Genomic DNA, 72,089 nt, shown 5'->3' with positions numbered 1-72,089 from the left:
AAGCTCAGCTAATGACTAAAAGTGAAAGTGTACAGGCTGAAGAGTGATTGTTCATACGTCCCAAAGTCTCTATAGGAAGCCTGCAGTTTTACTGTAAATATACAGCATTGTCATATTCTTCAGTCATCAACAGTCATCACTGTCTCAAAATACCATACAGGTAGTTGGATGAGATCTGGCCACGCCAACTTATTTTCTATGACATCCTCAAGTGGTGCACAAGTCAAAGGGTCACCTGACCATCAGTAAGTCACCAGGGATGGGAGATGAGTGATGTCATCCAGAGTGAGTAACGTGAGTAAAACAGCTCATATTACCTCCACCTTGCAGACACCCTGGACACCCACCACAATTTGAATACCGCCTCAACATCATTGTTGCACTGCACGCCACCCTATCCTACCTGGACAAGAGGAATATCTATGTGAGAATGCTGCTCATCGACTACAGCTCTGCTCTCAACACCATAGTGACCTCCAAGCTCATCACTAAGCTTATGGCCCTGGGTCAAAACTCCTCCCTGTGCAACTGGGTCCTAGACTTCCTGACGGGCCGACCCCAGGTGGTGAGGATAGGCAACAACACCTCTGCCACACTGATCCTCAACACGGGGGCCCCACAGGGGTGTGTGCTCAGCCCCCTCCTGTACTTCCTGTTCACCCATGACTGTATGGTTGGGCACGACTCCAACTAAATCGTCACGTTTGCTGACGTCACAGCAATGCCAGGCCTGATTACCAACAAAGACGAGACAACCTACAGGGAGGAGGTTGGAGCCCTGGCAGAGTGGTGCCAGGAAAATAACCTTTCCCTCAATGTAAAAAAAAAACTAAGGAGCTGTTCATGGAATACTGGAGACAGAATAGGATTGTTTTCAAATGGTCAAAAAGAAACAAAAATAGCTTCTTAGCAAAGGGCAATTTCTCAAGCAAGACTTTTGCTAGGACTGTCTGGGAGTGGTCTGAGTGAGGAGGGGAAACTGATAATTAGCTGTTATTGGCAGAGATATTTGGAACCCTCTTTCTTATTGGTCTATTAACTAATTTATGTCACCATTAAAGGACAAAACTCCCTCCCACCAAAACAGGCTGAAATTATAACACAGTCTTTCCAAACAGCTCTTACACTAAAATAGCATTGTCATACTTTATTTTTTTTACAATTTCACAGTGTTTTACAATTTCACAGTGGAAATATATACAAAACACTGGAAATCTCATGTTTGACTGCACTGGGCCTTTAAAGCATTTCCATCGTTGGATATGTGGATATGCCATAACTATAAAGGCTTTTCAATATAATCATCATTCTGGTAAAATCCTCAATGTTTTGGATGAGCTTATGAGTTTAGCTCTGCATTTTCTGAAATGTTCAGCAACAATACACAGAACATAATATCATAGGACAGCAGACAATAACACCATGCCGTATACAGCACAAAGGGTCTGTACGTTTGTGACTAGGAGGTGTTATGGTGACAATGACCAGAGGACATTAATAAACCCTTTGATCCAGATGCAAGTTGAAGCTGAATATGTAACTACTGGTCCTAGCTGTCTGTCGTTGTCTGTCTGTTGTTGTTCGTATTGGTCTGTCTGTCTGTTTGATCTTCTGCCTGCCTGCCTGCCTGCCTGTCTTCCTGCGTGTAATCCCTCTGGAGACACGGCTGCATGCGTCATACCACAGACCAGTCCATTATCCCAGAGCAGAGAAAGAGAAAGATTAACAGATAGAGAAGGGCTTGACAGAGAGAGAATCAAACAGACAGAGAGAAAGAGAGACAGAGAGAGTGTGTGTGAGAGAGAGAGAGAGAGAGAGAGAGAGAGAGAGAGAGAGAGAGAGAGAGAGAGAGAGAGACAGACAGACAGACAGACAGACAGACAGACAGACAGACAGACAGACAGACAGACAGACAGACAGACAGACAGACAGACAGACAGACAGACAGACAGACAGACAGACAGACAGACAGACAGACAGACAGAAAGAAAGAAAGAAAGAGAAAGATTAACAGATAGAGAAGGGCTTGACAGAGACAGAATCAGACAGACAGAGAGAGACAGAGAGAGAGAGACAGACAGAGAGAAAGAGAGAGAAAGAGAGAGAAAGAGAGAGAGAGTGAGAGAGAGAGGGAGAGGGAGAGAGAGAGAGAGAGAGAGAGAGAGAGAGAGAGAGAGAGAGAAACAGAAACAGAAACAGAAGGGCTTGACAGAGACAGAATCAGACAGACAGAGAGAGACAGAGAGAGAGAGACAGACAGAGAGAAAGAGAGAGAAAGAGAGAGAGAGTGAGAGAGAGAGGGAGAGAGAGAGAGAGAGAGAGAGAGAGAGAGAGAGAGAGAGAGAGAGAGAGAGAGAGTGAGAGAGAGAGAGAGAGAGAGAAACAGAAACAGAAACAGAAGGGCTTGACAGAGACAGAATCAGACAGACAGAGAGAGACAGAGAGAGAGAGAGAGAGAGAGAGAGAGAGAGAGACAGACAGACAGACAGACAGACAGACAGACAGACAGACAGACAGACATACAGACAGAAAGACAGACAGACAGACAGAGAGAGAGAGAGAGAGAGAGAGAGAGAGAGAGAGAGAGAGAGAGAGAGAGAGAGAGAGAGAGAGAGAGAGAGAGATTAACAGATAGAGAAGGGCTTGACAGAGGCAGAATCAGACAGAGAGAAAGAGCATACAAAAAACTATACATACCTTGGCCTAAACATCAGCGCCACAGGTAACTTCCACAAAGCTGTGAACGATCTGAGAGACAAGGCAAGAAGGGCATTCTATAACATCAAAAGGAACATAAATTTCAACATACCAATTAGGATCTGGCTAAAAAATACTTGAATCAGTCATAGAGCCCATTGCCCTTTTTGGTTGGAGGTATGGGGTCCGCTCACCAACCAAGATTTCACAAAATGGGACAAATACCAAATTGAGACTCTGCACGCAGAATTCTGCTAAAATATCCTCCGTGTACAGCGTAGAACACCAAATAATGCATGCAGAGCAGAATTAGGCCGATACCCACTACTTATCAAAATCCAGAAAAGAGCTGTTAAATTCTACAACCACCTAAAAGGACCGATTCCCAAACCTTCCATAACAAAGCCATCACCTACAGAGAGATGAACCTGGAGAAGAGTCCCCTAAGCAAGCTGGTCCTGGGGCTCTGTTCACAAACACAAACACACCCCACAGAGCCCCAGGACAGCAACACAATTAGACCCAAGCAAATCAGGAGTTAACAAAAACATAATTACTTGACACATTGGAAAGAATTAACAAGAAAACAGAGCAAACTAGAATGCTATTTGGCCCTAAACAGAGAGTACACAGTGGCAGAACACCTGACCACTGTGACTGAGCCAAACGTAAGAAAAGCTTTGACAATGTACAGACTCAATGAGCATAGCCTTGCTATTGAGAAAGGCCGCCGTAGGCAGACATGGCTCTCAAGAAAGACAGGCTATATGCACACTGCCACAAAATGAGGTGGAAACTGAGCTCCACTTCCTAACCTCCTGCCCAATGTATGACCATATTAGAGACACATATTTCCCTCAGATTACACAGATCCACAAAGAATTTGAAAACAAATCCAATTTTGAAAAACTCCCATATCTACTGGGTGAAATTCAACAGTGTGCCATCACAGCAGCAAGATTTGTGACCTGTTGCCACGAGAAAAGGGCAACCAGTGAAGAACACACACCATTGTAAATACAACCCATATCTATGCTTATTTATTTTATATTGTGTCCTTTACCATTTGTACATTGTTAAAACACTGTATATATATACAGTGCCTTGCGAAAGTATTCGGCCCCCTTGAACTTTGCGACCTTTTGCCACATTTCAGGCTTCAAACATTAAGATATAAAACTGTATTTTTTTGTGAAGAATCAACAACAAGTGGGACACAATCATGAAGTGGAACGACATTTATTGGATATTTCAAACTTTTTTAACAAATCAAAAACTGAAAAATTGGGCGTGCAGAATTATTCAGCCCCCTTAAGTTAATACTTTGTAGCGCCACCTTTTGCAGGGAGTACAGGAGGGGACTAAGCACGCACCCCCGAGGGGCCCCGTGTTGAGGATCAGCAGGGCCAATATGATGTTGCCTACCCTTACCACCCGGGGCAGTCCATCAAGAAGTCCAGGATCCAATTGCAGAGGGAGGTGTTTAGTCCCTGGGTTCTGAGTTTAGTGATGAGCTTTGAGGGCAGTATGGTGTTGAACACTGAGCTGTAGTCAATGAACAACATTCTCACATAGGTGTTCCTTTTGTCCAGGTAGGAGAGGGCAGTATGTTCAATAGAGATTCAATAGAGATTGTGTCATCTGTGGATCTGTTGGGGCGGTATGCGAAATGGAGTGGATCCAGGGTCCCTGGGCTGATGATGTTGATGTGAGCCATTACCATCTTTTCAAAGGATATCATGTCTACAGATGTGAGTGCTACGGGGCGATAGTCATTTAGACGGTTATCTTGGCATTCTTGCGCACATGAACAATTGTGGTTTGCTTGAAACTTATAGGTATTACAGACAGAGTCAGTAGAGAGAGAAAGAGAGGAAGGTCGAGGGGTAGAGAGAGAGAGATCAGGAAGCCCCGGTGCATACAGTTGTCAGATCTTAATTTCACCCGTTTTGTCACGGGAGTAAAATAATCCTGCAGCAAGAGGATTTTAATATCTACATAAATATTTAGAATCGCCGCCAGGGGGCAGCTGGAAGTACCTTACCTACATGGTCCACTGGGCGCCATTCCAAGTAGCAGATGTAGGCTACGTGCAGGCTACCATTAAAAGTAGCAGATGTAGGCTACGTGCAGGCTACCATTCCAAGTAGAAGATGTAGGCTATGTGCAGGCTACCATTCCAAGTAGCAGATGTAGGCTACGTGCAGGCTACCATTCCAAGTAGAAGATGTAGGCTACATGCAGGCTACCATTCCAAGTAGAAGATGTAGGCTACGTGCAGGCTACCATTCCAAGTAGAAGATGTAGGCTACGTGCAGGCTACCATTCCAAGTAGAAGATGTAGGCTACGTGCAGGCTACCATTCCAAGTAGAAGATGTAGGCTAGGTGCAGGCTACCATTCCAAGTAGAAGATGTAGGCTACGTGCAGGCTACCATTCCAAGTAGCAGATGTAGGCTACGTGCAGGCTACCATTCCAAGTAGAAGATGTAGGCTACGTGCAGGCTACCATTCCAAGTAGCAGATGTAGGCTACGTGCAGGCTACCATTCCAAGTAGCAGATGTAGGCTACGTGCAGGCTACCATTCCAAGTAGCAGATGTAGGCTACGTGCAGGCTACAGCGCGTCCCGTGTGAATTCTTATGTGGATTAAAAATGTACATATTTGTAGGGGGTAGATGTATTTTTAGTTGGGGGAAATCCGTTTTTTGGGGGAGATCAATTGTTTTATTATATGTCCAAGGCAAGCAATAGGCAGAAATAATTATTGGTGGCCTGAGTGCCTGTGTGGTCCAGCATGACCTTGGCACATACAGTAGTATATGCCAGAGTTGACATGGGTTTGAATCCAGTCTACTCCCATTTGACTCTTCCCTGTCTTTCTAAGACTGTTCTATCTTTTTAAGAAAAGCTCAATAATTACAAAAGGAGTGCGACTGCCCTTTTAGACATTTAAAAGATAATAAATCATTGGACAAATATCAATGAGAATGTGAGTGAGCGTCCAACATAAAACACGATTATAAATCATACAAGGTAGGCTAAATTGATTCATCAAAAATGCAAAGCCCTATCAAACAACAATAGATGCTATGCTAACTGATTCCAACATCGAAAGAGAAAACAAAGGCATAGAAATTAAACTCTATATATATTGAGATTCAGGTCAAAGATTTTGAAGTAGAATTAAAAACTTCAGAGGACTTTTCAAGCTTCGAATACATCGCAAGCTTCCACCATTGGATTGTTGAATTAATATTGAGACAGCCGACAGTCTACATTAGGCTTGGTAAATTATCACAAATAAATCACATTTAGTCTGTTCAAAAAGGATTCAATTGTTATGATGATAAGACTGAAAGACTTTGTTGCAAGCAGGATTAAGGTAAAACCAACATCCTCTTGTAGGGAGCGGTAACGAGGTGACCGTAATGGTTGCCAGCAGGATTAAAGGTAAAACCAACATCCTCTTGTAGGGAGTGGTAACGAGGTGACCGTAATGGTTGCAATTGAGATCAGGGTGAATTTAGAGTGGATTGATGGTTTAGCAAGACATCAACTGGCGATAATCTAGTGCCAATTGATAATCTAGTGCCAATTGATAATCTAGTGACAATTGATAATCTAGTGCCAATTGATAATCTAGTGCCAATTGATAATCTAGTGCCATCGAGGCCCCTTGTTATTTGATTATATTCCAATATTCCCAACAATAACAAAAAATGTGTAAATAAATACATTCTGTAGGCTACCCGGTATCCATTGTCACTTAATAAAAGGTGTAACCGATAATAGCCTGCTGTCTATGATTCCCTGGCTGATTTTATCAAGGCGAGACCCAAATGCATACACAGGAGGCAGATGGTTGGAGTGTTACAATGTTTATTAATCCAAAGGGGTAGGCAAGAGAATGGTCGTGGACAGGCAAAAAGGTCAAAACTAGATCAGAGTCCAGGAGGTACAGAGTGGCAAACAGGCTCGTGGTCAAGGCAGGCAGAATGGTCAGGCAGGTGGGTACAAAGCCCAGAAATAGGCAAGGGTCAAAATAGGCCAATGTATGCAATTACTTTTGATAGGCTACAGTATGCTATCGTTTAGGTGCCTACTGTCTGCATTCTGGATACACTTGTACAGTATGTTGTAGCGGAGAGACCAATATCTATCTTGTGGTTTCAAGCGATTTAAAATGCTGGCATGGATGCATTTCAGATACATTTTTGTACATTTGAATGTTGCAGTAATAGGACCTGTAAACCTACAGTAACAGTAAGACATTTATTATGTCTGGTGCTTTTAGCATTTGAGCGAGAGAGAGGGGGAGGTTGATGAATAAATGAATAAATGGGGAAAGCGGGAAGGAGGAGAGCGAGATGGTAGAAAGATAAAATAATTTGGCTCTCATCTGATGTTCTTCGACAATGAAAGAGGAGCAATCTCTACTATTTATATCCTCTCTCTCTTTCTGCATTCACTCTCTCAGTCTGTCTCTGCACCTCATCACCTTTGACCTTTGGCAAGTTAACCTGATGTACAGTACACGTGTCCTTTTGGCTCTATCACACACTGCTAAATAGGCTCTCACACACAATCTCTCCTTAAGACTCCACTTCGTCTATTGCTGCATCTCTCAGATGAGCAGGTTCACTCCTTCCCCTCCTCCTGCCTCCTTTGTCCCATTTCCTCCCTCCCTTCCCTCATCTGCCTTCATTGTTTCAGCGCTCCCTTCATCTGCCCTTCCTCTCACTCTCATTGCTTCTCTCTCACCCCCTACATCCCTTTCTCCATATGCTTCCCTCCCTTCCTCTTTCCCCCTTGCCTTCTTGCTGTTCTCAAGACATGCTGTCTTTTCCACTCAGACTGGCAACAGGTGGAAGAAAGAGAAAACAGAATGTGTGTGGGCGCACGTGTGTGTTGTGCAGTTGAAAAATTGTAGAGAAGAAGTCTGCAGAACAAGAGAACAGCTCAGCAGGGTTGATGAGGTCTAAGCTGGGTGAGGGAGTGAATAGAGAGGAGAGAACGATGAAGAGTGTGTTGGCTGTGTTCCAGCCATGTGAGCTCTGACACCTCCAGTGGAAGGAGGAGGTCTCTGTCAGTGCCACGCCCAGAGAGGACAGGGGGAGCGGGGATCAAATGGCCGATGGTTGGTACTGAAAAGAGGAGAAAGTCCCTGCGATTACTTGTTGCATATGTTGGTCTATCAGCATAAACATCATGTGGAAGGAAGAGGGAAAGTGCTGGTCGCTAAGGGTGGCCTCCTGGTCTCAGATGGGGGATACAGGAAGTTGGCAGAGAAAAGGGTAACTTTAGTCACATCACCTCTGACATGAGGTACTGAAAGCTTGCACACACACACACACACACACACACACACACACACACACACACACACACACACACACACACACACACACACACACACACACACACACACACACACACACACACACACACACACACAGAGACGAGCTAAATGCCTTCTATGCTTGCTTCGAGGCATGCAATAATGTAAGTAAGACCTTTCAACAGGTTAACATTCACAAGGCCGCAGGGCCAGATGGATTACCAGGAAGCATACTCAGTGCATGCGCTGACCAGCTGGCAAGTGTCTTCACTGACATTTTCAACCTCTCTCTGAACCAGTCTGTAATACCTACATGTTTCAAGCCGACCACCATAATCCCTGTGCCCAAGAATGCCAAGGTAACCTGTCTAAATGACTATCGCCCCGTAGCACTCACATCTGTAGCCATGAAATGCTTTGAAAGGCTGGTCATGGTTCAGATCAACACCATCATCCCAGACACCCTGGACCACTCCAATTCTCATACCACCCCAAAACATTGCACTTCACACTGCCCTATCCCACCTGGACAAGAGGAACACCTATGTGAGAATGCTGTTCATTGACTAAAGCTCAGCGTTCAACACCATAGTGCCCTCCAAGCTCATAACTAAGCTAAGGACCCTGGGATTGAACAGCTGGACTTCGTGACGGGCTGCCCCCAGTGGTGAGGGTAGGCAACAACACCACGCTGACCCTCAACATGGGGGCCCCTCAGGTGTGTGTGCTTAGTCCCCCCACTGTACTCCCTGTTCACCCACAACTGCGTGGCTGCGTATAAAACCAACACCATCAGTAAGCTTTCTGACGACACGATGATGGTAGGCCTGATCACCAACGATGATGAGGCAGCCTATAGGGAGGAGGTCATAGGCCTGGCAGTGTGGTGACGGGACATCAACCTCTCCATCAATGTGAAGACAAAGGAGCTGATCGTGGACTACAGGAAATGGAGGGCCGAGCATGCCTTCATTCAAATCGATGGGGCTGTTGTGGAAAGGGTTGAAAGCTTCAAGTTCCTCGGTGTCCACATCACTAAGGATCTATCATGGTCCACACACACCAACACAGTCTCCTCAGGAGGCTGAAAAGATTTGACATGGGCCATCAGCTCCTCAAATTGTTTTACAGTAGCACCATTGAGAGCATCTTGACTGGTTGCATCACCAACTGGTATGGCAACTGCTTGGCATCTCACCACAAGGCACTACAGAGGGTAGTGAGTACGGCCCAGCACATCACTGGGGCCGAGCTCCCTTCCATCCAGGACCTCTATACCAGGAGGCCCTAACACTTGTCAAAGACTCCAACCACCCAAGTAATAGACTGTTCTCTCTGCTACCATCTGGCAAGCGATACGATGCACCAAGTCTGGAATTAACAGGACCCTGAAAAGCTTATTTTCAATATTTAGCTACTATTTGCATTGACCCCCCTTTGCACAAACCTTTTTTGACTCATCACATACGCTGCTGCTACTCTTTCTTATCTATCTTGTTGTCTAGTCACTTTATTCCTAGTTATATGTTCATATCTACCTCAATAACCTCGTACCTCTGCATATCGACTCAGTACTGGTACCCTGTGTAGCCAAGTTATCATTACTCATTGTTTATTTACTATTACTTTTATTATTACATGTTATTACTTTTCTATTATTTCTCTATGTTCTGTCTCTGCATTGTTGGGAAGGGCCCGTAAGTAAGCATTTCACTGTTAGTCTACGCCTGTATGTGACAAATACATTTAGATTTAGACAGACACAAACACTCACACACAAACAACACATCATCACATCACTACACAGCACGTGGCAGAGTCAGACAAGAACACACTGGTGCACAGCACACTAAAACACACAGAGGAAGTCAGATCGGGACAGTGAAGAAATAGATTGTTTGGGGTGGTAAACAGACACACACGTGCATGAAAGTATTTAATATAGAATGAATGTACATACATGGTAAGCAGTGGCGTAGCACCCCCCCCAAAAACCACACCATAGACCTATTTTTAAAAAAATGACAGGAATTTAGCTTCAGAACTGCAAAATTTTCTCTCAGCCTCATGGCAAAATGTGTAAAATTTGCCCCACCTATCTGGATTACTGACCCCTGCCTGCCCTGACCGCCTGCCTGCCTGCTGTCCTGTACCTTTGCTCCACCTATCTGGATTACTGACACCTGCCTGCCCTGACCCTGAGCCTGCCTGCCGTCCTGTTCCTTGGCCCCACCTATCTGGATTACTGACCTCTGACTGCCCTGACCCTGAGCCTGCCTGCCGTCCTGTTCCTTGGCCCCACCTATCTGGATTACTGACCTCTGACTGCCCTGACCCTGAGCCTGCCTGCCATCCTGTTCCTTGGCCCCACCTATCTGGATTACTGACCTCTGACTGCCCTGACCCTGAGCCTGCCTGCTGTCCTGTTCCTTGGCCCCACCTATCTGGATTACTGACCTCTGACTGCCCTGACCCTGAGCCTGCCTGCCATCCTGTTCCTTGGCCCCACCTATCTGGATTACTGACCTCTGACTGCCCTGGACCTGAGCCTGCCTGCCCCTGTTCGATTAATAAACTGTTGTTACTTCAACGTTGTCTGCATCTGGTCTTACCTGAAACGTGATAAATTCAGTGATTAACCTAAGATTATCTACACCACATACCCTCGCCTCCCTCCCCACCTATGCCGTCACCCCTCCCCTCTCAGCCCCTTCCTAATTTTCCCTTCCTATCCTCATATCCTTCTTCTCTACCTCACTCCTCTCTTCTCCTCTCACCCCCCCTCTCCTGTCCTATCCTCTCCTCTCTTCCAGGTTGTAAATGTAAGACACTTAGCACAAGAAAACAAAAATCCACAAGGGTCTGAAGAACCCAGAGAACCAGGAACCTAGCACGAACCAGAGGAGCCTGCCAGGAGCCACCTGCCATATAGCGTCCATCCATCTACAAAGGGCAGTGCTATCTGAGGCCTAACAAACGTACCAATAACATCATGGTATTGTTCAGTATTGAACAATGTTTTTTTGAAGGCGTAGGACAGACCCATTGCTCACATATTTTTGTCTATTGAATAGGACAGAGGTAGAGAGGAAAGGTAGAGGGGAGAGTTGCTGAAATAGCAAATCAAATGTTATTTGTCACATGTGCCGAATACAACAGAACTTACAGTGAAATGCTTACTTACAAGACCTAAACCAACAATGCTGTTTTATGAAGAAAAAAAAGTGTTCAAGTATTTACTAAAATACACTTAAATAAATTAAAATAGAAAAATAACTAATAAAGAGCAACAATAAAATAACAGAAGCGAGGCTATATACAGGGGGTACCTGTACAGAGTCAATGTGCGGGGGCACGGGTTAGTCAAGGTAATTGAGGTAATACGTGCATGTAGAGGTATGTAGAGGTAAAGTGCCTATGCTTGGATAATAAACAGAGAGTAGCAGCAGCGTAAAAGAGGGGGTGGGGGAAAGGGGCAATGGAAATAGTCTGGGTAGCCATTTGATTAGCTGTTCAGGAGTCGTATGGCTTGGGGGTAGAAGCTGTTAAGAAGCCTTTTGGACCTAGACTTGGTGCTCCGGTACCGGTTGCCGTACGGTAGCAGAGAGAACAGTCTATGAACAGTGTGGCTGGAGTCTTTGGCCGTTTTTTTCGGCCTTCCTCTGACACCGCCTGGTATAGAGGTCCTGGATGGCAGGAAGCTTGGCCCCAGTGATGTACTGGGCCTTAAGCATTACCCTCTGTAGTGCCTTGCGGTCGGAGGCCGAGCAATTGCCATACCAAGCAGTGATGCAACCAGTCAGGATGGTCCTGATGGTGCAGCTGTAGAACTTTTGATGATGTGGACACCAAGGAACTTGAAGCTCTCAACCTGCTCCACTGCAGCCCCGTCGATGAGAATGGGGGCATGCTCGGTTTTCCTTTTTCTATAGTCCACAATCATCTCCTTTGTCTTGATCACGTAGAGGGAGAGGTTGTTGTCCTGGCACTACACTGCCAGGTCTCTGACCTCCTTCCTATAGGCTGTCTCATCATTGTCGGTGATCAGGCCTACCACTGTTGTGTCATCAGCAAACTTAATGATGGTGTTGGAGTCGTGCCTGGCCATGCAGTCATGAGTGAACAGGGTGTACAAGAGGGGACTGAGAGCGCACCGCTGAGGGGCCCCGTGTTGAGGATCAGCGTGGAAGATGTATTGTTACCTCCCCTTACCACCTGGGGGCGGCCCATCAGGAAGTCCAGGATCCAGTTGCAGAGGGAGGTGTTTAGTCCCAGGGTCCTTAGCTTAGTGATGAGCTTTGAGGGCATTATGGTGTTGAATGCTGAGCTGTAGTCAATGAGTAGCATTCTCACATAGGTGTTCCTTTTGTCCAGGTGTGAAAGGGCAGTGTGTAACCCCACAAACTATGACTACAATGTCACTGCTCCACAGGGCACATTAACCAACAGATTTAAAAAAAAACTCAGCCTGTCTGTCAGGTACAGAAAAGCCCTTTGTTGCCGAATACATGTATAGTCCACCAGAGAGCTACTTTAGCCTGATATCAGCTTCTCCTACAATGTGATTCAATCTCATCATTATTTATGTGGGATATTGGTACCTGCACCCTCTCTAGCTACTGTATCTGATCAGTATATTTCTGTGAAATATACGCTCTCTCTTCTAGCTACTCTAAAATCAGTGTCTGGTGTAAGGTGATGTTTCACCGATATAGGTAGAGGTAAAATTGCCCTCCTCTAGGAAATATGAAGATATAATATCCTGAACACCGCTGGTTATTGAGGAGATTTCAATCATTCTGATAAGCTCCATTTGACTATTTATACAGTATCACATCGTCAGTGAGCTCATATCCAGCAGGCTTTCTCTTTGTCACTCCTTCTCTCACAGAGTCAGCGTCTCTTTCCCCCTTTTCTTCACTCAGGCTCTTCACCTTCTGGTTTGTTTCCTTCTTTCTTCATCTCTTTTTAGGCATCCCATTTTTCTCTTGCTAGCTGCCTGCTAACTAAGCTTCTCTATCCCTTTAGCACATGAATCAGCTAGACTGTGTGTGTGTTTAACTATACTGTAAGAATAGTAAACAAACATTTGACCTACTGCGGGCAGTTTGACCACACAAGGTCAGATGCTATTTGTAGGGGGTTTATGGTTAAGGTTAGAATTATTGTTAGGGCTAGAATTAGGGTAGGAGCTAGGGTTAGTTTTAGGGGTCGGGTTAGGAACTAGGGTTAGTTTTAGGGGTAGGGTTAGGAACTAGGGTTAGTTTTAGGGGTAGGGTTATGAGCTAGGGTCAGTTTTAAGGTAAGGGTTAGGAGCTAGGTTTAGGGTTAGGGTTATGGTTAGGTTTTCAGGTTAAAGTTAAGGTTAGGGTTAGGGTTAGCGTCAGCGTTAGGTTTAGGGCTAGGGGTTAGGGAAAATAGGATTTTGAATAAGACTGAATTGTGTGTCACTACAAGGTTAGTTGTACAAGACTGTGTGTGTGTGTGTGTGTGTGTGTGTGTGTGTGTGTGTGTGTGTGTGTGTGTGTGTGTGTGTGTGTGTGTGTGTGTGTGTGTGTGTGTGTGTGTGTGTGTGTGTGTGTTTGTGTTTGTGTGTGTGTGTGTGTTTGTGTGCTGACTGGAAAGGAGCCTAACACATTTAACTAATTTCACTGGTGTTATTGGGCGTTGTCTATCTTTACCAGAACATTCAGTCATTAGGACACAGCTATAACATGTCTAGCAGTAAACACCACACACTCCCACACAGTGTGTGTACCCTTGAGCAGTGCAGGGTCGAGCTCAATACAGCTACACACACAAACACACACACACTCACCTACACTAAAACCACTGAGGCCTTATTAATGTAGGTTGGCAGACCCACAACACTTGGTGCCAATCCACATCCCCCATCCCACAGTCCTGTGCCAGAGTCTGGTAGGACACATCAAATTAAACTCTACGGTACCAGACAACGACTTTATGTGCAGATGTGTTCTCCAAACACCCACCAGCAAACATTTTCATAGACGGCAACAGAAGCTGCAGTATAGAGCTATATTTTCCACCCTGTTCAGTGTCTCGGTCCAGTGCACATCAGTTCATGCCTGCCTATGAATGCAGCAGCAGTGTAGGCCTATGTATGGTTTTGTGAGACAGGGGGAAGCGAGAGAAGGGGGTGAGGAAGGGAAGAAAGGGAGTGTTAGTGTAACGACCCTCGTCCTCCTCTTCTGAGGAGGAGAAGCGAGAAGGATCGGAGGACCAAAACGCAGCGTGGTAAGTGTCCATAATGTTTATTTTAAAACATAAACTGAACACTACGAAATATAAAACAAGAAACGTGAAATGAACGAAACAGTCCCGTGTGGCGACAAACACTCACACGGAAGACAAACACCCACAACCCAAAACTGAAACCCAGGCTACCTAAGTATGATTCTCAATCAGGGACAACAATTGACAGCTGCCTCTGATTGAGAACCATACTAGGCTGAACTCAAAAACCAACATAGAAAAACAAACATAGACTGCCCACCCAACTCACGCCCTGACCATTCTAAAACAAAGATAAAATAACAGAACTATGGTCAGAACGTGACAGTTAGCCCGTTAGCTGGTTAGTGCTGTCAGAGGGGATGTGACCACACAAACAAAGCGATTGTGTTGCATTTACGTCAGACAGCAGCTGTGGTTTACTCCTCCCCTCTCTCCCTGAAGCACAGTGAGAGGCAGCCAGACATCAAGGCTGGGAAAAATATACACTCTAGGGAGCGTTGTGTGTTTGAAGTTGTATTAGTCCGACGCACATGATACAGATGGTTACATTGTTTTATGAAATGATTACTTGCAGGTTCCTTCTCGACAATGCAACAACCAGAAGAAATAATAAAAGATAAGAATAAAAACAGAACGTAAATGACTCAGTAGAATAGAATAAACATTTTAGCATAATTATAATACAGGAAAACACAATTTATACTACAATATTTACACATGTATCAGGAAATGGGGGATTGGGGGGCAAGTGTTTAAATTGTGCAGTATTAGCAATAGTAAACAAGTGTCCGGTAGCAGCAGTTCTGATTTGTGTGTAGCATGAATGTATGTGTGTGTGTGTGTGTGTGTGTGTGTGTGTGTGTGTGTGTGTGTGTGTGTGTGTGTGTGTGTGTGTGTGTGTGTGTGTGTGTGTGTGTGTGTGTGTGTGTGTGTGAGAGAGAGACAAAGAGAGAGAGATACAGAGAGACAGAGAGACAGAGAGAGAGAGCTATAGAGATAGAGAGCTATAGAGAGAGAGAGAGATAGAGAGAGAGACAGAGAGAGAAATAGATAGATAGAGCAAGAGAGACAGAGAGAGAGAGAGCTATATAGATAGAGAGCTATAGAGAGAGAGACAGAGAGCTAGAGCAAGAGAGACAGAGAGAGAGACAGAGAGAGATAGAGAGAGAGAGAGATAGAGCAAGAGACAGAGAGAGCTATATAGATAGAGAGCTATAGAGAGAGAGACAGAGAGCTAGAGCAAGAGAGACAGAGAGACAGAGAGAGATAGAGAGAGAGAGACAGAGAGCTAGAGCAAGAGAGACAGAGAGACAGAGAGAGATAGAGAGAGAGAGCTATTTAGATAGAGAGCTATAGAGAGAGAGACAGAGAGCTAGAGCAAGAGAGACAGAGAGACAGAGAGAGATAGAGACATTGCCCTTTATGGTTGTGAGGTCTGGGGTCCGCTCACCAACCAAGACTTCACAAAATGGGACAAACACCAAATTGAGACTCTGCAAAAATTCTGCAAAAATATCCTCCGTGTACAACGTAGAACACCAAATAATGCATGCAGAGCAGAATTAGGCCGATACCCACTAATTATCAAAATCCAGAAAAGAGCTGTTAAATTCTACAACCACCTAAAAGGAAGCGATTCACAAACCTTCCATAACAAAGCCATCACCTACAGAGAGATGAACCTGGAGAAGAGTCCCCTAAGCAAGCTGGTCCTGGGGCTCTGTTCACAAACACAAACACCCACTACAGAGCCCCAGGACAGCAGCACAATTAGACCCAACCAAATCATGAGAAAACAAAAAGATAACTACTTAACACATTGGAAAGAATTAACAAAAAAACAGAGCAAACTAGAATGCTATTTGGCCCTACACAGAGAGTACACAGCGGCAGAATACCTGACCACTGTGACTGACCCAAAATTAAGGAAAGCCTTGACTATGTACAGACTCAGTGAGCATAGCCTTGCTATTGAGAAAGGCCGCCGTAGGCAGACTTGGCTCTCAAGAGAAGACAGGCTATGTGCTCACTGCCCACAAAATGAGGTGGAAACTGAGCTGCACTTCCTAACCTCCTGCCCAATGTATGACCATATTAGAGAGACATATTTCCCTCAGATTACACAGATCCACAAAGAATTCGAAAACAAATCCAATTTTGAAAAACTCCCATATCTACTGGGTGAAATTCCACAGTGTGCCATCACAGCAGCAAGATTTGTGACCTGTTGCCACGAGAAAAGGGCAACCAGTGAAGAACAAACACCATTGTAAATACAACCCATATTTATGCTTATTTATTTTATCTTGTGTCCTTTAGCCATTTGTACATTGTTAGAACACTGTATATATATATATAATATGACATTTGTAATGTCTTTACTGTTTTGAAACTTCTGTATGTGTAATGTTTACTGTTCATTTTTGTTGTTTTGCACTTTATATATTCACTTTGTATGTTGTCTACCTCACTTGCTTTGGCAATGTTAACACATGTTTCCCATGCCAATAAAGCCCTTGAATTGAATTGAATTGACAGAGAGACAGAGAGCTAGAGCAAGAGAGACAGAGAGACAGAGAGAGATAGAGCAAGAGAGACAGAGAGAGAAATAGAGAGAGACAGAGATTGAGCAAGAGAGACAGAGAGAGAGAGAGAGAGAGAGATAGCGTGTGTGCACTTGTAATAAATCAATATCTCCAACACTAAAAACGATGTGGAAAAAATGGGTGAAACAAATAATAAAGTTATTATAAATAGATTGAATCGTTTGCCAGATTGGAGGAACTTTTTATTTTAAAACCATCTTTTGAACACACATTCTTTCTTCATTTGAATTTGACAATGTTTCAGATTAGAAGCTTAATGCTTTAAACTGAAGACTAAAACTGTTTTGGGTTGGATTAAAGAAATGACACGTATATTTATTTCTTAATACAATCCGACCTCAGCCTTTAGAATCAATACAATCTAGATTCAATCTGTATGCTAATTGACAAATGGCTCTGATAACCAAGGTGCCAGCCAGCCATTCCTAGAGGGCCACCACTCTTGCTAGCTCTGTTGTTAGTAGAAGAAAAGGAGGAAGGATGAAGGGTTTGGGGATGAGATCAGAGCCCGCGTGTAGCAGTGTCCATTTGGTGACAAAAATATCATTAAGTCTTGATCAAATTATTGTCATTTGAATAATGATTTAGTCTAGTTATTGTCAAAATTACGGAAACAGTAGGTGATTTTTGTCAACTAAATGCCCTTTAATTTTAGTCACATCACATTTGTATTTCCTCATTAGTGAACATAAATCACTGACTTCCATGCTTATTTATTTAACATTTATTTAACTAGGCAAGTCAGTTAAGAACAAATTCTTATTTACATGACGGCCGACCCCGGCCAAGCCCTATCCCGGATGACGCTGGGGCAATTGTGCTCTGCCCTATGGGACTTCCATTCACGGCCGGTTGTGATTCAACCTGGAATCAAACCAGGTCTGTAGTTACGCCTCTAGCACTGAGATGCAGTTCCATAGACCGCTGCGCCCGAACGCCAATCAGGCCTTTATGGTAGAGTGGACAGACAGAAGCCACTCCTCAGTAAAAGGCACATTCATTTGAGATGCCCTATTCATTTGAGCTGGAATACACCGAAGAGGAGTTGAGACAACGAGAACAAGAATTGCGAGACCAGCAAGCAGGTCAAACTCCAACTGGTGGTGCCAATGCGGATGCTGTCCAGCCATGCTGACAGAAGAGGAGCGTCTGTGCTGCAACGAATTTGATCATGGACAGTTCTTACTGGAGATGGTCACTTCAGACCCCATGGATTGTGTGTCTGGGACACCATCAAAGTTTTGACGCACATACGGACAGAGGTGTGCTGGAGACATTCTTCAGAACCTCCAAGATCAACTGGCGACGGCAGCCTGGACCAGCTGAACCAGGAAGGCAAATAACACACGAGGTAGTAAGTTGTTTTGTTGTCGGTAGCTAGCTAGCAATACAAGCTGTCTTTTCACAAATGACAGGGTTGTTCAGTATAATTTTGTGATCGATTTCACCATAACAGGGCTTGCTAGTATGACAAGCCAAGTTGATCTAGCTAGCTTTGTTAGCTATACCCTAAATGTACTGTAGTCTAATGTTATAGATATGTAGCTAACGTTGCCAAGCTTTATTTTTGTACACCTTTTCATGATATCCAATCGGAAGTTACAGTCTTGTCCCATCGCTACAACTCCCATACGGACTCAGGAGAGGCAAAGGTTGAGAGTCATGTGTCCTTCGAAACACGACCCTGCCAAGCAGCACTGCTTCTTGACACTGCTCGCTTAACCTGGAAGCCAGCCACACCAATGTATCAGAGGAAACACTGCACAACCGAAGTAAGCTTGCAGGCGCCCGGCCCGCCATAAGGAGTCACTAGAACACGATGGGGAAAGGAAATTCCGGCCAGCCAAACCCTCCTCTAACCCGGACGACGCTGGGCCAATTGTGCGCCGCCTTATGGGTCTCCCCGTCACAGTTGGCTGTGACACAGCCTGTGATCGAACCAGGGGCTGTAGTGATGCCTCAAGCACTGCAAGTCAGTGCATTAGACAGCTGCATCACTCTAAAGGAGACTATTCCTGTGTGTTGTGGCTAGCTAGCAAATGTGTCTACACAATGATTACCAATGAAAGTATGATAACATTTTGTTTTGTCGTTCTCTTACAGACAATACTGTTTGGTGACCTACAGATTCTTTGAGTTTGTTCTATGTGGGGAGAAGCTAAGCACAGGACCTAGAATCCCCTTGCCTGAGTGTGTTGTTGGGTCCATTCAAGCTATTTTTCCCTCACACGCTGGATATAAATAAGTTGATGACTCAAGAGATGTGAAAGGTCCATAACAACAATTTGCCCTTGTATCAAAGTAACACAGAACACCTCACTGTACCCATCAAGAAAATATTTTCACATAACACATTTTTTTAATGGTTATTTATCTTTCAAGTGCAAAATTGTCATCTGTAATGGTCATTAGGATGTAAATATAACAAAATAGTACAGTAGGTGAAAAACATACAGTGGCTTGTGAAAGTATTCACCCCCTTGGCATTTTTCCTATTTTGTTGCCTTACAAACTGGAATTAAAATGGATTTTGGGGGGGTTTATATCATTCGATTTACACAACATGTCTACCACTTTGAAGATCCAAAGTATTTTTTATTGTGAAATAAACAAGAAATAAGAGAAAAAATGTGAAAACTTGAGCGTGCTTAAACCTCTTAGAGCTCCCCCCTACTTTGTGAAATTTCCACCTGAAGACATACCCAAATCTAACAGCCTGTAGCTCAGGCACAGAACCAAGGATATGAATATTCTTGGTACCATTTGAAAGAAAACACTCTGAAGTTTGTGTAAATGTGAATTGAATGTAGGAGAATATAACACAATAGATCTGGTTTAGATAAAACAATGATAAAAAACACAAGTTTTTTATTTTTATTTTTGTATCATCATCTTTAAAATGAACAAGATAAAACAAACATTCAGATAGGATGATGGGGACAACTTCAGTGAAGAATATAAGAGGGCAACAGTACTTGTGCAAAGTTTCAGAATGATAACTTCCAAAATGAGTGTGCTACATGACATTTATCATGAAGTCACCTAGGTGTCCCACACAAGTAGCCCAAATGTACCCAAGTGGCCAAATTGGTGAAGGTATACATTTTGAAACAAATAACTGTATACAAAATATCAAAATGGTATTCTAACACCCCCCCCCCCCCCCCCCCCAAAATTAACAAATATATGAAAAAATATATATATATACATTTACAAAATAACATGGGTAACTATTTACACACTTTCAATATTTGGAAACCCCTCAGTCCTCTATCAAATCAAATATATTTATATAGCCCCAGCCTAAAACCCCAAACAGCAAGCAATGCAGGTGTAGAAGCATGGTGGCTAGGAAAAACTCCCTAGAAAGGCAAAAACCTAGGAAGAAACCTAGAGAGGAACCAGGCTGTGCGCCGGGTGGAGATCACAGTGGTTGTAGAGGGTGCAACAGGACAGCACCTCAAGAGTAAAAATGAACAGTTTAGGGTTCCATAGCCGCAGGCAGACCAGTTGAAACTGGAACAGCGGCAAGGCCAGGTGGACTGGGGACAGCAAGGAGTCATCATGCCAGGTAGTCCTGACGCATGGTCCTAGGGCTCAGGTCCTCCGAGAGAGAGAAAGAGAGAATTAGAGAGAGTATACTTAAATTCACACAGGACACCGGATAAGACTCCCATTCGGAGTCAGTGTCACTGTGAAAGAAAATGTTCAGTTAGAATAGTTTCACATATGAGCCCTGTATCAACAGGTATAATAAACAGATATACAGTGCCTTGCGAAAGTATTCGGCCCCCTTGAACTTTGCGACCTACTTCCACATTTCAGGCTTCAAACATAGAGATATAAAACTGTATTTTTTTGTGATATTTCAAACTTTTTTAACAAATCAAAAACTGAAAAATCGGGCGTGCAAAATTATTCAGCCCCTTTACTTTCAGTGCAGCAAACTCTCTCTAGAAGTTCAGTGAGGATCTCTGAATGATCCAATGTTGACCTAAATGACTAATGATAATAAATACAATCCACCTGTGTGTAATCAAGTCTCCGTATAAATGCACCTGCACTGTGATAGTCTCAGAGGTCCGTTAAAAGCGCAGAGAGCATCATGAAGAACAAGGAACACACCAGGCAGGTCTGAGATACTGTTGTGAAGAAGTTTAAAGCCGGATTTGGATACAAAAAGATTTCCCAAGCTTTAAACATCCCAAGGAGCACTGTGCAAGCGATAATATTGAAATGGAAGGAGTATCAGACCACTGCAAATCTACCAAAACCTGGCCGTCCCTCTAAACTTTCAGCTCATACAAGGAGAAGACTGATCAGAGATGCAGCCAAGAGGCCCATGATCAATCAGTCGTATTTTGCACAAATCTGGCCTTTATGGAAGAGTGGCAAGAAGAAAGCCATTTCTTAAAGATATCCATAAAAAGTGTTGTTTAAAGTTTGCCACAAGCCACCTGGGAGACACACCAAACATGTGGAAGAAGATGCTCTGGTCAGATGAAACCAAAATTGAACTCTTCGGCAACAATGCAAAACGTTATGTTTGGCGTAAAAGCAAGCCAAGTCAAAGTCCAGACCTGAATCCAATCGAGAATCTGTGGAAAGAACTGAAAACTGCTGTTCACAAATGCTCTCCATCCAACCTCACAGAGCTCGAGCTGTTTTGCAAGGAGGAATGGGAAAAAAATTCGGTCTCTCGATGTGCAAAACTGATAGAGACATACCCCAAGCGACTTACAGCTGTAATCCCAGCAAAAGGTGGCGCTACAAAGTATTAACTTAAGGGGGCTGAATAATTTTGCACGCCCGATTTTTCAGTTTTTGATTTGTTAAAAGAGTTTGAAATATCCAATAAATGTCGTTACACTTCATGATTGTGTCCCACTTGTTGTTGATTTTTCACAAAAAATACAGTTTTATATCTTTATGTTTGAAGCCTGAAATGTGGCAAAAGGTCGCAAAGTTCAAGGGGGCCGAATACTTTCGCAAGGCACTGTATATAGAGAGTACAGGGAACATAAGGTTGAATACATTATTATGACCAGCTAGATCTACTGTCTCTTTTATATTATGACATTTCAGCTAAATCTACTGTCTTTATTATATTATGACAGACCAGCTAGATCTACTGTCTTTATTATATTACAACAGATCAGCTGTATCTACTGTCTCCATTTCACTTTGGCCATTGTTGTGTGGGCCTGCCCTCCCCTCAACAGCCTCAAATAGGCTATTTCATGTGGGTTGGGGTGGGGCGGCAGACACACGCATCTCACATTTCATGACATTACATGTTTAAGCTACAACAATTCTGATGAAAAGGGGGCGGATTACACCAGGAAAAGTGCCTTAACTATAATTATTTTCACTTCTGTCGGCTTCCCCACGTGGAAGTTTGGCTCAATTGGCTCAAAGGCAAGTTTTCGACAACTGACGAGTATTGCGTTTCTACAAGTAGAAATAGTAGGTTTGTCGGTACCAGGTCTGTACACAGCAGAAAGGTATTTTGTTCTAGCAAGAGAAGGAACAGCCTCCTACTGTCCTAAGTACCTATCGGCAGACATATTTCTGCGTGTTAATGCACATTTATGTCATTAAAGCAGCCCAGTGATGTGCTTGCTCTTTGTGTACTGCCCTTTGACATAGATCAACAACAACAGGAAGTGACAGAGATCATCTGATAGCGTAGCTGTATGTTTTCAAGGCGGGCGCGTCTGTGTGTGTGTACTCAATGCGTGGGGCCACTGTAGCATGTGTTTCACATATGGGGTCTCAAGACTGTTTAGTGTATTTAAAAATACTTCTATTTACTTGCCTCGTGCTAAGAGACGTTACAGTACTATGTTAATAAACACACAAACACGTCAGGAGTCAAACACACAGGCTAATGTCAGATTGTTTGGGAATGTCGTCACATTGACGTCAGGTAACACATTGAACAATATTTTACGTGACACCAAACCCTCCATCTACCCTCGTCATTGCAGAACTCTCACTCCTACATCTCACAACCCCTGTTCTCAGAATTGGTCCAAGGAGTGCGACAACTCTTCAGCTTTTATTACCAGCTCTAATAATAACAGAGTGACCTACTGTGCCCGACTGAATGGAATATCAATGTGAGAATTTGAGAAACACACACTCATGCTTGCTCTGTCACACAGGCTTGCACGCACACACACATCGGCCTTGTATCAAGCCTGGATGCCCCCTAGAAGTCTGTTCCCTATGTAGCACCAGTGAGGCTGACTGTACAGAAAGCAGTAAGCCTGGTATAAATATTTAAACACTTCACCCACTCGCTCCACTCATAGTCTCTGCTTTATGATGCCATGGGCATTTAAACACCCCCTAAGGAATTCATATCTGCACACACACACACACACACACACATGGGTGTATACACACATTCAAAAAATGCTGGGTTATTTGGCTGACTCAACTGCTGGGTTGCAGGTGTTGGGTCACTTAGTCTGGTTGTGTTATTGATGCTGGATTATTGGTGTTGGGTTATTGAGATATGACCCAGTCATTTAGCAGACAACTTACACAAGACATTAGGGTTAAGTGCATTGCTCAAGGGCACATTGACAGATTGTTCACTTAGTCAGCTCAGTGATTTGAACCAGTGACCTTTTGGTTACTGGCCAACACTCTTAACCGCTAGGCTACCTGACGTCCTGGAGGAGGAGTTTAGAAGGTGCGTGGCATTCAGCTAGTTCTTGTCTTTTTAGTCACCCATGAGTGTAAATGTAATTGCTGTTCATCTGTTGTGTTGCTTAGTTATCACATGTTAAAGTTGAACATTGACATTTTTGATGCTTTTATAGAGACTTACAGAAGAAGTATTTGACTTTCCTAAAAGCCTATGTGAAACCTGTAGTTGAGATGCATTAAGGTGCTACACCTTACACCGTTGTACAAAATATTACAGCCATGTTCACATTGGCAGTTTGACGTGACTCCTAATCCTGTTCATTTGCATATCCGATTCAAGTATGTCCCTTTTTCTGATGTCTTTACAGCCAAAAAGCACATGGAATCAAATATTTCAAACCACATTTCAAATCACCTTCATAGGTGGTTTGAAGTTGGATACAAATCTGATTCGTGGCCAAACTTCTGTCTTCTGTCTGAACGGTCAAATCTGATTTATATGAACATGTGGTAGGTAGCAAACTAGCTTGCTAATTGTTATCAAACAATTTAGTGAATGTGCTAAAATAAATGTGCATGCTTATTTGTTTGTATGATCTTTTACCAGATCTAATGTGTTTCATTTTCCTAAATTCCTTTCAAATGATACCAAGAATATATATATATATATCTTTGCTTCAGGTCCTGAGCTACAGGCAGATCTGGATTGGTGTTGGGACTGGTACTGGATCTGCAGAGGGGAGGAAGGACAACATGAGGAGCAAGCAGACACACAAGGGAGCCCTAGACCCAGAGGTCAATGGTGGCACTCCCCTGTGGTCCGCTCGCTCCGGAGGAAGGTTCGATATTTGGTCTAGAGGTCTTCACAGATCCACCTGTATCCGAATACCCGACCCAGTCAGGGACCCGAGCGGGTCCAGATCCAGAATTCTAAATAATGTCACAGGTCTGGATCGGATGTGATATGATTGTCACAGGCCTAAGGATATGTGTAATTTTAACTCACTTGTCCGGAAGAGGCTGTACAGATCCAAAAGCGACTGTGGCAGTAGTCAGAGAGAGAGACATTTTATAATTCATGCTAGTGCTCTATTTTGTCACGAGAGTGGAGCGTTGTTTGTGTAGCTTGTTGTTGGATAATCATAAGTCATCAAAGCGGCAATAGGCTACAGTCATAGAGCCGTGTGTGGCAAAAGTTAGGAGATATCTATGGGTGGATATATGGGTGGGCCTGGAAGGGCATAGAACCACCCACTGGGGAGCCAGGCCCAGCCAATCAGAATGAGTTTCTCCCCACAAAAGGGCTTTATTACAGACAGAAATACCCCTCGGCACAAGGTGCACCTGTGTAATGATCATGCTGTTTCATCATCTTCTTGATATGCCACACCTGTCAGGAGGATGGATTATCTTGGCAAAGGAGAAACACTCCCTAACAGGGATGTAAACAAATTTGCGCACAAAATTTGAGGGACATACGTTTGTGCGTGTCTGGGTGTCTGTGTGTGCGTGTCTGGGGAAAAGAAACCTGGGACAACAACTTTACATGTCGTGTTTATATTTTTCTTCAGTGTACAGTGTTGTGTTTATATTTTTCTTCAGTTCTACCACCATGAAGGTACTGGACAGCTCTGCGTCATTCCCCTTTCATCAGCGGTAGGTTAACTCAGAGAAAAGAGAAGAGGTGTGTTTGTAGATCTTTCTTTTTATCCTGAACATTTTGTGTCACACTAATAGGGAAGAAATTGACTGGTGCTAACAAAAGACCCTTGTATGCACAAACACATTTCTAAACACACACTGACACACATACAGTCACACAAGCATCCATACTACAGTGATGACACACAGCATAAACATATAGGCAGAGATGAGCAGTATTTCAATTATGTATTTTAATAACACTGGGCTGAACTACACACCAATGGATTTTGTAACAATATGCTTTCGAAAGCTATCATTTGTATTTTCAATTTCAATTTCCATTTCTTTTCACAATTTTGTGGCCCCCTTTCACCCTACATTGGTATCAAAAGTCTGATGGCACTATGGTGTGATGCTGAATGATAAAAATGTAAATGCATATGTAAAAATGAACAATTGCTAAGCTTGCTGAGTATTACTCAAATGAGCTCCGCCCCAAAACAAGGTCAATGACAATACCCAATGTACTTTGCAGTTGTCCATTTTCACATATTCATTTACATTTTGGTCATTAGCAGACCCTCTTATCCAGAGTGTCAGTGTGTTCAACTAAGGTAGATAAACAACAACACATCACAGTCATAGCAAGTAAAACGTTTCTGTTACCATTACTGAGAATTATGTTAGTGGTGAAATTGTATTTGTATTCATAAATACAAAATACATGTACTTTAATTAAATACAGTACTTTACAACAGTATCTTATATTTGATTTTCATACATTGGTCTTTAGGGAATTCTTCATTTATGCCAAATCCCTGGATATAGGCTATATCCAACAATACAGCTCAAAGCCAGGTGCTATCAATGCTCATTCAATGGTTCACCAGGTGAGTCTTTTAAAATGGGCCAGTGCTTTTCTCTGAACTGCTCAATGATCAATTGGGTACACTCCATATGAGGTTGCACTGACTGATATAAGGCTGATGAATAACCCTCCCTCTCTTTCAGCCTCTTACCTGTCTTCTCTCCTTGTATTGTTCTGTTTTTTCCTTTTTCCATTGCCTATCCCATTCTCTCATTTTTCAAATTTGATTAACTCTTGTTTTTCCTTTCAGTCTCACAACTCCTTGTTTCTTTATCTGTCTCTCTAACCCCCTTCCCCGCTCTCAGGTCCGGCTGACTGGGCAGGCCAGGCCAGTGGCAGAGGTAAACAGCCAGTATTGAGGTAAGTTGGCACATATTGACATGATGAGCTGATAATGTCCTTTGATGACCCTACGGTAGGTGGTAGTAAAAGCAGAGAGGAAGAGATGATGTGAGAGGGTTGACTCTGCACAAAATCTGTCCATGCAAAATAAGACCAGCAAGTAAGTAGTGATGGGAAATCGAGGCTTTCTGAAGGCTTCGGTGCTTTCACCAAATTGAGCCGAAAAACAGTTCATTACACAGAGCTTCGCTATCTGTTCAAAATGCACAACAATGACATCTGCTGGTCAGCAATAAATAGCAATGTGTTTGGTAGACATCTTGGTTCAGATTTTGTCCGGTCTGGACAAGCCTTGGTTTGGTCCAAACATAGACTTCTATAAACGTACTTATTTTCTACTTCCATTGAAAACCAAAAATGAGCCACACCTGTCAAGTGGATGGATTATCTTGGCAAAGAAGAAATGCTTACTAAAAGGGATGTAAACAAATGTGTGCACACAATTTGAGAGAAGTAAGCTTTTTGTGCGTATGGAACATTTATTTTATTTCAGCTCATGAAACATGGGACCAATACTTTACATGTTGCATTTCTATTTTTGTTCGCTGTAATTTGTTCCATCCTAGCCAGATTTCCTCATGTGCTTGCATGCGCCTCCCCTATCAAGGTGTTTTTCTACTTCGTAGCAACAATTTATTGAACATAGCTAGCTAACACTGTCAGCTTTCCTCAACAACTCCTGCTCTCTGACAACAGTCAGCTATTTACCAAGCAACAATAGCTACTTCATTTAAAAAATGACAGCCTATATTTAGCTGGCTTTGCTATTGAATGACTGCTAAATGAATGACTGACTTACCTTGGTGTTGGTTCTCACTTCTCAATGAATTTGAAATACCTTCACCATAGAATTCAGGCAGTTGCTGACAACACCCCTCATCGAATAGTCAACATCCCTTATCTAATATCCAAAGAAAGTATTGAAATAAGGTATCCACCATTCCAAAAAGAGGAATGGGCGGAGCTTGACAGCTTGCCGTTCCGAGTTTGTGGACAACAATACACATTTTTAAGCCGGAGACAAGACCATCTCATCATTATACAGAGCATCTCTGGTAAAGGTCAGTGACAGGAAATGACACACAGACAGTGTTAGTGATGCCATCCATTCCCAGACAATGTGACATTCCCACCAAAACTCATGGAGGGAAGATTGGAATTATGAGAAATGCTCAACTGCGTAATGCATTTTTTGTGTATAAAAATTAATCATACAGCATGAAATGTTTTATCCTGATTCGCACCAACTGAGCACAACCCTGGGAGCAGAGCAGTGGAGGCTGCTGAGGGGAGGACGGCTCATAACAATGGCTGGAATGGAGTAAATGGAATTTGCATCAAACACATGGAAAACATGTGTTTGATACCATTCCACTAACTCCACTCCAGCCATTACAACAAGCCCATCCTCCCCAATTAAGGTGCCACCAACCTTCTGTGGAGTAGACCATTAGATCTACTTTAGTTGGTCCACACTGTAGGCCAGGGGCATTCATCTCAATTCTTGGAGGGCTGTCAATTTGTGTCAAATTAAGGTGAGGGGAATTCCTAACTAATCAATTACCTTAATTGATTAATCAAGAACAAAGGAGGAGTGAAAATTTAATCAAATCAAATTGTATTGGTCACATACACATGTTTAGCAGATGTTATTGCGGGTGTAGCGAAATGCTTGCAGACAATTGAGTTTATTACAAGGTAGAATATGTTAAAGTTAGACTCAGCTAAATGATGTTGCCACGAGCAACACCGCATATATTGAGACGAGTGAGATGCAAAACTTCGCTCTCACACAGTCACCCACAGTATCTGCACCTGTGCATGGGTTTGCTTCATGCTGTAACAGCGTGGGAGCCACGGGACCAAAACAACGGAGGAGTTGAGCCTTGCACTTCAACGCTCTTAGCTGTTGCAGAAATTGACCCACTATGATCTGTACTTTCTGTGTCTATGTCATATCGCTGAGTCTACCTTTAAGCCAAGAAATGTAAATGTACAAGTGAACAGTGTGTACATATAGTTGCTACAGTATGTCCTATGCCATGAGTCGGTTCTCAACAGGTCTCAGGTATGTATGTGTGTGTGTGTGTGTGTGTGTGTGTGTGTGTGTGTGTGTGTGTGTGTGTGTGTGTGTGTGTGTGTGTGTGTGTGTGTGTGTGTGTGTGTGTGTGTGTGTGTGTGTGTGTGTGTGTGTGTGTGTGTGTGTGTGTGTGTGTGTGTGTGTGTGTGTGTGTGTGTGTGACAGACAGACAGAGGGATACCCTCTCCTCAGAAAGCTTCATTTAGATACTAAATCCTTGATGTCCAGAGTTCTATTTCAGATTTCAAGCAATTAACAGATTACAGGGTACTGTATGGGCGCACATGTGCACGTACGCACACAATAGCTGAGGTGTCTCTAAGGCTTCTTATAAGTGAGATAGTCCAATGCTCTTGACTAGAAGACTAAAGGTTACTACGAATTAGTAATCCCATCGGTTGAGAGAGAAAGGGAGCGAGGAAGAGAGTGGGCACAAGAGAGAGGGATCAAAAGAGAGGTTGGAGAGAGTGGGACAGATGGAGGGAGATATGGTCAACTTTTAGAGAATTTTGCCAATGAGCTCACTGTAACGGTGCGTTTGGACTTCTAACCCCTTTTAAACATTGTGTATTTGGGTTGTACCATTGGATTTGTCTATTTATTCTGCATCTGTAGATGCAGATCATTAGTCTGTGTGAGTTGACCTACAAGAGCAGTGTTTGTGAGACAAGGGCGGATCCCGAAGTGGGCTGGGTGTTTTTACAAAAATGAGTTTATTTTGACATTACAAAGAAAAACTTGTATAAACAATGGCAACACTGCCATGTTGCATTGAGCCTTACTTTTGGAAAACCACATCAGTGTCCGACGTTCAGCTGTAGCAGATGCACTTTCCCTGACTTAAGCCTACTCCTCAACTTTTGTCTGAAGTTGGTTGCTTCAGCCTTTTCTATGCATAGACTTCCCTGACACCTGACAGATCTTACAACGCCTGGATATGTATTTTAAGTATCAGCTATGTTATATGTTATAGTTGTCAGTTGATGACAGTCGACGACGTGAGAATGTGCTTAGCTTCCCCCAAACTGTAGACCATGCATACACACAGTTTCTAGTGGTTGAAGTATTGCATTTCAAGCAAGCAAGTAACCTAAACTGTAACAAATTGCTGTGAATGTACAGCAAAACTTTTTCTGTTACATACTGTAATTTTATATTACAGTACTGTAAAGAGCAATACATTAGTGGGGCTCAATGGCATTCCGTAGATGCTGTAATTTTACAATACTATTTTACAGTAAAGTACTGTATTGCCGGTTTCGCTGTATATTTTCAGCAGCAGACTGAAGTATGGTGCATCCGTCTTTCGGATGAGACGTTAAACGGGTGTCCTGACTCTCTGCGGTCATTAAAGATCCCATGGCACTTATCGTAAGAGTAGGGGTGTTAACGCCGGTGTCCTGGCTAAATTCCCAATCTGGCCATCAAACCATCACGGTCACCTAATAATCCCCAGTTTACAATTGGCTCATTCATCCCCCTCCTCTCCCCTGTAACTATTCCCCAGGTCGTTGCTGCAAATGAGAATGTGTTCTCAGTCAACTTACCTGGTAAAATAACGGATAAATAAATACATTATGGTGAAATGTTGTGGGCAGTGAAATAATTGCTGGCTCATGAACATATTTTGAGGCATGCCTCGTAATAGGCTATATTTGTTGCACCCATTAGTAAGAATTCTGTATCCCACAGAATATGGTACTGTATTTAAAAAACAAACATTTATCCTGTAAATCTACAGTAACCTACTGGCTACTGTGCTGCCAGTAATTTACTGTAATTCAGTACCACCTCACAGAATACAGTACCATACCGTATATTTGGAATCTAAAAACCTTTTCCTGTAAATATACAGTAATTTACTGGCTACTGTCCTGACAGCAATTTACTGCAATTCAGTACCACTGCCACAGAATACAGTACCACAATGTCATTTTGGAGTGCCAAAATTATTGTGTTGGTGCATGGTATTGTTGTGGCTCATTAATACATTTTGAGGTGTACCTTGTAAGAGGCTATACTTGTTGCACCTGGTAGTGAGAGTGCTCTACCAATTTAAGTGATATGTGGTGGTAATCAAATCCATTTTTATTGGTCACATACACATGGTTAGCAGATGTTAATGTGAGCGAAATGCTTGTGCTTCTAGTTCCAACAGTGCAGTAATATCTAACAAGTAATCTAACAATTCCCCAACAACTACCTAATACACACAACTCTAAATGGGTGAATGAGAATATGTACATATAAGTATATGGATAAGCGATGGCTGCGCAGCATAGGCAAGGTGCAGTAGATGGTATAAAATACAGTATATACATATGATGAGTAATGTAAGATATGTAAACATGATTAAAGTGGCATTATTTAAAGTGGAATTGTTTAAAGTGACTAGTGATCAATTTAAAGTGTCCAGTGATTGGATCTCAATACTGTATATACAGGTGATATAAGTCATGTAAGATATGTAACATTATTAAAGTGTCCAGTGATTGGGTCTCAGTGTAGGCAGCAGCCTCACTGAGTTAGTGATGGCTACTTAACAGTCTGATGTCATTGAGATAGAAGCTGTTTTTCAATCTCTCGGTTCCAGCTTTGATGCACCTGTACTGACCTTGCCTTCTGGATGATAGCGGGGTGAACAGGCAGTGGCTTGGGTGGTTGTTGTCCTTGATGATCTTTTTGGCCTTCCCGTGAGATTGGGTGTTGTAGGTGTCATGGAGGGCAGTTAGTTTGCCCCTGGTGACGCGTTGTGCAGACCGCACCACCCTCTGGAGAGCCTTGCGGTTGAGGGCGGTGCAGTTACAGCAGATACAGCCCGATAGGATGCTCTCAATTGTGCAACTGCAACATTTTGTCAGGGTTTTGGGTGAAGTCCACGATCGTCTCCTTTGTTTTGTTGACATTGAGTGAGAGGCCCCTTGTGGGGCCCCAGTGTTGAGGGTCAGCGAAGTAGAGATGTTGTTTCCCACCTTCACCACCTGGGGGCGGCCCGTCATAAAGTCAATGACCCAGTTACACAGGAAGGGGTTGAGATCCAGGGCCTCCAGCTTGATGATGAGCTTGGAGGGTACTATGATGTTGAATACGGAGCTATAGTCAATGAACAGCATTCTTACATAGGTATTCTGGGATAGGGAGCAATTAAATATGTCTGTAAACACACCAGCCAGCTGGTCTGCGCATGCTCTGAGGACACGGCTAGGGATGCCGTGGGCCAGCAGCCTTGTAAGTGTTAACACATTTAAATATTTTACTCATGTCAGCCACTGAGAAGGAGAGGGGGGGGTGCAGTCTTTGTTAGTGTCCCGCGACGGTGGCACTGTATTATCCTCAAAGCGGGCAAAGAAGGTGTTTAGTTTGTCTGGAAGCGTGATGTCGGTATCCGTGTCATCGGTACCTCTTTTCAAGGTTAAATGCGATGGATCGTGCTTTCAGTTTTACGCGAATGCCGCCATTCATCCACGGTTTCTGGTTAGGGTAGGTTTTAATGGTCACAGTGGGCATGACGTCTCCAATGCACTTATTTATAAACGCGCTCACCGGGTCAGTGTATACGTAGGTCAATATTGTCTTCTGAGGCGAATCGGAACATATTCCAGTCCGAATTATCAAAACAGTCTTGGAGCGTGGCTTCCGATTGGTCAGACCAGCGTTGAATGGTTCTCGTCACTGGTACATCTTGTTTGAGTTTCTGCCTCTAAGCCGGGACAAGCAAGATGGCATCATGGTCGGATTTGCTGAAGGGAGGGCTTTGTGCATCGCGGAAGTTGGAGTAGCAGTGGTCGAGAGTATTAGCTCTACCTGTCGTGCAACCAATATGCTGATCAAATTTAAGTAACATTGTTCTCAAATTTGCTTTGTTAAAATCCCCAGCTACAATAAATGCAGCCTCCAGATATATAGTTTCCAGTTTACATAGAGTCGAGTGAAGTTCATTGAGTTTCCTAACAAGGAGTAACAAGATGGCGGGTACGCCTGAATGGTTGTCACAATTGAAGATAGTGTCAAGGGACCCCATTGAGGTTGATAAGAAGGTGAGCAGGAAAAGAGGAAAAATGTGGAACATATTAAGAGTGAATATGGTGCAGTGGAGGCTTATCAGAGGAGGAAGGCGAGGACCATCCTCCTCAGTGAATTAAATAAAAATAGTGAAACATTAAAGTAACCAAATAATTGATTAAAACACACTGTTTTGCTATGAAGGTCTACAGTAGCCTCAGCAGCACTCTGTAGGGTAGCACCATGGTGTAGTCGGAGGACAGCTAGCTTCTATCATCTTCTTCAAAACCTAGGAGGCTCATGGTTCTCACCCCCTTCCATAGACTTACACGGTGATTATAACAACTTCCGGAGGATGTCCTTCAACCTATCAGACCTCTTGTGGCATAAAATGATATGTTGTCCAACAAATCAAAGGATCAGAGAATTCATCTAGTACTGAAAGCATAAGCTAATGCAGCTAGCTAGTTTAGCCTACTCAAACAGAGAGGGTTGCTATGTTAGCTAGCTGGCTACGGTTATACAACACTGGAACTCTTCCAGGTTAAGGTAACCTTTTTGTTTTATTATTTTATTGTCACCAGGACCCGCCTGTGTATCTTCTTTCTGACTGTACACTATACTGCATGATTGAAGCAGGTTTACTAACGTGCTAGTTCTAGGAGCTCTAGTTGACTATCACATGACAAAGATCTAGGCTGTGTGTAGTGGTTAGCGGTCATTATATAAAGGTTTGGCTGGTCACAGACAGCTGATGTGTTGTGCACTGAAGTCCACAAGCGAAGGGAAAAGGTGAGAGGAGGAGAGCGTGTAGATGGTTGCGAGAAGGAATTGTGTATATATATTGCGAGAAGGAATTGTGTATATATAACGTATATATAATGAGCAAAGTGATCATGCTGTTTTTATGTGGCTGCTATGAAAGTGAAATGTTTTTGCATGCGATCAGGGGTGTATTCATTCCACTGATTCTGTTGAAAAACTTTTCTTAAATGGAAGCACACGGAATGAAATGTGAATAAACATACCTGAATTGTCCAATAGAAACTCTCATTTGCAACTGTTGGACTAATGATTACCCCCTAGACAGGAAGATCAGGTATTCTCAAACTGGGGTGCAATGCCGTCGGGGGTACGCCAAATAAAAATGTGATTCATATATATATATATATATTTTTTTTAAATATATATACTTTTTTTCATCACATTTTCAAACTGTACATTTATATTTTCCAACGGGGCTATACATTTGGGTGACTTTTTTTCCTCACCTGAGTAGCCTCGTTTCACTGCCAAAAATAAAATGAAACCATCTAGTGTTCAGTGAAATAACAACACACTGTCAAATACAGGTAGCCTAGTCAAATAATTATCATCCAATCACATTAACCGTTACTCTCTCGCCTGAAACCTTCACTCTTGCGCAGACATTTAGAAACGAAACATGACCATTTGAGAAATCAGCCACAGGAGTTTTTTGAGCGAGAATAAAGACGACTTTCGAGTAGTAAGACATGTGTAAAAGCAACAGATACCATTAATAAGAAGGGGCTAGAAGCGTCTTATATGGTGAGCTACCGAGTGGCTAGGACAGGCAAGCCCCATACTATTGTGGAGGACTTCATTCTTCCTGCTGCCGCGGATATGGCTGGGACAGTGCTGGGGGGCATGGCAATGAGTATCAGAGTATCCTGCCGCGGATATGGCTGGGACAGTGCTGGGGGGCATGGCAATGAGTATCAGAGTAAGACCCTGATGCTCTTTGCAACCACGTACCTATGTGAGAGTGGATTCTCGACCCTCACTAGCATGAAAACTAAATACAGGCACAGTCTGTGTGTGGAAAATGATTTAAGACTGAGACTCTCTCCAATAACACCCACAATTGCAGAGTTATGTTCTTCCTTTCAAGCACACCCTTCTCATTAACCTGTGGTGAGTTATTCACAATTTTTGATGAACAATTTTTTTTTTAAATGTAAGATGGCTAAATAAAGAGCAACATTATTGATTATTATTATATTATTATTTGTAGCCTGGTCCTATAAGAGCTCCATAACTCCAGCCCTTAAAACTGCATTGTTGGATAAGGGCTTGTAAGTAAGCATTTCACTGCATTGTTGGATAAGGGCTTGTAAGTAAGCATTTCACTGCATTGTTGGATAAGGGCTTGTAAGTAAGCATTTCACTGCATTGTTGGATAAGGGCTTGTAAGTAAGCATTTCACTGCATTGTTGGATAAGGGCTTGTAAGTAAGCATTTCACTGCATTGTTGGATAAGGGCTTGTAAGTAAGCATTTCACTGCATTGTTGTATTCGGTGCATGTGACAAATAAAATTGGATTGAAGTGGAATTAACAAGTGACATCAATAAGGGATCATAGTTTTCACCTGGATTCACCTTGTTAGTCTATGTGATGGAAAGAGCAGGTGTTCCTAATGTTTTGTACACTCAATGTATAGTCCTGCACAAAGCTACTAGACTACTTTTGCCTTCTTGCAATGCAATACTTCAACTACTAGGAACTGTTCCTACGGTCTAGACTCTAGAGCTTGCCGGAGGATAAGCACAATCTCATGTCAAGTTCAGTTTTCATAAATGCCAACTGTTGCGTGAAAACTGGCACACGCATGTTTTGGGGCATATTTTGTGACTACGCAACGTTAATAAATGAGGCCCCTGGTGCATCTGAGCCAGACCAAAAGACTGAAAATCTACTTCTAGCTTCAGGCCATCAGTTGTAGTAAGAAACAAAGAAAGTCACTCACACAAAACACCAACGTGGTCTCAGAGCATTTAATATTATTCTGCACGTAAATCTGATACATTTGTATTGTACATATTAATCCATCATCCATTTTGTATGATCTTTTTTTAATTACAATTTGTATGATATGCTACGAATTACAATTTGTGGTGACTAACACTAACTTTAACTAGCTTTAGGGTACTAAGGTTAGATTAAAGGGTTATGGTTATGGTTAGGCGAAGGGTTAACTAAAAGGGTTAGGGGAAGGTTTAGCTAACATGCTAAGTAGTTGCATATTAAATTATACTTGTCACATGTGCCGAATACAACAGGTGTAGACCTTACAGTGAAATGCTTACTTACAAGCTCTTAACCAAGCATAGTAGCTAAAAAGTGGTAATTAGCAGCAAAGGTGCTGCTTGTCCATGATGAGATTTTAACCTTTAATTTGCTAAACACTCAAATTATACGCCTGCCCATCTATCCATCCTGATCAACCCCCCCTCCTTTTGTTTTTGCCTTAAGTAACCTTCTATCTTATGTAATTATACCAAACATAACATATTGTATCAAACTAATTTGACTGTCCTGGATATACGTTTAGTATGTTGTGTCTAGTGTATGTGACCAGTCTGCAAAACACACACACACTTTATACACAGAGACTCCTGTACTCACAAATACACTTACACACGTCCCATGTACAGTCCATTCGGAAAGTATTCAGACCCCTTTACTTTTCCACATTTTGTTACGTTACAGCCTTATTCTAAAATTGATGAAATTATTTTTTCCCCTCCTTAATCTTCACACAATACCCCATAATGCCAAAGCAAAAGCAGGTTATTTGACATTTTTGAAAGTGTATAAAAATGTGAAAAAAACGAAATGTAAAAATTATATTTGTATTCAGACCATTTACTCAGTACTTCTTTGGCAGCGATTAGAGCCTCAAGTCTTCTTCGGTATGACGCAGCTATATTTGGGGAGTTCCTCCCATTCTCTGCAGCTCCTCTCAAGCTCTGTCAGGTTGGATGGGGAGTGTCGCTGCACAGCTATTTATAGGTCTCTCCAGAGATGTTCGATCGGGTTCAAGTCCGGGTTCTGGCTGGGCCACTCAAGGACATTCAGAGACTTGTCCCGAAGCCACTCCTGAGTTGTCTTGGCTGTGTGCTTAGGGCCGTTGTCCTATTGGAAGGTGAACTTTTTCCCCAGTCCAAGGTCCTGAGCGCTCTGGAGCAGGTTTTCATCAAGGATCCCTCTGTACTTTGCTCCGTTCATCTTTGCCTCGATCCTGACTAGTCTCCCAGTCCCGTTGCGGAAAAACATCCTCCCTGCATGATGCTGCCACCACCATGCTTCACCGTAGGAATGGTGCCAGGTTTCCTCCAGACGTGACGCTTGGCATTCAGGCCAAAGAGTTCAATCTTGGTTTCATCTGACCAGAGAATCTTGTTTCTGTATATATATACTGCTGTACATAAAAATACACGAAAAATTATATATTTTTCGTGTATGTACACATGGATGATAGTGTTATTGGGTTATTCATTGGATTCGTTCTGACATTAGTAATTTGTTGTTTTTAATTTTTAATTATTATTTGTGTACTTGTTTGACATTTTTGCTGCACTGTTAGTAACACAAGCTTTAACATCTGCTAAACTGTGTACCCGACCAATATATTTTGATGTGATACAATTGTCAGATGCTGGACAATTCAACTTTAGGCACACTTTTCAAGTTAATGTGATTCCCTGAAAGTCATTTAATAATGTTTTAATGAACTAACCATAGAGCTGCACACAATGTGTATTTATGTTACAATGAGCAGTAATCTATTATTTATCGTGGTCTTGAATTGCAAACTGTTATACACTTTATTATCTAGCAAATAAAACCGATTACGTATAAGGACGCAAAACAATCCATTCAAAAGTGGGCCTAATAAATTATAAGCACATATCCGCCAACAATCGGGGTATTCGAAATATATAGAATAAAAGTTAGTGGGTCTGGTTCGCTTTGAAATACAGTAGATGCTAAATTATAAAACCATTCATCCGATGAAGAAGCAAAGCTAAAGTAACCTAAAGGTAAATGCTAACAAATCTATTTCTCAACACGAAACTCAACAGATCACAAAATCACTACTTGGACCACCAGCAACAGACTAATTACATACAAGTACTTTTAGACAGCAAGATCAGGGCAGAGCTACCAGAAATGTTGCAATCGATATTTCAACAGTGCAGGGATCATCATAGCCGGAGTGCAATGGCTGAAACGCGCCCCGCCCTCTTAATAACGGTGTCTCCATTGTCCGGTATGAATGAGTCATACACATCAGTGGGAGTGGTAGTGACTCCAGTGCCAGCATTTTCTGCTGACAGGTTAGCTAACGTTACCACTTTGGCTCCCGGTAACGCATCATATCGACTAGGATTTAATGACGCTTAGGACAAAGTGGCGAAAAAGCGATTAATTTAGTTTTACTACATTATATCACCATCCGACTGTCTACCGTGTTGCATGATAGGAATAATCTATACATTGACTTTTTAATATCAAAATGCCTGTCAAAATGTTGAATTCACGTGCAAGCACACACAGCCAAACGAATTATTCATAACTATTTCTGGTGTTCAATAGCCTTCCAGGCATTGATGCATAGTCGTTTCCTTGTGCTTGTGTACTGCATTGACCACAGGGTGGCATATGACTCCCAGATCTGACTCCCTACCACTTCTTCTACAACTAGACAGAGTAGGTTAGGCCAGGGGTTCCCAAAGAAGGGTCCGATGTACTGCAGGGGGTCCGCAGCCTTCTTTTTTTTTTTTTACAACTGGGGCTGCAGTGTAGCCTAGTGGTAGGCTACCCCGTTCGTCATAGAGAGCGGCAGTGTAGCCTAGTGGTTAGAGCATTGGACTAGTAACCGAAAGGTTGCAAGTTCAAATCCCCGAGCTGACAAGGTACAAAATCTGTCGTTCTGCCCTTGAACAGGCAGTTAACCCACTGTTCCTAGGCCGTCATTGAAAATAAGAATTTGTTCTTAACTGACTTGCCTAGTAAAATAAAGGTAAAAAATAAAAAATTATTGCTACGTAGCAACAACAGATTAAAGGAACTTTGGACAAGGGATCAATGGAATAATATTTACATGGTGCAATAAAATGTATGTTCTTAACCTTTTTATGTCCACAATGTATGTTCTTAACCTTTTTATGTCCACAATGTATGTTCTTAACCTTTTTAGCTGCGCAAGATGGGCCTTGGGGGGGATATAACTACATTCTTATTTTATTCCCCGAAAGTTTTGTTTGAATTTAAAAGCATGGTAATTTAAGCCTGAAAAATGCTAAATGGTATCTCTGCCCTAAGGCAAAATGCTTAGAATTGCAGAACATTTGCTTTAAAATGTTATTTCTGACGCCAATAGGGGGTCCTTTAAAATGTTATTTCTGACGCCAATAGGGGGTCATTTAAAATGTTATTTCTGACGCCAATAGGGGGTCCTTTAAAATGTTATTTCTGACGCCAATAGGGGGTCCTTTAAAATGTTATTTCTGACGCCAATAGGGGGTCCTTTAAAATGTTATTTCTGACGCCAATAGGGGAGGGGGTCCTTTAAAATGTTATTTCCCAGGGCCTGACACTTGATTAGTCCGACCATAAGTCATAGTAAAACTGCTTGTATGCAACAACAAAAAAATAAACGTTGAACACCGTTCTATCGTAATGAACGCAATCCGGACTGCTAATACTGGCCTTGGAAACGCACGCCAAGTGGGTGTAATGGAGCTGTGTTATTTCTCGGGTTATTTGCTCCACAGATCAGATCTACGAACAGATAACACTTGTCAAAGCGAATGATACCTACTATTCCGGAGAAAGAATATCTGACCCTGTATCAGTGGTTAATGGGGCAATTTTGGCGGCTGCGCTGTGAATGTCCTCCAGCGGAGAGTCATGGTAGCGCAAGGTTTGCAGAAACCTCCTTTTCAGTTGACTGTGGTATGGCATTGGGCATAATGGAGACCAAACCAGTGATAACCTTTCTCAAAACCCTCCTCATCGTTTACTCCTTCGTATTTTGGGTAAGTTAACGTTACCCTAGGTTTATCCATTCCCCAATGTAAGCATTGGGGAGATAGTTGTCGTTGTAGATGCAGACATGTGCGGTCTACTCGTATAGAAAATAAATGCATGCCCTCTATGACGAACGGGGTAGCCTACCTTTATTTTTCTATATAGATGATTCATTCGAGGGTGGACGTTCGTCTTTATAGGACGTCTTGCTACCGTAAATGTAATGCTATAAATGTGTTCCAGCTGTGCCTTTTGTGACGATGACTTATCGGGTAATGTTTACAACCACACGCTTGGCGAAATGCGACATCCTCGGCTGTCCAACCCAGCTGTAGGCTTATTGCGCACATTGTCACCGACTCCAGCTCGCGAAATGTTGCTCTCTATTTCGAAGTTGTCAGTATGACCGCAATACATATGCATGGCATATGCGTCGAATTATAGAGCGCAGCAGCTTCTCTGTGGTGACAGAGATAGGCAGAGGTTATCAGTCGAGGCTGTTGATGCAGGCAAATCAGCAGCCACTCATGTAACGGTTTCTGTCTGGTCCATCATTTGGTGCGTAGCTAACATGGAAGTCACCCCGTCAATGCCAAGGCTACAGTATGCATATGCTCTCGTCATTGGTCATTATACCAGCATACAATGTTTTGTCATTGATTTAGACTAACCATACTGGATATGTGGCACTATATAGCCCCGACATGGATGTGCACCTGACTTTGTAAACATAGCCTACAGCCCATTTGAAATGATTTGTCTGCATCCTGTTAAGTTGTTTGTTTTGATCATAGCCCCTCTATTAATTTAATAGGATCTCTATGTCATAAACCTTGAAAGATCCAGAATGATGTGATAATGGCAGCCATTTTGGTCAGGGATAAATCCAAACCAGTCTAATTGGAAAGAATGTCCGTATAGGCATAGGTCAGGGGTATTCAACTCTTACCCATTGAGGTCCAGAGTTGAGGTAATGCATTTCTTGCTTTTACTTATGCTGGAAAATTAAAGTAATTCATGTGATATTAAAAAATGGTGTAATAGAAATACTGTCACTGCAAAATATTGTCATATAATAATAAATACAGTTTATACTGGTTTTATAAAACAGAAAATATGTATAAATAGCCTTTAAAATATATGTAAACTAAATAGATATGGGTAGGTCCAAGGTGTCTCCACCTTGGAATGGGCTGAAATAGGCTGAGGTCAGAGGGGTGGGTGTCTACACCTTGGAATGGGCTGAAATGGGCTGAGATCAGAGGGGTGGGTGTCTACACCTTGGAATGGGCTGAAATGGGCTGAGGTCAGAGGGGTGGGTGTCTACACCTTGGAATGGGCTGAAATGGGCTGAGGTCAGAGGGGTGGGTGTCTACATCTTGGAATGGGCTGAGGTCAGAGGGGTGGGTGTCTACATCTTGGAATGGGCTGAGGCCAGAGGGGTGGGTGTCTACACCTTGGACTAGGCTGAGGTCAGAGGGGTGGGTGTCTACACCTTGGAATGGGCTGAGGTCAGAGGGGTGGGTGTTGGTGGTGGTTTGAAATTCTTCAGATAGTTTGGTTCCTGAGTTTCACTGTCGTCAGCTTGTCATGACAGCTAATGTCTTCCGGCGAGTGCTTCAGACTCTAGTTCACACGCTGTGGTCTCCAGTAGTGCAGTTGGCAGACTTGGGGTATGTGAGACACTGGCATGTTTTAATGTAAAAAATAGACCTCCCCCACTCCCCGAGGAGACTGGTGGGAGGAGCTATATGAGGACAGGCTCACTGTAATGGCTGGAATGGAATAAATGGAACGTAGTCAAACAGGTGGTTTGATACCATTCCATTCCAGCCATTACAATGAGCCTGTCCTCCTATAGCTCCTCCCACCAACCTCCTCTGATTTCAATGTCTAGTTTTAGATTTACATTTGGTTGAGTGTTCAACTAATGTGAATTATGCGTGAAATCAACAAAAAATGTCACCATGTCATTGGAATTACATTAAAAGTTGGGTGAAAAAAGTGAAATTCCCTTAGGTTGATGGGTTTTTGCAAATCCAATCAGTTTTCCACGTTGATTCAAGGCCATCACATTTGATTTTTTGTTGTTTTTGAAATGCCATGGAAACAACGTTGATTCAACCAGTTTTAACCAAGTGGGCCATATTTTCTCTTTTGGGGACTGGGGGGAAAGGGGTCATTCATGTTGTCATGGCTGCTGGGTTCTGAGTAATCTCCCAGATTGCATTGGAATTTATTAGTTAGATGTTGCCTCGTTACCTGTGATACAGGGTCCAAAGTTTTCTTCATAACCCTAATGGTTCAGATTGTTAGAGTCATCCGATCCTAGATCTAGGACTAAGGGCAACCTCTACAATGGTCGATTGCATCACAACAACAACATCATCACTTCCTCCAGCCCTAGCCTGGGTTCTGTTTTCAACAGATGACATCAGCTGTATTGCATGCAGACAAACACACTGTCTAGTCTATCTTCTGGCCTGACTATCAATGTAATAGGGGCTCCCGAGTGGCGCAACAGTCTAAGGCACTGCGTCTCAGTTCTAGAGGCGTCACTACAGACACCCTGGTTTGAATCTAGGCTGTATCGCAACCAGCTGTGATTGGGAGTCCCATAGGGCGGCACACAATTGGCCCAGCGTCGTCCAGGTTTGGCCGGTGTAGGCCGTCATTGTAAATAAGAATTTGTTCTTAACTGACTTAAATAATAAATAAAAAACATAGATGAAAGGATTTGTATAATACAAAGACAAGATAGATAAGATTGATAGACATTGATCAATCAGTATAGGGATAAATATACTGGTACAACGACAAAGAAAACATAACAAAATGGCAATAACACACTCCTTAACACGCAGAACTCACCTCTCAGGGCCATTGGACAAGGGCATACATATGACCCCCTGTTGTCACCTCACCGCAGAACAGCTGGCATGAACATGTGACTATTAGTGTGGGAAATTGGCTTGTGCACTTATCTTATGTGTGTGCACCCACTTATAACTTGTGATTAAGATATTATCATTTCTCACAAAGTCCCAAAAGATTCTGAAAAAAACCCACACATTTTCTTGAATCCCTTGGTAAACGGTATTTACATGATAGTTAGCCTACCTGATAACTACTTTTTGTTTTATGTTTATAGAAATCTGCAAGCGATTCTTGTTAAATAAGATGAATATCAGCGATAATAGAACAGTAGAATAAACCATTATCAAGGCAGTATTCTTATAATGATGGCAGCTAGTCCTGTCTATCCTGAATGGTCATTAAGTACAAGCTCACACAGGCCACGAGGTGGAGCATAATTGATTCTCTGCTAAGTTCGCTACGCACATTGAAACCGCAAGACTTCCAACAGTGATAAATGTAGGAGCATTGCCATTATACTGTGTACATTATGTAGTACCAGCTATACAGTACAGAGGGGTTTCTGAGCTTGAATCATTAATGCAGTGTTTGTGTTTCCACTCATTACTAAAATGAGCCCTTTGGTCTGTGTTGGTGTCATTACTTATGAATGGTTGAGAAATAAACATATTCAGAGATAATAGGGACATTTTATTGATTTAGGTCTGTGGTGGTCTGTGGTGGTCTGTGGTGGTCTGTGGTGGTGCTTTGATAAAAAGTAAGGTTTTATCATTTTGTGGTTTTTAAGGGATTGTAGTGCCTCAGTCTTTTCATTTGTGAAGAACAGTCCAGGTTTCGAGGGCAGTTAGTACATTTAGACTTATGGAGAGGGAGGGGGTTTGCCACCTGTTGTTCATACAAGGTTAGAAAACAAAGAGAGGAGGAGAGGGAGCTTTTTTGTATGTTTTGGCTGAGTTCTGCTTGGATACTGAAGCACCTCAGAGATGGATGTCTGTTACCATGGATACAGTTTAACTCTGGCCCTGCCAGCCAAACGGTCCCTGTCCTTGACACCTCTCCTAGTGTTTTTCCATCCCAAACGGGTGCACATGTTTGTCCCAGCCCAGCACTAACAAACCTGATGCAACTAATCAAGGCCTTGATAACTAGTCCTATGATGTGCAGACGTTTGCTACAGTCGAGCACTGCACCTCATTCAGGTAATGATAATACATTTAGACCACAATTGGGCCTGACACCTGCCAGTAAAACTATATGTCACATTGTTTGTGTGCCTGTGTGGTTCTGCTTATGTGGATGTGTGTGCAGGCCTGCTATGTGGCAGTATGACAGCCGGCAGGAGAGAGGGACCTCGTGGTGGGGGGTAAGGGGGCTGATGATGAGTTGGCAACAGGCTTTGCTAGTTCGGTGGCATTAACAGATCGGCACCCCTTCTGTACCCCGTCCCAAAAAGCAGCTGCCCCCCAGCTGGGACACGGGCATTTAGCTGGCCCACACAACACACTCCTTTATGAGTGGCCTTCATTAGAAATGCTAAGAGCAGTGCCACAGGAGGAAGCGGCTCGCTCTGGATCAAAGGGTCCTTTTGATTCGCTCCCTCTTTGTGTGTGTGTGCGTGTGTGTATGTGTGTTCCACAGAAAAACCTCCCCCCATTCCTTCCCTCTCTCTGTCTCTCTCTCTTTCTCTGCACTCCCCTCTGTTATGACACCTAGAAACAACTGCTATTTGCTCCTTGGTCAGAGAGGACAAGCTGAAAGGTTGATCTAGTTATCTCTTATGTAAGGGATAAATAACAAGGGGCTATGCGTTCTGTGTAAAATAATGAACGACGTGTGGAAGGTGTGTTCTACAACGCATTAGCGGAGTGAAACACACCTTCCACCGAGTTGTATTATTTTCCAGAGAACGCATAGAGCCCCGAGTTGATTATCCCTTTTATACCATGGCTATAATTTAACACATTTGCAACTAGAAATGTGTTCATTTGCCAGTAGGAATGAAGTTTACTAGATAGCCACAGTAGTTGCCTTGGTAACCAAACAGACTTGCTAGTTTAGCTAACCGAACCATGAGTCCTAGCTTGCTATTATGAAAATCGAATTCAACAATACCCATACTGTTTTCAATTTGACTTTTGCTTTCAAAAGCAGCTCAAACAAAACATGTTAAAAAATAACCATAGCCATTGAATTCTACCGTGTTGTAGGGAAATAATGCACGCTTTAGAATGCCCTTCAAACCAATCAGAAAGGAGTATTCCATGGTATAATTAAGCAATAAGACCCGAAGGCTTGTGGTATATGGCCAACATATAAGGGCTGTTCTTAGGCACGATGCAACGCGCCTTTAGCCGTGGTATATTGGCCATATACCACAAACCCCCAAGGTGCCTTATTGCTATTATAAACTGGTTAACAACGTAATTAGAGCAGTAAAAATAAATGTTTTGTCATACACATGGTCTGATATACCACCGCTGTCAGCCAATCAGCATTCAGGACTCAAACCAGCCAGTTTATCACTACATTTAAACCTGCTATCAATTACACTCAAAAAATATTATCTTAGATCTGTGTCCAGGGGAAACTTCATTGTCCCATACTGTGGAGAGGCAGAGGGTGGGTGGCTATGCATTGTTGAGCCATGGGGGGTGTTCTCTAGTCTTTGGTCTAAGCACGATCAGTAGCACCATCAGTAGCAGCACTGCACTCTGCTGGCTGAATAGTGTACCTCTGGATGTCAACATCTGTCTGGCATCTTCTCCCCTCTCCTCCTCTGTCTCCTCCATCTGCTCTCTCACCTCTTTCCACCCATCGTCATCACCCTTCGCTCATATATTTCCCCTTTACTACCCAACCTCTCTCTGTCCTCTCCCCTTTCACTCATCTCCTTTCCCACTCTGTTTCTCTCTTTCTTTCTGGTCTTCAGATCACAGGAGCGATCCTCTTGGCAGTGGGAGTATGGGGGAAGTTTATGCTGGGCCCTTATATCTCTCTGATAGCTGAGAACACCACCAATGCTCCATACGTCCTCATCGGCACTGGGACTGTCATCATCGTCTTCGGCCTGTTCGGATGCTTCGCCACCTGCAGGGGGAGCCCATGGATGCTCAAACTGGTGAGGGGAGAGGGAGGAGCATGCAGACAGACACACACACTGGAGCTGGGAATCTGCAGCTGGGGTTGTGAAGCATTGTTTTGATACTGATTAACCCAGAGCAGTTGGAGAAACACAATGATAATTATCTACACTACCATTCAAAAGTTAAGGGTCACTTAGATATGTCCTTGTTTTTGAAAGAAAATCACATTTTCTGTCCATTAAAATAACATCAATTTGTTCAGAAATACAGTGATACAGTGATACAGTTCAGAAATACAGTGTAGACATTATTAATGTTGTAAATTACTATTTTAGCTGGAAACGGCAGATTTTTTAATGGAATATCTACATATGCGTACAGAGGCCCATTATCAGCAACCATCCGGTGTTCTAATGGCATGTTGTGTTAGCTAATCCAAGTTTATCATTTTAAAAAGCTAATTGATCATTAGAAAACCCTTTTGCAATTGTTAGCACAGCTGAAAACTGTTGTTCTGATTAAAGAAGCAATAAAACTGGCCTTCTTTAGACTAGTTGAGTATCTGGAGTCCTCAACTGGCAGCTTCATTAACTAGTACCTGCAAAACACCAGTCTCAACGTCAACAGTGAAGAGGTGACTCCGGGATGCTGGCCTTCTAAGCAGAGTTCCTCTGTCCAGTGTCTGTGTTCTTTTGTCTTAATCTTTTCTTTTTATTGGCCAGTCTGAGAAATGGGTTTTTCTTTGCAAATCTGCCTAGAAGGCCAGCATCCCGGAGTCGCCTCTTCACTGTTGGAACGTTGAGACGGGTGTTTTGCGGGTACTATTTAATGAAACTGCCAGTTGAGAACTTGTTAGGCATCTGTTTCTCAAACTAGACACTCTAATGTACTTGTCCTCTTGCTCAGTTGTGCACCGGGGCCTCCCACTAGAGCTAGTTTGCGCTGTTCTGTGAAGAGAGTAGTGCACAGCGTTGTACGAGATCTTCAGTTTCTTGGCAATTACTCGCATGGAATAGCCTTCATTTCTCAGAACAAGAATAGACTTACGAGTTTTCGAAGAAAGTTCATTGTTTTTGGCCATTTTGAGCCTGTAATCGAACCCACAAATGCTGATGCTCCAGATACTCAACTAGTCTAAAGAAGGCCAGTTTTATTGCTTCTTTAATCAGGACAACAGTTTACAGCTGCGCTAACATAATTGCAAAAGGGTTTTCTAATGATCAATTAGCCTTTTAAATTATAAACTTGGATTAGCTAACACAATGCGCCATTGGACCACAGGAGTGATGGTTGTTGTTTCCAGCTACAATAGTAATTTACAACATTAACCATGTCTACACTGTATTTTAGATCTATTTTATTTTATTTTAATGGACAAAATGTTTTTGTGTGTGTGTGTGTGTGTGTGTGTGTGTGTGTGTGTGTGTGTGTGTGTGTGTGTGTGTGTGTGTGTGTGTGTGTGTGTGTGTGTGTGTGTGTGTGTGTGTGTGTGGATTCCCCACTCTCTACCCATCTCTCTCTACAGTATGCAATGTTCTTGTCCCTGGTGTTCCTAGCTGAGTTGGTGGCTGGGATCTCTGGCTTTGTTTTTCGTCATGAGGTCAGTTTCTCTATTTGTAATACATTACCCACAATTCATCTGGCCCCATCTCAGCCGCTTACCTGAAAATAGAAATACGTCACATCACGTGTGTATGTGTGTGTGTGTGTGTGCCCGCGTGTTTGTGCGTGTGTGTCCACAGATAAAGGGAACCTTCCTGAGGACGTATACTGACGCGGTGTTGAACTATGATGCTGAGGATGAGAAGAGCCTGGTTGTGGACAACGTCCAAAGCAGCGTGAGTCACAACAACAACAAAACTACTATTCTAACAACAACACACAATTCAATCACATCTCTGTCTGTGTGTCTATCTCCAGCTGCGTTGCTGTGGGGTGTACAACTACACCAGCTGGTTGGGCAGTGTGTACTACCCTGCTAACGGCTTTCCCCTGAGCTGCTGCTCCAACTCCTCTGACTGCAGCCCACAGGACCTCCGCAACACCACCATAAACCACACCAAAATCAACCAGCAGGTGTGTGTGTGTCTGTGTGTGTGTCTGTGTGTCTGTAACCCATCCACTGTGTTATACACTAACCCGTCCCCTGTGTTTCAGGGCTGTTATGAACTGGTCACCTCCTTCCTCGAGATCAACATGGCCATCATTGCAGGAGTGACTTTTGGCATCGCCTTCTCACAGGTGAGATAGAGAGAATGCACTTGTGTGTTGTTATGAGTGCTGTTTTTAAGGTCTACTATAATCTAAAGCAGTGTTTCCCAACTCCAACCCTCCAGTACCCCAACAGTACACATTTTATTGTAGCCCCGGACAATACAAATGTGTACTGCTGGGGGTATGTTGAAAAACACTGATCTAAAGTTCTCTCTCTCTCCTTCTCAGTTGATTGGCATGTTGCTGGCATGTTGTCTGTCCAAGATCATTACAGCTAATCAGTATGAGATGGTGTAGCTGGGAGAGCAGGTTAGTGACTATTCTCTCACTTACACACACACGCACACACTATACACACACACACTATAAACACATCTAAGAGCCTATGTTTTTTTTTTTAGGGAGATGAAGAGGAGAGGGTGAACAGCATCTTGGTAGACTGGGACAGAAGATCCCCACAACACTAGCACATTGCATCACTAACCCCCCTCCCCCCTCTCTCGCTTTCTCCCCCCCCTCTCCCTCCCTCTCTCGCTCTCTCTCTCTCTCTCTCACGTTCTCTCTCCCCCCCCTCTCTCTCACGTTCTCTCCCCCCCCCCCCCCTCTCTCTCACTTTCTCTCCCCCCCTCTCTCTCTCACTTTCTCTCCCCCCTCCCCTCCCCCGCTCCTCGCTTTCTCCCCCCCCCCCTCTCCCCTCTCCTCTCTCTCTCTCTCTCTCGTTCTCTCCCCTCCCCCCCTCTCTCTCTCACTTTCTCTCCACCCTCTCTCTTTCTCACATTCTCTCCCCTCTCCCCCCCCTCTCTCTCTCTCTCTCTCCCCCTCTCTCTCGCTCTCTCTCTCTCCCCCTCTCTCTCGCTCTCTCTCACTTTCTCTCCCCTCTCTCCCCTCTCCCCCTCTCTCTCTCTTACTTTCTCCCCCCCCTCTCTCATTATTGTAACTTATTGTAAAGAAACACCATTCCTTAATGCTACTGTGCCATGAGCTTCTCTCAGTACCTTAAACTCCTCCACTGAATGACTCTGCTGGTAAAAGTTGCAAGTAAGCACTGATCTACGATCAGCTTACCCTCCCCAACACAAGATTGACCTTGGACCAGCATCTAGGGGCAACGTCCTCCTACTTCATATGAGCTTAGTAGTCTCTGACACTGTGGAGAAGTTTCCCTGAGGCACAGGTCTAGGATCAGCTCACCCCACCCTTGATGCTAACTTTAACCATTAAGATAATGAATGAATATCTGACCCTGCATTAGTGCTAAGGGGCAACGTCATCCTTCTCCTTAGCAGTCTTTGACCCCTGTGTCTCCCTGTCCTCTCACAGTTCCCCCTTGTGGTCTGGCATGCTCCATATAGGCCCTAGCATCTCCAAAGCGATGCACATATTTGAATAGACATTACATTATTAACCCACATAAATATATACAGTAGCCGACATACACTGTATTTTCATGATGTTCCTAATCACTGTAAATACCTAAACTTCAGACATTTAGAGAAGATATGTTGATGAAACATTGAGAGAGCATTTAGAGCTAACTTTAGCCTTTCATTTGCATCTTTGCTTTTTTGCTGCTACATGGATGATATCTGACTATTGTGTCCATATCTATGGCATTAGATAACAATGAACTGTGCAATTGATTTGGTCTGTGGATGTGTAAATGTGGCTTACTCTGGCTGGTGGGAGAAGCTATAGGAGGACTGGCTCATTGTAATGGCTGGAGTGGAGTTAAACGTGGTTTCATATGTTTGATACGTTCCATTTATTCCATTCCTATAGCTCCTCCCACTTACCTCCTCTGTCTTACGCGCTCCTTGGTTATTTATCATTTATTATAATAACACATCATGATGTGTGTGTGCCGAATTTGGTCTGGAACACTGTGCTGTTTGGATTTATTTGTATGTTCTTGTAATATTTGTGTGTTTTAGTTTTGTCTGATTCTGATAAATAGTATTATTTATTGATGTTATATGTTTTTGTGCCACATTTTGAGATATAGACCTATGTTTACATTTAGCTTAATTTATGTATTGTTGACATTTCATTTTTTGTATGTCTGCCTTACGATTGTGCATCTTTGTGCACGTTTGTGTGTGAGTGAGTGAGAAAGAGTAGAGGTGGAATCCCGACATAAGTGTTCAACCGGGAATAGGGTATCATTTGAGATACAGTCAATGCTCATATAGATGTACGGCTCAGGTCAATGACATGATTTCAACGCTCCGACCGGGGCCTCTTATGGTGTTGTGTATGTATGTATGTCCATGTCTTAGAGTCATGACAGAGGCAGCTGGGACCTCTGTGCTATAGACGGGTTCGCTGACAACGTCATGAAAACATTGCGTGTGGTTCAAAGGGGCAGAAGCTGTGTGTTGTTATGCTTCTGGATGGCCAGATAGCTAGCAAAACTGACGTGTGGGGAATCGTAAGTGGCTCGTTTGCTCTTGTACTTGTCTTGTTGTGAGGTGTTTTGACTTATGCCACGTCAAATCTATGCTATTATGGCAAAGATTTGCGAGCTAGCTAGCTAACCAACAACTGTAACAATGTATTTGAGTGCTCATTGTGCAATTTCATTTATTCGGTAAACATTGGAGACGAAATATAGTTTACCTGTTATCAACAATCCAAGCCAACCCTGTATGTTTTGCCCCATTAGTTGTACATGGTTCGGTTTTGTTGCTAAACAACCAACCCGTCTATACAAGGGATCTCAGCCCTGGTTCTGGGTCTCCCATGTATGCTGTTTTCACTAATGACTCAGATTTACAATACTTGGTTATTAAAATCTCAACTATTTTGCATGAAATCTTTTTATGGAAGGGATTACTGGTATGTACATAGAAATTGCATGGTAAAATGGTAATTATACAATAATACCTATGAATAATTTATTTGTTTCGTTGATACTAAATTAGAGCACCATTCCATATACCAGGTAAACAACCGGTAGCTGAACCTTTAAACAAAATGCTACCAAGAACTCCCAGTGTATTGAAATTCATTTCCTTCCCTAAAATGGATGGATTATGTGAAATCCCGTGAACAGGTTGGGTCCCCAGTTTCTCCACCTCCAGCAGAGTAGAAAGCCAGTTTACTGTTATTAAGTAGACCACTAAATCCTACCAAACTAACAAAACAAATGTGTAAAAGTGACCAGTCAATAAATATTGCAATCCAAAGTTGCAGCGTTAACGAAAAGCTAAAACATTGTTTTTGTAGCCAACCTTTTTAAACAACTCAGCACCAGCTATTATAGCATCCCAACAGAGGCATCATGCATATCCTGTTTAAAAAAAGATGTATCAATTTTTTGGTAAAACATTTTGTTGTTGTTTGTTGTTGGCTTTACCTAGCCCAGATAAGTTCCCAACCTCATAACTAGCTACCAAGAAGTCGTTTCAGGCTATCAATCAAGTTAGAGTAGCTAGCTTGTCTAACTATCTTAGTTGGCATGCATGCTGAAAAGGCTGGTAGATTTTAGAAAAGCAAGCAATTACTAAATGTACTGAATAAGACTCACATTCCTTTCCATCTTTTACTCAGATTTTTGCAGAGATGCAGAGAATAACATTTGTTATTTAAAACAAAAAGACACCAGTCATGATTATACAGACAGCTCAAGAGGTTTGCTTAGATATTTTGAAAAATACAAATATTTTTGACAAAATGATTATGGCTCTAGATTGCAGGAAAAAGCTGTTTTCAGGTGGTTGAAAAATGCAAAATGATCCATCTTCCCATCACTCCAGACCACCCCTCCCAGCCATCCTTATGTCATTTGTGCCCACTCTGGTTTTTGGGGTGCATGACACCCCTGCATGCCAATACAGTGTGTTCAGTTGTTGATATTGTAACCATCAGTGACCACTGTATTAATAAATGATCGTCATAACTTTACTGCTGAATCGCTGTGTCTCGTTCTTTTTGTGTTTGGAGTGATGGGTGGTGTATTCTCTACACTCTTTCTCTCTCTTACTCATTCTGTCCTCTTATTCTATCCTTGCCCTCTTACTTTTCACCTCCATTATCCCCCTGCAGCTCTCCCTCTTCCCACCTTTTCCCTCTCTTCTTCCCTATCTCTAACCTTCTTCCTACCTCTCTCTTTCTCTGTGTTAAAGAACTCTGCCATGAATCAAATCAAGTCAATCTTTATTTGTCACATGCGCCGAATACAACAAGTGTAGACCTTAGCGTGAAATGCTTACTTAACCAACACCACAGTTCAAGAAGAGTTAAGAAAATATTTACCAAATAAACTAAAGTAAAAAATAATAAAAGTAACACAATAAAATAACAATAATGAGGCTATATACAGGGGATACCGGTACCGAGTCAGTGTGCAGGGGTACAGGCTATTTGATGTAATTTGTACATGTAGGTGGGGGTGGGGTCAATGTAAATAGTCCGGTGGATTAATTGTTCAGCAGTCTTATGGTTTGGGGATAGAAGCTGTTAAGGAGCCTTTTGGTCCTAGACTTAGCACTCCGGTACCGCTCGCTGTGCGATAGCAGAGAAAACAGTCTATGACTTGCGTGACTAGTGTCTCTAACAATTTTATGGGCTTTCCTCTGACAAAGCCTATTATATAGGTCCTGGAAGGCAGGAAGCTTGGCCCCATGGCTGTATGTACTACCCTCTCTAGCGTGTTAGTATGAAGCAAAAGCAGGATAATTGAATAGTTAACAAGACAGGACGTCATTGGTCACTAGGACGTCATTGTTCACTGCCACAACAAGCACACGGATGCATTTCGCCTCCTTATGTCCTGGTTTTCTCACAGATCTGAAACACTGGTTGGAGTTATTGCTACACAACAAAACAAGTCCTTTCTGGACTGCTAAGCCTATACAAGGGATGGCCAAAACTCCTCTTGAGTAAATCTATACAAGGGATGGCCAAAACTCCTCTTCAGTAAATCTATACAAGGGATAGCAAAAACTCCTCTTGAGTAAATCTATACAAGGGATGGCCAAAACTCCTCTTCAGTAAATCTATACAAGGGATAGCCAAAACTCCTCTTGAGTAAATCTATACAAGGGATAGCCAAAACTCCTCTTCAGTAAATCTATACAAGGGATAGCCAAAACTCCTCTTGAGTAAATCTATAAAAGGGATGGCCAAAACTCCTCTTCAGTAAATCTATACAAGGGATAGCCAAAACTCCTCTTGAGTAAATCTATACAAGGGATAGCCAAAACTCCTCTTGAGTAAATCTATACAAGGGATAGCCAAAACTCCTCTTCAGTAAATCTATACAAGGGATAGCCAAAACTCCTCTTCAGTAAATCTATACAAGGGATAGCCAAAACTCCTCTAGAGTAAATCTATACAAGGGATAGCCAAAACTCCTCTTCAGTAAATCTATACAAGGGATAGCCAAAACTCCTCTTCAGTAAATCTATACAAGGGATAGCCAAAACTCCTCTAGAGTAAATCTATACAAGGGATAGCCAAAACGCCTCTTCAGTAAATCTATACAAGGGATAGCCAAAACTCCTCTTCAGTAAATCTATACAAGGGATAGCCAAAACTCCTCTTCAGTAAATCTATACAAGGGATAGCCAAAACTCCTCTTCAGTAAATCTATACAAGGGATGGCCAAAACTCCTCTTCAGTAAATCTATACAAGGGATGGCCAAAACTCCTCTTGAGAGCTACTCAGAATGTGAAAAAGTCTTCAATGTTCCAGATAGAAATTGAAATGAAATTGAATGAATAGAGCTGACACAGTTCTCTATTCTACATGTCTTACTTTTCATTTTCACAAAGTGGCTAGGAAGACCAAAGAGAGGCTACTGACAAATAAAGTGAACAATAATGCTAGATGTTAAATTTCACTTCAATCCAATTAACTGATTGTCCCCAAGAATGCTTATATATTTTTATTACATTTTAAATGTGTTTTCCATTGTTTTTCAAACGACAAAAATAGCATAAATCACATGAACTACGTTACTTGACTCTTCAGACTGACCATTAAAAAATATTCAGTGTCACTTGCTCTGTGTGTGCAGGGCCGTCTCTAGCATTTCAGGGGCCCTTAGTGAGATTTGGTTGGGGGGCAAGGCACTAAGGGATGTTTTGCTGCAAGGGTGGGGGCACCCTTGCAGCAAAACATTTTAGTGCCCCCCCTCTTGACAATGGAGAGAACATTTTAAGTTTTAAAGTTAATTTCCTGCAATTTTACACATGTTGCCATGTGGTGTAGAGAAAATGTTAGCAGTTTTAAAGCAAGTTTTGTCAAGGGGCAGAGAGGGAACTTTGCAATTTCACAGCAAATTCTCCAGTGTTAAATCAACACTGACAGTGTTAAATTTAACACTGGTCCAGTGCCTATACATGGGCCACACTTTTCATTGTTATATTAACACACTGCTTAGCGTAAAGCGTTATTAGCATATTTCCCTTAGTGCCTTGCCTTTCGAGTGAATTGTAGAGTTACCACCCATGACTATATTTGTTAGTGACAGGGTAAGGGTTGTTGCATTCATACATTTTCAGTCCTGTGGTCTTCACCAAGTCAGATCATAAGTGAATATGTCATCATTAAAAATAAAAACATATAAACACATAGCAAGTATTTATAAGGCCTTATTTTGAGGGCCTAGATTTACACTAATACAATGGCCTGAAATTCATGGTTTTTAATTCTGCCCATTTTTGCAAGGTTGTAGAGATCATTTTAGCAATTTTAAAGCTCATTTCCTGCAATTCTACACATTTTGTAATGACTTATGCTCTGTTAATATGATATCGGAGTGAGAATGACTAACAAAATCAATGGGGGCTCCCTGGAGGTCATGGAACCAGTCCTGTGTGTGTATATTTGCGTGTGTATGTGTGCATCTGTGTGTGTGTATATATATGCATGCATCTGTGTGTGGGCTATATTCTTTCTCCGTTGTGTGTGTGTGTGTGCATGCATCAGTGTGTGAGCTCTATTCTTTCCCCCAACTCAGCAGGAGTGTGTTTGCTGGTGGGGATCAGACAGAAAATTACTGTCATTACATACTCTCCTGTGGTTACCCAGCCCCCCGCTGCACTACAGTGGAGTGGTTACACACAGAGAGAGAGAGAGAAAGAGCAAGAGAGAGATGGGGGGGTGGGTGGGGGGTCAGACAAGATAAACACATTTTCATATTTGTGTCCACATTGAGGCAAATCTACTCTATTTGAAGTGAAGTATCTTTGAGCTCCTAGACCACAGAGGGTTCAGACTTTTGCACTTTTTTTTTCAACATCAGAAATTTAAGTCAAATCTATGAGGTGAGCCTACAAAAAAAGTCAAGGATTTTTGGGACTAACCACAGGATGGCGCTTAGGTATCAGTACAAACCTTAACAACTGATACCAAGGTGCTCTGTTGGTTGACTGAGCTGTGTTGATCTTCTGCTACTTGACATTAGGAAGTCTGCACTCTGATGGCTCTGGAATGACCCGGGCAACTTCTCTCTGTTTCTGTCTCTGTATCTGTCTCGGTCTCTGTCTCTCTCTGTCTCTGTCTCTGTCTCTGTCTCTGTCTCTCTCTCTGTCTCTGTCTCTCTCTCTCTGTCTCTCTCTCTCTCTGTCTCTGTCTCTGTCTCTGTCTCTGTCTCTGTCTCTCTCTCTGTCCTCCTCTCTCTGCTCTCTCTCTCCTCTCTCTCGTCTCTCTCTCTCTCTCTCTCTCTCTGTCTCTCTCTCTCTCTCTCTCTCTCTATCTCTCCTCTTCTCTCTCTCTGTTCTCCTCTCTCTGTCTCTCTCTCTGTCTCTCTCTCTCTCTCTGTCTCTCTGTCTCTCTCTCTCTCTCTCTCTCTCGTCTGTCTGTCTCTCTTCTCTCTCTCTCTCTCTCTCTCTCTCTCTCTCTCTCTCTCTCTCTCTCTCAATTCAATTCAATTCAAGGGCTTTATTGGCATGGGAAACATAACATTGCCAAAGCAAATTAAGTACATAATAAACAAAATAAACAAAAGTTCCTAAAGAATAAAGACATTTCAAATGTCATATTATGTCTATATACAGTGTTGTAACGATGTGCAAATAGTTCAAGTACAAAAGGGAAAATACATAACCATAAATTTGGGTTGAATTTACAATGGTGTTTGTTCTTCACTGGTTGCCCTTGTGGCAACAGGTCACAAATACTGCTGCTGTGATGGCACACTGGTATTTTACCTAGAAGATACTGTATGGGAGTTTATCAAAATTGGGTTTGTTTTCAAATTCTTTGTGGATCTGTGTAATCTGAGGGAAATATGTCTAATATGGTCATACATTTGGCAGGAGGTTAGGAAGTGCAGCTCAGTTTTCACCTCATTTTGTGGGCAGTGTGCACATAGCCTGTCTTCTCGAGAGCCAGGTCTGTCTACAGTGGCCTTTCTCAATAGCACGGCTATGCTCATTGAGTCTGTACATAGTCAAAGCTTTCCTTAAGTTTGGGTCAGTAACAGTGGTCAGGTATTCTGCCACTGTGTACTCTCTGTTTAGGGCCAATAGCATTCTAGTTTGCTCTGTATCTTTGTTAATTATTTCCAATGTGTCAAGTAATTATCTTTTTGTTTTCTCATGATTTGGTTGGGTCTAACTGTGTTGCTGTCCTGGTGCTCTGTGGGGTCTGTTTGTGTTTGTGAACAGAGCCCCAGGACCAGCTTGCTTTGGGGACTCTTCTCCAGGTTCATCTCTCTGTAGGTGATTGCTTTGTTATGGAAGGTTTGGGAATTGCTTCCTTTTACAGTTGAAGTCAGAAGTTTACATACACCTTAGCCAAATACATTTAAACTCAGTTTTCACAATTCCTGACATTTAATCCTAGTCAAAATTTCCTGTCTTAGGTCAGTTAGGATCACCACTTTATGTTAAGAATGTGAAATGTCAGAATAATAGTAGAGAGAATGATTTATTTCAGCTTTTATTTCTTTCATCACATTCCCAGTGGGTCAGACGTTTACATACACTCAGTTAGTATCAGCCTATTTTGGTGTAAATTAGTTAATAGACCAATAGAAAGAGAGTTCCAAACCTCTCTGACATTAACAGCTAGTTTTCAGTTTTCCCCCTCCCTACTCAGACCACTCCAGATAGTTCTAGCAAAATTCTTGCTTGAGAAATGGCCCTTTGAGAAGAAAAGAGATAAAAGAAATAAAAACTGTTTCGGGTTTGTTCACATTTATTGTTTTTGTATTCATAGTGTTCAGTTCACCTTTAATCACGCCACAGTCAGATACAGTATGTAGGCTATATGACAAGATCATGTGACAGGACTGCATAAACAACCTGTCAGATGTTCAGATATGTCACGTTCTGACCTTTATTTCCTTTGTTTTGTCGTTATTTAGTATGGTCAGGGCGTGAGTCGGGGTGGGCAGTCTATGTTTGTTTTTCTATGATTTTGTGATTTCTATGTTTCGGCCTAATATGGTTCTCAATCAGAGGCAGGTGTCGTTAGTTGTCTCTGTTTGAGAATCGTACTTAGGTAGCCAGGGTTTCACTGTTTGTTTGTGGGTGTTTGTTTCCATGTCTGTGTTTATCCCCACACGGTACTGTTTCGGTTTGTTCACGTTTATTGTTTTTGTATTCATAGTGTTCAGTTTATGTTTTTTAAATAAACAACCATGGACACTTACCACGCCGCATCTTGGTCCGATCCTTGCTACACCTCTTCAGAGAAAGAGGAAGAAATCAGCCGTTACAAGATAGTGAGGCATGGCATCAGCAACTCCTTGTCAGATCAACGTAGCCTTTGTCTGAGATTCAATCGATGGCAGAGAGTGGATTTCCGAATGGCGCTTTCAGAAGCACGATTGATTCTAATCATAGTTACTGAATAGGCTACTCAACTAGTCTATTAAGATCATAGTGTTTAGTCAAATGTATTCAGTAAGTATGTTCTGGACCTATCATAACCCAGTCCATCCTCCTACATCAAACACCATAATTGAAAACACCAATAAAACCAGTGTTTTTTTTAGGCTATATAGGCTTTGGGTCAACCTTGAGCTTCGGCTTTGGGTCAGCCGTATGGACGCAGCAGAACACTGTGAGGCTCTCCAGCCGTGACATCTGTGTGTCTGTCTGTGGTGCGGAGTTGGGGACAGGAAATGATGAGGGCGTGGGTGGCCGTTACCCAGGGAGACAGCTAAATGAGAAATTCTCATCTCGTTACGCAAATTACCCGGCATATCAGCATGTCAGTGCGTCCCCTAATAGAGGGCACGTGCCGTCATCTCCCGGCACCGTGCCAACCCCCTTCTCCTCCCCCGCTCTGCGTGACTTAATGGGATGGGGAGAATTACGTGTCCTGTGATTCGTGAACATGGAATGCACCATTACACATTGCACACACACACAGTTTAGCTGAGCATAAACTGTAAATGACCTGTTGATTACGATAGACTCATCCCTCTCTCTCCCATTTTCTCTCTTATGATGCTCCCTCCCTCTCTTTCGCTCTCTCTCGCTCTCTTGTTCTCTCCTATCTCTATGCTGTCCATCTATCTCTCTCCCCATCTCTCTCAGCCTGTGGGATGATGACACCAGCTGTAATCGGTGGGAGTCAAATCCCTCACATGCAATTGAGGAATGTCTCCTGTAATCTACATTCATGAGTTAAATTCACACATTGACACCCCTCATGTGTGCCAGCTAATACAAAGCTTTCCCAGAACATAAAGGAAGGGGACATTTGAATCTAGTTCCTGGTTGTGACTGTGAATGAACATTAGAAGAGAATGTTTTCCAGACATGAATAGGTTGTTGTTACCAAGTCTAATCCAGAAACATTCAGATGTCGAGGACTTGGGTCATATTTGTGTGTGTACTTCTTCTTCTTCTTCTTCTTCTTCTTCTTCTACACATGTACATAGAGTATGTGTGTATGTAGGCTACCCTTAACAAATGGATGTCACTCAAATGCTTTTTCACCTTAAGCTTATTGACATCTTTGAAGAAAAAAATTAAATCCACCTTTTTGACTTGAAATCAGTCCAATTTGGACGGTGCAGGACGGCTGCACCGTCCTGGGTGGCGCTGACCTTTATCTTTCCTTATCTGATCTAGGATCTGCCAAGCTGCACTGTAAAAAAATTGTAGTTGTTTCATCTAATTAGTAGGAGAAACATTAAAACAGAGTAATATGCACCACCAACATTAGACAACTATACAGAAAAGCCCTCAAATTCATGAAATAAGTCAATCAAATCAATGATGAGAGAATATTCAGATGAACTGATAATTGACACAGATATGGTGGCATAGCATGAAGATTGGAATGCTGTGAGTTCAAATCCCAGGTTAGGACATGCTAAATAATAATTACTGTATAAATGAACATCCACAATGTAATCATGTATGTCATTGTGTGTCAAATATGTACATTGAAATTATTGTATGTCAAAAGCACCGTGTGTGTAACTAGTTCCACAGCCATTTTAGTGAAGATGCCCAAATAATCATTTCTAGTTGAATAAACATGTCAATACATTTTAAGTTCAGGTAACTTTAGTAAAAAAGTCTGTGTAACCAGTTACTTAATAATCATTTGTTGAAACTGTGCTCAAAATGGTGTAAGGTTTTGTAAACCGGAAGTGACAACACCCCAAAAATGCAGATGATATGTGACATTCATTACATTCCAGAGAGAGAGAGAGAGGGAGAGAGAGAGAGAGAGAGAGAGAGAGAGAGAGAGAGAGAGAGAGAGAGAGAGAGAGAGAGAGAGAGAGAGAGAGAGAGAGACAGAGAGAGAGAAACAGAGAGAGACAGAGAGAGAGAGAGAGAGAGACAGAGAGAGAGACAGAGAGAGAGAGAGAGAGAGAGAGAGAGAGAACTATATTGCTTATTGGGAAACACAAGCACAAACACAAAGCAAAATGCAGTGCTATCTGGCCCTAAATCGACAGTACACTGTGGCTAAATATTTTACCATGGTTACTGATCAAAACCTTGACAAAGTACAGGCTCAGTGAGCACAGCCTTGCCATTGAGAAGGGTAGACAGGAAAACCTGGCTCCCTGTAGAGGAAAGGCTGTGCAACCACTGCACAACAGCAGAACCTGTGACGGAGCTGAATTTCCTGACAAAATGTAAAAATATAAAACAATTAGAGAGTGTCATTGCCCCAAATTTGAAACCCTTATTCAAGGTTTCAAAGACCTCCCTGATGAGAGTAGGCTACACGTCCTGTTGAGGGAGGACGCAGAGAGCTGTGGGTTGGCAGCGCACTACATTGCTGCCTGCCATAAGTTGAGGGACAGTGTCTGACAGACCTCTACTGTATACTTATTGTTATTGTTGAATGTATGGTTATTATGACACTTTGTTATTTTTGCTGTCCAGTTGACGATTTTGATTCCCATTTTTATATTGTAAATATCCAAAATAAGCTTTGGCAATATGTACATTGCTACGTCATGCCAATAAGGCAAATTAGAGAGAGAGAGAGGAGAGAGAGAGAGAGAGAGAGAGAAGAGAGAGAGAGAGAGAGAGAGAGAGAGAGAGCAGAGTGGTAGGGGGCCAGATGGTAAACAGAGCTGAGAGGAATTGAAAGAGAGAGAAAGCTTCTTCTACTTTCCCCAATGCACAGGTGGTCATCTCCACCCTGCTACCATGACAATACTTCCACCCTACTCCCTGTCGTGTCTTTGGCTATTCCGGATTAAGTGATATGACATGCTATTCTATAAAATAATTTCTTCATAATTAATATTACCTGATTGAGCTAATCATGTAAATGTAATTAACTAGAGAGTCGGGCACCACAAAATAAAATTTATAGAGCTGTTATCTTCCGAATAAACTCTTAAAGACCTAGTAATATTTTACATCAATAGCAGTCAATATTAATCGTCACCTTAATTCAGTCTCATCTGAAAGTTGTGAATTCTTGGTTATCTTCACGAACCCTGGCTAACAAGTTGAATCAGCAATACAAAATTGGGTTTAATTATTTATTTACTATATACCTAACTAATCACACAGAATTACACATACACATAATTAATCATAACTTGATTACAAATTACGTCATAAAGGAAAACATCCCTAGCGGGCGGAACAGATATGACAGCTTGTTACACAAAAGAAAAGGGGCTGGGTTTGAGTGAAAGAGCGGGAAGACTGAGGAACAAAGGGCGAAGCTGTCCTATCGTAAATACAGTATCTTATGCATTCTAAATTACCGCCAATTTGGAAAAGGATAATGCAATAAATATTTACTCTGAGCTGCGCTTCAGTAGGTTGGTGGTAGATGGAAGGCCGTCTTGCCAAACCGAGTCCTTTGTTCTTTGAAGAATGTCTCTGGTGGTCAATTGGATACGTTGTAGTAATGACGTTGTGTGATAGACGGAATACTCTTTCTGTTCCTTCCTAACCCTCGTTTGCAGCTGCTGTTGCTAACTCAACGGCGAGGAGGTATCACTTCTGTAGTGAATAAGAGTTCAAAGTTCATACCATTCGCAACCAAAATTGACGCTGATGTTGGCTTCGTTCTGTAGTTATTAACTGAACCATTCTGACATCGGACCGTCGTCCTCACATCCTGGGAACAGCAGGTTATATTGTCGTCAAGGCTTTATATAGGAAGGGAGAGGAGGGCGTGTTTGAAGAGTTTTATAGCCCATGTCCCTTCACAGGGGCGGGCCACTGATTGAGCAGAGCCCTAACCTTATGAAAACCCAAATCTCACATTTTAGAAGCTAAAATCACATTTCATCCCATCACGAATAATTTCATATTCAACATTTAAATTGAACAACAATTCCATGTGAATCCGATAACTCTGATGTGTAGACATTCCACTATAGAGTTTATGTCATCTTATTATTGATGAGAATGTCTCAGATGACAACCGAACTGACATCATATTCATTAAGTACCACCGCAAATGTTCAATTGGTCGGATTACCAGAATATAGTTCATTTCCCCCCACCTTCTGATGTTCCCAGAATCTCTATGTTAACCAAAGGGTTTGCAAATGTAACATCAGTAGGGTAGAGAGAGGAAAAAGGGGGGAAGAGGTATTTATGACTGTCATAAACCTACCCCCAGGCCAACGTCATGACATACCATACAGCGGGTAAACGCATGTATTTCCCGTGTCTGTGCCTCAAAACCAAATGTCTACCTGGTCCACCACTCCACCCTGGACAGCCTTTACGACCAGGTCCACCTATACAAGGCAGCAGTGCCCAACTTCGCCCAGACCCTAAAGAACATCGACCCAACCGCAGCCCCAACACCTCACACAGGAGCAACAGATCAACAGACACCACACTCAGACCAGCGAGACACTCTCACAGACCAGTGGGACCCCCCCTCCCCCAAATCAACCATGCCCACACCCCATTTAGGCCCCCTCAGATCAGACCTATGCACCCCCTCCTGACCACCCCATGCCCCCCAATCCCGCAAACAGGCCCAACCCCTACTCTTACACTAGCCCAAGCCAATGGCATGTACCAGATGCTCAGCAGGCTCTGCTCACACTTACTGGTCTGAGGCCAAACCACATGACTAACAACATTGGACACTTTATGGAACACAAAGCCTTCCCTATCTCATCCTGGAATATCCCATGCCTGACGTCATCTGCCTTTGGCCTAAAGAGCAGGAACCTGGACATGGTATTGAGGAGATGTACCCACTGGTTTCCCTCTAGGTTACAGAGAGCTGGTAGTCCCATCCACCAAACTACCAGGTCTGAAACAGGGAAGGGACTCAGGGGGTATGCTAATTTTAAAGAAGACAGCTTCTCCATCCTGGAGAGGGAAATCAATAATTTCCAGGCCCAAGGACATGTACTAGTCTGTGGCGACCTAAATGCCAGAACTGGACAAGAACCTGGCACCCTCAGCACACAGGGGGACAAACACCTACCTGGAGGTGACAGCATTCCCTCCCCCATATGCCCCCCTAGGCACAACTACGACAACATAGCCAACAAAAATCCTGCAGCTCTTTCGCATGCTGGGTATGTACAGTTGAAGTCAGAAGTTTACATACACCTTAGCCAAATACATTTAAACTACGTTTTTCACAATTCCTGACATTTAATCCTAGTAACAATTCCCTGTCATAGGTCAGTTAGGATCACCACTTAATTTTAAAAACGTGAAATGTCAGAATAATAGTAAGGAGAGCAGCCTCCCGGGTGGCGCAGTGGTTTAGGGCACTGCATCTCAGTGCCACCAGAGACTCTGGGTTTGACCCCAGGCTCTGTTGTAGCTGGCTGCAAACGGGAGGTCCATGGTGCAACGCACAATTGGCCTAGTGTAGTTAGGGAGGGTTTGGCTGATAGAGATATCTTTGTCTCAATGCGCACCTGTGGCGGGCTGGGCACATTGCCTGCTGACCAGGTCGCCAGGTGCATGGTGTTTCTGACACATTGGTGCAGCTGGCTTCCGGGTTGGATGCATGCTCTGTTAAGAAGCAGTGCAGCTTGGTTAGGTTGTGTTTTGGAGGACGCATGTCTCTCCCGAGCTGTAAAGAGAATGATTAATTTCCACTTTTATTTCTTTGATCACATTGCCAGTGGGTCAGAAGTTTACAAACACTCAATTAGTATTTGGTAGCATTGCCTTTAAATTGTTTAACTTGGGTCAAACATTTCGGGTAGCCTTCCACAAGCTTCCCACAATAAGTTGGGTGAATTTTGGCCCATTCATCCTGACAGAGCTGGTGTGACTGAGTCAGGTTTGTAGGCCTCCTTGCTCGCACACGCTTTTTCAGTAAGCCCACAAATTTTCTATAGGCTTGAGGGCTTTGTGATGGTGACTCCAATACCTTGCCTTTGTTGTCCTTCAGACATTTTGCCACAACTTTGGAAGTATGCTTGGGGTCATTGTCCATTTGGAAGACCCATTTGCGACCAAGCTTTCAGTTGACTGACATAAGCAGCACAGAGCAATTTTCAAGACTCAATGGCCCGAATCCGAATCCAATACTTGACTTGAGTTAAACACAGGTGTCAATGAAGCTCGATCTCAAGTTAGGATGCAAGACTGACTGTCTTGAGATGTTGCTTCAATATATCCACATATTTTCCCATCCCCATGATTTCATCTATTTTGTGAAGTGCACCAGTCCCTCCTGCGGCAAAGCAACCCCACAACATGATGCTTTACCCCCGTGTTTCATGGTGTTCTTCGACTTGCAAGCCTCCCCCTTTTTTCCTCTTAACATAACGATGATGGTAATTATGGCCAAACAGTTCTATTTTTGTTTCATCAGACCAGAGGACATTTCTCCAAAAAGTATGATCTTTGTCCCCATGTGCAGTTGCAAACCGTAGTCTGGCTTTTTTATGATGGGTTTGGAGCATTGGCTTCTTCCTTGCTGATGAACCAGACTTGTGGAGGTCTACAATTTTTTTTCTGAGGTCTTGGCTGATTTCTTTAGATTCTCCCATGATATCAAGCAACGAGGCACTGGGTTTGAAGGTAGGCCTTGCAATACAGCCACAGGTACACCTCCAATTGACTCAAATTATGTAAATTAGCCTATCAGAAGCTTCTAAAACCATGACATAATTTTCTGGAATTTTCCAAGCTGTTTAAAGGCACAGTCAACTTAGTGTATGTAAACCTCTGACCCACTGGAATTGTGATACAGTGAATTATAAGTTAAATAATCTGACTTTAAACAATTGTTGGAAAAATGACTTGTGTCATGCACAAAATAGATGTCCTAACCAACTTGCCAAAACTATAGTTTGTTAACAAGAAATTTGTGGAATGGTTTAAAAACTAGTTTTAATAACTCCAACCTAAGTGTATGTAAATGTCCGACTTCAACTGTACATAGTCAATGATAGGCTTCGAGGGGACTCCTACGGTAGGTACACCTATAGCTCATCTCTTGGAAGTAGTACTGTAGACTACTTTTTCACCTCAAGCCAGAGTCTCTCAGAGCATTCACAGTCAGCCCACTGACATCCCTATCAGATCACAGCAAAATCACAGTCTACTTGAACAGAGCAATACTCAATCATGAGGCATCAAAGCCAAGGGAACTGAAAAATATTAAGAAATGCTATATATAGAAGGAAAGTAGTGTGGAAACCTACCAAAAAACAATTAGGCAAAAACATATACATGAGCAAATACAAATCAACTATTAAAGACTACCAGAACTCACCGGATTCTCCAAATACATTGAATGAACTACAGGACAAAATACAAACCCTCCAACCCAAAAAGGCCTGTGGTGTTAATGACATCCTCAATGATAAAATATACAGACCAAGAATTCCATTTGGTTATACTTAAACTCTTTAACATCATCCTTAGCTCTGGCATCTTCCCCAATATTTGGAACCAAGGACTGATCCCCCCCCCCCCCCCCCCCCCCCCCCCCCAATCCACAAAAGTAGAGACAAATTTGATCCCAATAACTACCGTGGGATATGCATCAACAGCAACCTTCCGGAAATCCTCTGCATTATCATTAACAGCAGACTCGTACATTTCATAATTGAAATAATGTACTGAGCAAATGTCAAAATGGCTTTTTACCAAATTACCATATGACATACCAAGTATTCACCCTGCACACCCTAATTGACAAACAAACAAAACAAAACAAAGGCAACGTCTTCTCGTGCTTTTTTTATTTCAAAATTTGGCATGAGGGTCTGCTATACTAATTGATGGAAAGTTGTGTTGGGGGAAAAACATGAGACATTATAAAATCCATGTACACAAACAACAAGTGTGCATTTAAATTTGGCAAAATACACAAACATTTCTTTCCACAGGGCCGTGGGGTGAGACAGGGATACAGCTTAAGCCCCAACCTCTTCAACATATATATCAATGAATTGACAAGGCCACTAGAACAGTCTGCAGCACCTGGCCTCACCCTACTAGAATCTGAAGTCAAATGTCTACTATTTGCTGATGATCTGGTGCTTCTGTCGCCCAACCAAGGAGGTTCTACAGCAGCACCTAGATCTTCTGCACAGATTCTGTCAGACCTGGGCCCTGACAGTATATCTCAGTAAGACAAAAAATTATGGTGTTTCAAAAAAGGTCCAGATGCCAGGACCACAAATAACATTCAATCTAGACACCGTTGCCCTAGAGCAGGGTTTCCCAAACTCTATCCTGGACTCGAGCCCTGGGCCCAGGGTGCACGTTTTGCGTTTGCACTACACAGCTGATTCAAGTAACCAGTTAATTATCAAGCTTAGATTTTTTTGAACAAGCTGTGTAGAACAAGGGCAAAAACAAAACATGCTCCCAGGGTGGGCCCCAGGACCGACTTTGGGAACCCTGTCCTAGAGCACACAAAAAACTATACATACCTCGGTCTAAACATCAGCACCACAGGTAAATTCCACAAAGCTGTGAACGAGCTGAGAGACAAGGCAAGAAGGGCCTTCTATGCCATCAAAAGGACATGCCAATTAGGATCTGGCTAAAAATACCTGAATCAGTTATACAACACATTGCCCTTTATGGTTGTGAGGTCTGGGGTCTGCTCACCAACCAAAAATTAACAAAATGGTCCAAACACCAAATTGAGACTCTGAATGCAGAATTCTGCAAAAATATCCTTTGTGTACAACGTAAAACACTAAATAATGCAGAGCAGAATTAGGCCAATACCCGCTAATTATCAAAATCCAGAAAAGGGCCGTTAAATTCTACATCCACCTAAAAGGAAGCAATTCTGGGGGTCTGTTCACAAACACAAACAGACCCTACAGAGCCCCAGGACAGCAATACAATTAGACCCAACCAAATCATGAGATAACAAAAAGTTAATTACTTGACACATTGGAAATAACTAACAAAAAAACAGAGCAAACTACAATGCTATTTGACCTTAAACAAATCAAATCAAATCAAATTGTATTTGTCACATACACATGGTTAGCAGATGTTAATGCGAGTGTAGCGAAATGCTTGTGCTTCTAGTTCTGACAATGCAGTAATAACCAACAAGTAATCTAGCTAACAGAGAGTACACATTGGTAGAATACCTGCCCACTGTTACTAACCCAAAATTAAGGAAAGCTTTGACTATGTACAGACTCAGTGAGCATAGCCTTGCTATTGAGAAAGGCCGCCATAGGCAGACCTGGCTCTCAAGAGAAGACAGGCTATGTGCACACTGCACACTGCTCTTTTAGAATTGGGTTCAATAGGAAAGAATGTTTGTTTTCCCCAACTTGTGGGCGTGGTCCATTGAATCCCTTCTTTTTATTTTTTTATTTTTTTATTTATTTTTTATTTTGCAGAGGCAAAATCGAGAAGTATAATTATCGTAATGGAAGAAAGGGAGGTAGGGTGAGACCGAGAGAGATCGACTGACTAAGCAGGTTTTGCCATGTACTGTATGTTGACATTCCTCCCATTCTTGCTGAACAGTTCAGTGTTTAGAACACTGATTCAATCTGTATAGTTTCTCTCCAGACATTCCAGAACACTCTCTCTACACCCATTATCTCCTACCTGCATCTTTATGTGTGTGTGTGCGCATGTGCATTTGTGTAATTGTGAGTGTATGTGTGTGACACACGAGTGCAAACTCATATTTCTATTTCTACTTTTATCAGGCCCAATCATTACTGCTAAATGGTACTACCTGGAATGAATCATTGCTTGATGTGACTGCTTGGGCAGTACTGACAGATTGTTCTTCTTGATTGATTTCTTCTTCTAATTCATCTAAGAGTGAGGTGCAAAGTCCTCATACATATAGCTATTTCCAGGATTGCCATAGGCCAAATAAATCTATTTGGTGAGTGCTGTCCTACATCATGTAGATGGACCAGGCTGTAGTCACAATGATTCAGCACCCTGGTTGCAAGAGATAATAATTTTGTGGTGACTGAAAGCATGTTGTTTGCTATTTCTGTCATGTGTTGATTGTGCTGGTGGTTAACTGTAAGTGTTAACTTGTGATTAGATTTCAGACTGGCTGGGCTGAATCATTTCCGCCCACTTGTTGTGGTGTTTTGCTTTACCATGTCAGTGAGTTCTCTCTATGTGGGGCAACCGGTCTCTGTTGATTTCCCCTGGTGATGGTCAACTATTGACCTTCAGGGGGGTGGGGTAGTTTCAGCTGTTCTCGTCAGTCTTTCATGGTAAGGGCAATAGGGGTATTAGTTTGTCTCTAACTGTAATAATTACTGTCAAAGGCAAAGCAGCTGATAGATACTGTATATGAATGGGATGATAACATTGCCCTGAATATATAATATAATAGAATAACTTTCTTTTTTCTATGGCACTGCTTCTCAGTAGGCTCATTGTAAATAAGAATTTGTTCTTAACCGACTTGCCTAGTTAAATAAAGGTTACATTTCAAATATAGTTCAGCCTAGTTTGGAAAAATCGCTGATCCAGGAGATGGATGAATAACTTTACTCTGACAACCTATTAGTGTTGGCCTATGTCCTAACATTACAGACCTTGCGGACTCGTCTCCAACAAGAAAAAGGTGGAATGTATAGGGTTAATCCTCTGCTTTCCCCATTGGCAGGGATCCAGTGCTTCGCTTCCCTCCTTCACCCACCGATTGGTCAATAGAGAGCTAGTCCCGGCGCCGAGACAGACAGCCGAACATAAGATTGGTTTCAATTGGAGGCACGGTTGTGGGCTGATGGCTTTCTCATGAATATTCATAACCTGGCGTTCTGCTAGGTCAGACCTCGCCCTGAATGGTTTATCCCGTGAGGTTGCTGGGTTTGATGTAGCGTCAGTCATGTTTGCATTGGAATACATGAGAGCAAAATATAGGCCAATGTGAATGAAGTTTGAATTCGATTGCAATGTAAACTGTAATTCGTTTTTAGTGTGCTTGGTGTGTGAATGTTTTGAGAAAGCTCACTTATAAACCATTGTGCTGTGTTTGAGTGGCTGATGCGCAACACAGGCAGACAATTGCGCGAACATAGAGCCTCCTATCATTTGGTTTGCGGAAGATGCATTCATTGCTTTCTTACTGGGCACTGGGCAAGGACCGGGAAGTAGGCATATCGCTACTGGGAGGCCAATCCCCTTCATGCAAACTATGCCAACATGTTTTTTCTGTCTGTACTAGCTCATTGGAGTCCGGTTACTGTAGAGGTAGAATAATCCTGACAAACAGGTTCTGGGCACGCCCTTGGACACGAATCCACCTGCTCTATAAAGATCCGACCGGGGACCAGTAAGAGTCAGAACAGAAACGAAAAGAAGGAATAGGCAAAAGAAGAAACGAGAACAACTGCCAAACTCTCTTCATAGCTCTGTTTAATAATTTAATACAAAAGGACAAGCCGCTTTCCAAAGCCGATTAGAAAGTAGAAGAAACGAACTATCCAGCTCTGGTTGACAGTTATACATTTCATTTCTAAAATAAATTCAAGAATCAACAACAGTTGCCAAGATGATGCAGATCTCAGAATCCCACCTGCAGAAGAACTCCCTGTTCAACTCCATGAACCGCTTCATCGGTGCCGTCAACAACATGGACCAGACGGTAATGGTGCCCAGCCTGCTGCGGGACGTCCCCCTTGAAGAGGAGAGGGAGATGGCCGCCCTGAAAAGCTCGGGAAACAGCGACATCGAGGACGGGGACATGTACAGCTACTACCAGCTGCTCAAGTCTATCCGTTGCGACATCGAGTGGGGAGTGATGCGCGCCGAGGAAGCCAAGAAGCGAAAGGAGAGCCGGGCTTCCATCTCGCGGATGGATTCAGCGGAGGAAGATTCTGAGGTGTCGTCCGAGGAAGACGAAGATAACCTGCAGAAGCAGTTCCAGTTCCACATGACGGGGCTCCACGGGGTGCTGTCCAAGCTGACGCAACAGGCCAACACCCTGACCAACCGCTACAAGCAGGAGATCGGCATTGGATGCTACTAAAATGCAGCGCAACGATGATCCCGGATGATCGATTCTCATTCCCTGGTGATCGATTGTGTATTATTTAGCGGGAATGAGGTGAACTGAACTGAATAGTCTATAACTGATGAAATTCCTTTGAATGGATGGAGATAGAAAGAAAATAAGAGAGACAGAAATAAACATTTCTGCTCTCTATATGTGGTATTATTTTACCTTTGTGGTATATTGTGTCGATCCATAGTAATGTTGTGGTTGACCTGCTATGTGGTATATCCGGGTTCCACAACACCTGTTGGCACTCTGATTTTTTTACCACCATGTCTATGTTTTATGCACGGTGTTCAATGGCGCCCCATGCCTTCAGCTCAAGTGACACAGATAATACATATGTATACATTTATTTAATATTGATGTATTTAACTTGTTACCTCGCACTGTATGTTTGAGAGCTGTATATTTCAAGGTTGAAGAAGTGCATGACCTCAGAGACATTTGGCTATATTTTTTCGCTTCCCAGTAAGGGGAAATGCTCATATGATTTAGCATGTCTAATATTGCCAGTGTGTCAAATAGTCTGTACAGGTCTTGTATATTTTCCCTTATTGTTATGTTTCTTTATTATGTGCTTAGCTAAATGGAGGAGGCTTGAGAGATTCTTGCCTATGATCCCATTGCTGCCCTATATGACCAATGAACTGAAATCAACCGATGGTTCTTCTGCATAGAGAATAATGAAGGATTCCAAGAGGTCATGTTAATATGTTGCTGTTGCCATGGTATTTATGGAGAGGTGAAACTCCATAAGCCATTGTTTTTGTATGTACTATATTATGTTTTTGTATTGAAGATTCTGTATTTGTACTGAGAATTAAACTTTTTTATAAAGGAAATTAATTTGTTATGCAAGTTCTTTGCCTATAGCAACACTTCACCTAGAATGTTGTGGAACAGGATTAGAATTGCAACAGCTATCTTCCTCCAACTGACCCCAATACATTTCAACCCGTGTTTGACATTTCCCTAACATTTAATGTTCGTCCAGGGATCACTCCATCTTACGTTCATATGTACATGTTTCTTTACAAACCCTATTCACCCGAAACAAATACTTACAGGCATACAAAGACAGAGTGGTGAACCTGTAACATCTATCCACGTGTCAAACATAGTTCAACTTGAAGCACGCAGAAACTCATAGGTTACACTAAAGATACAACACAAACATATTTTTGGTAACATGCATTAAAATTGCTCATATTGAAGTACAAGTCATCAAGTAATAAGGAATCATGAAAGTGTGAATCTGTTCTCAGCTACAGTAGCTGCATACGCTGCATGCATCCAGCTCAGATTGAAGGAATTTGCAGGGATTTGAAATAGACCCCTCTATTCTGTATGCAAGATTAGGAAACATTCACTGACTATTATGACCATGCAAATACAGCTCCCAAGAGTACGTTTTTCTATTTCTTTTGACATTTGAGTCATTTAGCAGACACTCTTATCTAGAGCGACGTACAGTTAGTGCATTCATCTTCAGATAGCTTGGTGAGACAACTACATATCACAGCTGTAGGAAGTACATTTTTCCAGAGTGAAGAACTTATCAGCAAAGTCAGTGTGTGTAGGAAAAGAAAATAACTTTTTTTATATGGGGGGGGGTTAAGGGGAATAAGACTGAGATGTTTTATTTAAGATACTCTTTGAAGAGATAGGATTTCAGTCAGACATTTTTCGAAGAAGGGCAAGGACTCAGCTGTCGTAGCTTCAGGGGAAGCTTGTTCCGCCATTGGGGTGCCAGGACAGAGAAGAGCTTTGACTGGGCTGAGCGGGAGCTGACCCCTGTAGGTTTGGGACGGCCAAGAGACCTGTGGTGGCAGGATGGAGTGCTCAGGTTGGTGTGTAGGGTTTGAGCATAGCCTGAAGGTAGTTGCTCTTTGCTTTTGAGATAGTGAGATGTTTAGTACACACATCCAATCAAATTTTATTTGTTACATGCTTTGTAGACTAACAGTGAAATGCTTACTTACGGGCCCTTCCCAACAATGCAGACAGAAAATAGATAAATAATAGAAAATTAATAAGATGTAATAATAAATACACAATGAATAATTGTCACGCCCTGACCTTAGATATCTCAGTTTTTCTATATATTTTGGTTAGGTCAGGGTGTAACTAGGGTGGGTACTCTAGTTTTTTGTATGTCTAGGTTTTCTTGTATGTCTAGGGATTTTTCGTATGTCTAGGGTTTTTGTAGTTCTAGATTCTTTTTTGCATGTCTATGGATTTTTTGTATGTCTAGGGTTTTTTAGTAGGTCTAGGGGTTTTGTATGTCTAGGGCTTTTGTATGTCTAGGGCTTTTGTATGTCTAGGGTTTTTTAGTAGGTCTAGGGGTTTTGTATGTCTAGGGGTTTTGTATATATATGTTGGCCTGATATTGTTCCCAATCAGAGACAGCTGTTTATCGTTGTCTCTGATTGGGGATCATATTTAGGTAGCCCTTTTCCCCACTTTCTGGTGTGGGCTCTTGACTATGTGTAGTTGCCTGTCAGCACTATATTGTTTAGCTTCACGTTTTGGTTGTTAGTTTATTCGGTGATCATTCTTTTAATAAAGAGAATGTACGTATGCCACGCTGCACCTTGGTCTCCTTCATACGACGAACGTGACAATAATGATAACTTGGCTATATACACAAGGTACCAGTA

General features: G+C 42.6%; 2 protein-coding genes across 2 annotated transcripts; both read left to right on the top strand.

The window, feature by feature from the left end:
* Window positions 1-39,272: 39,272 nt before the first annotated feature.
* On the top strand, window positions 39,273-51,481 carry LOC109871027 (tetraspanin-7). Its single transcript, XM_020461787.2, has 8 exons — window positions 39,273-39,404; window positions 45,203-45,391; window positions 46,882-46,956; window positions 47,099-47,194; window positions 47,277-47,432; window positions 47,514-47,597; window positions 47,799-47,879; window positions 47,972-51,481. The coding sequence occupies exons 1-7, from the start codon at window positions 39,324-39,326 to the stop codon at window positions 47,865-47,867; spliced, it is 750 nt and encodes a 249-aa protein (XP_020317376.1). The 5' UTR covers window positions 39,273-39,323; the 3' UTR covers window positions 47,868-47,879; window positions 47,972-51,481.
* Window positions 51,482-68,110: 16,629 nt separating this feature from the next.
* LOC109871031 (mid1-interacting protein 1-B) lies at window positions 68,111-70,275 on the top strand. Its single transcript, XM_020461796.2, has one exon. It carries the CDS (start codon window positions 68,923-68,925, stop codon window positions 69,397-69,399), a length of 477 nt encoding a protein of 158 aa, XP_020317385.1. The 5' UTR covers window positions 68,111-68,922; the 3' UTR covers window positions 69,400-70,275.
* Window positions 70,276-72,089: the final 1,814 nt, after the last annotated feature.

The sequence above is a fragment of the Oncorhynchus kisutch genome, linkage group LG26, assembly GCF_002021735.2.
Source record: "Oncorhynchus kisutch isolate 150728-3 linkage group LG26, Okis_V2, whole genome shotgun sequence".
Lineage (NCBI taxonomy): Eukaryota > Metazoa > Chordata > Actinopteri > Salmoniformes > Salmonidae > Oncorhynchus > Oncorhynchus kisutch.
The sequence above is the reverse complement of the archived record's forward strand: the minus strand, read 5'-3'. Positions and strand labels throughout refer to the sequence as shown.

What these genes read in the sequence shown, in the direction of transcription:
- LOC109871031 (XM_020461796.2), top strand. Translation starts at nt 68,923, where the DNA reads ATGATGCAGATCTCAGAATCCCACCTGCAGAAGAACTCCCTGTTCAAC.
- LOC109871027 (XM_020461787.2), top strand. Translation starts at nt 39,324, where the DNA reads ATGGCATTGGGCATAATGGAGACCAAACCAGTGATAACCTTTCTCAAA. An exon ending in GCTTTGTTTTTCGTCATGAG is followed by an intron (nt 46,957 to 47,098) that starts GTCAGTTTCTCT and finishes GTGTGTCCACAG; the next exon opens with ATAAAGGGAACCTTCCTGAG. An exon ending in ACACCAAAATCAACCAGCAG is followed by an intron (nt 47,433 to 47,513) that starts GTGTGTGTGTGT and finishes CCTGTGTTTCAG; the next exon opens with GGCTGTTATGAACTGGTCAC.